This window comes from Hydractinia symbiolongicarpus, chromosome 7, assembly GCF_029227915.1.
Source record: "Hydractinia symbiolongicarpus strain clone_291-10 chromosome 7, HSymV2.1, whole genome shotgun sequence".
NCBI classification, from domain to species: Eukaryota; Metazoa; Cnidaria; class Hydrozoa; order Anthoathecata; family Hydractiniidae; genus Hydractinia; species Hydractinia symbiolongicarpus.
In genome coordinates this window covers 32,853,868-32,925,956 of record NC_079881.1, presented here as the reverse complement: position 1 = coordinate 32,925,956, position 72,089 = coordinate 32,853,868, and the positions used below count along the sequence as shown (strand labels likewise).

Sequence of the window (72,089 nt, the reverse complement as noted above, 5' to 3'; positions counted from 1 at the left end):
GCTATATAAATAGGAATTCTATATATATATTCTAAATTTCTAACAATTTGTCTTGAAATGAACAGCTCGTGCCTGCAAACATTTTCGTATCAAGCAGAGCGTGCCTCTGTTTTTGCAACATATAAATACCAATCCATCTAACAAAAAGAACTATTCACAGAATTGTATTTCGGGAAATACGTTCTTTTTCTGCCACCAAGTTCGGTTAGCTAAATTTTCTATCGTCAACTTTTTTTTAATTAGATGTATCATTGATGACAGAAGTGAAAGGTAAGAGAGGAAACCTACTGTTAACAACATAACCACAAATACTTGATAAATTTTTTGCAACTGGTTGAATTCTGGCGCGCTTTACACTTGAATATTTTCTATGTATTCTACTATAAAAGGCCATAAAAGAAGATGATCAATTAAACTTTGCAATTAATTAAAGTGTCATTTTAATGGGCAGAACTGACATAACCTCATTTTATAAAACAAGATTAATTTTTTGTGTTAAGAAAATATCGTAAAATAAAGGATCTATCAGAAGTGTATTTTACAATTTGTTTCGTCAGTAGTGGGTTCTAGAGACTTCTCCATTAATATTGCAGCTTAGAGATTGTCCACTATGGGTGTCTGCTGTAAATTTCACTGTCAAAACCCCTTTCTAGAGATTCTCAACATCAACGTCGTGGCAACTAAAGTCGTTTTAAACTACTGAAGAAAGGGTAGCTTGTAGAAAGGGTGAGTCGTTGCAATTCACCTAATTGTGAATATATGGTTCGTTTTGAAGCCCCATCTAAACTTATAAACTCTGTTATCAAATTACCTGAAGTGAAAAACTGAGTGTTTATTAGCTACGACATTTCGAGGGTGCTCCTTGATTGTCCAAGAAAACTAAATAATGCAACACAAGACTAAAAATTGTCACCACAACAATGTTTTTGCAACTTTTTTTAAATATCGAGGCGGTGGGTGAGGGAGAAGGTAAATTCACTGTTTGGGTTTTCCGGCTTTTATTAACTTATTATTTATTCTTTAGCAACATAGCGGTAAAATACTCTAACGGAATTTTGAAGATCAAAATGGAGGAAAAGTGATTTTTAACAACACTTTGTTTCCCTTCATAATGCATTGCACTTGTGTGCAGTTATGTAATGATTAGAACATTATTAAATTATTCATAGTCTCCGAACCTAAAGGTTCTCAATTACAAATGAGACTCCTATATTTGAATTTTCAAAACAAATCCATATCAGCCATTTTGAATTTTTTAAAGAAAACTTTTTGTAGGGATTCTTGTAGGGAAATTAAATTTCAGAAAGTGTATACTTTACATGACTTAATAATAATCAAGTTTGCAAAGTAGTAATTTACGAAAATTACAAATTTAATGCATGATGCGAAAGAGGAAGAAAAAAGAAACAGATTAAACAAACAGAGAACAGAGAAACAAAACTTTTAAAAAATAAGTAATGTATAAAAGAGAGTTTGTAAAACGTTGGAACTAAAGTTTACAAAATGCGGGGTGGAAAAGATACATTAATGGTTCAAAAAATAAACAAAAACATTTAAAGCCAGTTAAAAAAAATCTACCTCACCTTCAAGACGAGATTTACTTAAAAGGCAATCATATCCTGCCAAATATTTTTAATGCTCTTTTAACTATTTAATATTCTCTCTATTTTTTTTAAACACTTTGCTTTTGACTTTTTGAATTCAAGCTTCTTTTTTTGATAGCGTTTTTTTGAAGTTGTCGAATGCTTTTCTTGCAGCTTCTCCTAGAAAAGAAGTTAAATTTTGGTGTTGTTGTTTGTGGTAGCTATTTTAATCTACTTAGTTATCTATCCAAAATTCTTTTCATCGCTACTCAATGTAGCTACAGATACATATTAAGCGAGGGAAGGAGTTCTATGTGTAAAAATATTTGTCAAAAATAAGAAAATTAAGACAATAATCACCATTCTCCACGAAATTAACGCCTCGGCAACTTCTTTCCTCGCGTTCTCCACCGCTACTTTCTCCTTATAGCCTTTTTGCGTTTTGTCATAAAGAATCTTGTATTCCCTTACTTTCTCACAAAGTAATTCCTCTTGATTCAAGTTTAAATGCATTTTTTTACTAAGAGTTTCTCACATTAATATTTTTCTCTACGTAGTTGTGTGCTAGCGCGTTGAAAATCTTTCTTCTTTGAGCACATTTTAATCCTTCTGAATGGCGGTGTCTTTGATCATTAAACGCGAAGAACAATTTTTTTTTGATATTTGTGTTTAGTAAATTTTGGCGTTTAAGTGCGTATAAGTGCGTCTGGTGAGTGTCCCCACTGTGTTTAAAAATCATAAACGCACTTATACACACTAAACGCGCAGTGAGGACTAAGCTTAAGGGGTATGCCAACTAGTCTAATCCTGCACATTTACAACAAACACCTTCCTTAATAGATAATAGTAGGGAGGATGTACCAATTTATGGTTCTGGGTGACAGTATATTGTTTCCACGAATTTGGTTATTTAAGAAATTAATTCTAAATTCAAAAAAACTAACCAATTAGGAACAAGCTGATGATTACAGTTAATTGCGGTGACCTGGATGGAGATAACTACTTCTTCTGTAGGGCTGGTAACCATATCTCAGGAAGTTAATACGAAATGCTGTTTATGTGTTTGTCACGTTCTACATTGTTGATGGTTTCTTTTTTTCCTAGCCGTTGTTCAGGATTCTCTGTCAATGATTCTCTTCTCATCCCAATTAAACTAATGACTTCTGCGGAACCTGTGGTCTTCAATTTGTTTTCCTTCACATCTCCGTTTCTCACTCCGCGCATATGCTTTTGAACTCGTTGCTTGAATTTTCTTCTTGTTTCGTCTCTATATACTGCATCGCAATTTTTACACTGGATTTCGAGAACAAGATTGTTTTGTTCTTTCAGGTAATTTTTTGGTGTTTCGTAGGGTGTCTTTAGAGTTACCAATGCATTTGATCTTGTGTTGCTTTTAACTCGACGAAGGATCTCGCTGATAGCTGGTACATAGGGTGGGAATCCTAATGTGAAAAATTCATTTCTCATGTTTTCCTGTTTTCTCGGTTGCATCTTCTATTCATTTTATGGACGTGTGCAAAAAGTTTCTACATCAACAACTATACTCACATTCGATGTTTGTTTGTTTGTTTGTTCAAAACGCTATCGATGAGAAAGCATGCCGAAACTTGGAAAAGTACTTTCAGTGTATAAATCACGAAAAATCAACAGAAAATAATAACTGTTTAATCCGATTTGATCAAAGGCTACGCTCGAGTCAACTAAATTATCTTTTTTTTTTTCTGGTGTTGTATTGTGCAATTCTTTACATCATGATTTACGGTTGATGAATTGTTATAGCGATTTTAAAAGAGAAGTTACTTTATATTTTACATAATTTTTCTTTTTAACGTTTTTATTGTTTATAATAATTTATAATTTGTTACTTATACATTCATTTTAATTACTACCGGAAGCATATTGATAAGAGGTTTGTTACATTTGTTGTAAATATTTCTGAATTGTTTATCCTGTAAAAACATTCGTTAAATAAATAAAATAAATTATTTTCTACTTGCATGATGGTTATTATGAGAACATTTGTGTAGAGTGATGTGACATCAAATGATACCATGCAATTGTCATCTGCTATCTCTTTTTTTCTGATGTATTCCGAGAATTCTTTTGAGTTCTTGTGGTCACTGGCTGCAAATTTGCTGAGGATCGAAGCAACAAATTTTGTTAAGTTGTCTAACAGTGTTCCAGTGCAAGAAGTCAAATTGGATTTACCTGTTTATGAATTTTAGCACTCCGTTAAAACGACCTCCCCCCCCCAAAAAAAAAAAAAAAAAAAAAAACAGAACAAAGCAATAGTTAAAAAACACACGTAAGATGAACAAGTTATAAATGGACGCAGTGAGAAAAACTCAAGACAGAATAACGTTAAGGTCCATATATTAATAGTTAAAATATTACAACAAATATCTACATGCTTTAAATAGTAAAGATGTAAAAAATTAATCAAATATTTTTTTCTTTCTGCGTTCATTCTTCTTGTCGGGAAAAAAGTGGCGCTTTATTAATTTGTTTTTAAAATCTTTGTGTCCACTCATATTAAAAAAAGTCTAAAGGCTGCCTGAAGTGAACTCCTAAAAAATATTTTAAAATCTAAATTTTAATTGGTATTGAATTTGTATCCTTTTATTGCAATAAACTACCCTCACGTTGCACTTTGAATCTCAATAGCGACTTCACAAAACAAAAGCGGGGTTTATCAGCAACGACGTTATCAAACAAAGAAACCAGTCTTTAAAGATACCTCTTTTTGCAGGCTTTTACCACTAGTATTTTTATGACATTTAGACGTTCTACACACTACCTCAAAATGGTTCATTTTGAGTCGAAGGTGGAACATCAACTCTGATTTTGACGGTTTGGCGTGATCTATTAAAGCGCCTTAAAAAGTCAATAATATATACTCCGTAGATTATTTTGTACAGGGTCGAAAATTAATCAATTGCAACATCCGAGGAATGTTAAAGATGCATTACGGTCAATGTATAACATTTATTAAACTTTTTTGAAGCAAAAATTTTAACTTTAATTTCAGGAAGGTGGTATTTTGTTAGTTGTGGAGGTTTCAGTAGAAACGAACGGTTGTTTCTTTATGAGAAAATCTACCTGAGGTGTTAAAATGAAAAGAACAATGATCTATTTTTATTGATCAAAATTCTCTCAAATAGTTCAATCTCACTTTTGTTCTCATAACGGAAGTAAAAATTCTCACGGCTCGCAATAAAAAAAATTAAAGTTATGAAACCTTCAAAAAAGACGTGACATATATCACCTTCTGGCGTTATCAAGTTAACACATAGGAAAGCCTTTTTCACGATAGTAGCCCTGAGAAAAATTTGGGTGTAAAATTTTCACAGTTAGGTTATTTTTGCAACGGTTGCGAGTTTATCTTTATCAAAATAAAACCATAACAGCTCAGTTTTCACAGTAGTGATAAATTATTTATCAAATTCTTCTTTGTTTATAAGTCCCTTTGCAAACATGGGACACAACAGGATAGCGTGTACATTAAGTGATCGGTGACGAAGAAACTTTACGTATTTGTCACAAAGCAGGCAGAGAATTTATAAACTGTAATGCAGATAGATGCCACTACACAAAATCAAATAAAACAATAACATTAAGGTGAGGATTTTGCTTGATTGGTTGTTTGTTTGTTTGTTTGTTTGTTTGTTTGTTTTTCTTTGCGGCAAATGAAATTATTTTTAAGATAATAAAAATTTATTATTCTTTCAAACAATATATCCACTGGTTGTGAAAAAAAAAACAATCAAGGTTAGCTATTGTTTATACAGGAACGATAATTTATTATTAGAAGCAATTTTATTCAGCATCATATCTATTTCACCTCTTTACCGTCAACTCCCAGGTAGAAGGTTCTTTGACACTTCTTCAAAAGCTCTTTTTATGTTGTTGTACAATACCTGTTTACCTTTTGAACATTTCGTAAAAACAAAAACTTTTTTTTAGAATGGAGAACCTAAATTCAACATTAGCTAACGACACAAAACTATTTCAGTGTTATGAGGCGGTAACAGATGGTGTTAATGGACCCAAATTGGTAGATAAAATCATCCTCATTTGCATTTTTGGTATAACAGCATGTTTTATCACCATACTCAATGCTTACATGTTCAATATTTTAAGAAAGAAGGACAGAAAACGTGCAAACGTACAATTTATGATTTTAACTATATCCGACTTAACAAATGGAGCAATTTCCATGCCAATTGTGATGTTGAAGTTTATCGATTTTGGTGAGAGTGCGAATTGCAAAATACGAGCATTTGTGCAATTTGCCTACCTTTTTCCCCTTATATATTCATGGTTAATTACCGTTGAAATATCTATGGACAGATTGGTTGTGGTGCTGATGCCAAGGCTGCACGAAAACATAGTTGGTCGACTTAATTTACTATATCGTGTTGTTTGTTTGCTTTTTTGTGTTGCCGTGTCTATAAAAGCTGGATACGATTTGTGGGAAGAGGGCAACAAGCCAATTTCTATTTCTGAATATGAAAGAATGTCAGTAAATGATAGGGAGGCAGTAGAAAGTAGCACACATCAATTTTTCGGCGAAATAGTCGTCGTTGTTGCGATCTGTGTATTGCAGTTAGTGCTTATAGTCAACGTCAACCGTAAAGCAAACGCAATGAAGCAAAGTCGACAAAGCGCAAACAGTTACAATCAAAAGGTGACAAACACTGTCAGTCTGTTAATTCTCTTCACAGTCATATCCACCATTCCAAGGCTAATCATCCATGGTTTGGAACTGTACAATCGTTCAATGGCAGATAACAAAAGTCGTGCTGGATACTATGTTGTGCATGCTTCTGTATTATCTATACATTTAAATTCTTTGTTCAGTGCTGTAATTTTGCTGTTAAGAACATCCACATTTAAAACTCCCAATAACAATAAGAGTGTCGCCAGGACAACTAACACCAATATTCAATCGAGTCGTTAAGTAATCAGGATTGCCGTGTAAATTGATTATAAGATGCTTCACTTCGAACAAACAATTATTTGGAAACCACACAATTTTTGAGTGTAAGGGATTTAGTTGTATGAAAGACATTTTCTGCTTAAGCTGCAACAACATGGAATCTGTTACAATAGATTTGCGTTAAAAATGCCACTATCTGCTTGAAATATAATTACTTTTGTTTTAGAGCGAATTTTTACATTCTCTTTGAAGTTTCTGAAAGCTAAATAAAAGTTATTTAACATATCTTCCGGTTTTTACATGGATCGGATAAAAAAATGCCAAAAATTGCCCGAAAATCTGTTTTTTTCCGATTTTCGGGTAAAATCCGACAAAATCGGGAAATCGGGTTAGTCACGTGTTCAAATTATTCCGAATGATTCTTCTTGATGAAACAAAGTTGTGTTGCAAGTTTCAAGTTCTAAGGATAATCCTAACAGGAGTTATTATATTTTCCCCATTATAAGGATTTCATAGAGATTTTTAGGGGTAGTTTCGAGTAATGGCCAATATCAAAGCCTCTGAAAGGTATGGGACCTAAAAAATTAGCATGCAGGTGTCTAATAGATAAATGTTGAAACTCAGTAAGTATCATGGCCATATAACAAAGCAATCATGAGTTATTAAAAAAAAACCGTCGGACCGAATAGGGTTAAAGCTAAAGTGATATCTTTTTTTTTCCTTCTGGGGGAACGTATTTTACTAAAATTATAGAAATAATTTTAAGTATTTCAGCTAAAGTTCAAAAAAACGGCTAACAGATATTGGAATGATCTTCCCTTGCACCCTTCGTCCTTCCCCAATGACCTTCTAACGCCCACGATAACATGCTTGCACGCATTGAGAAAAAAGCAGTGTATTCAAGGTAGCTAATTGTCAATTTAACACTTCGGTATACACTAAGTACCTGATAAACGTGGGTTGTCATTTTAAGGAGCGATAAAAAATACTTGATTGCGTCATTGTTTAAGGTATGTTACATCAATCAGTAAAACATTAGACGCAATTTTCATTCATTCAAAAGATAGAAAAAAGTTCAAGTTCCTTTTTGAATTTATTTAATATAAGTTTGAGTACATTAAGAACTAAAATTTTTGGCGGATACTGTTTCGGCGGAAAAACTTTCGGACGAATTTTAACAAATTTTAAAAATGATGAGAACGGAAAATAACACAAAACAAAAAGAAGGCTAGAAGTATTTATAGTGTGCTTATCTTCAACCAAGGTCTAAAAAAGGGTCTTCAGGATCCAATTTTATAGATAAAGCCTCGACCAAATGTGAAAATAACAAAAATAATAAGTTCTAAACCTGCATTTTTTATTGATTTTCTGATTACCTATATAAATTCTATGCACTGGTCTTTTTTTTAAAAATTTAGAAAAACCAAAACTTTCGGACGGAAAAATTTTTCGACAAAAAAAAATCTTAAAGTTTTTCCGTCCAAAAATGTTCGTTCCTAATATAATTAGGATATATATATCGCTATTGTAGTCTTCCCTATATAAGTGAAGGGTACTCAGAAGGATTGTTTCAAAATAGGACAGGGGTAGATATTGGAACACGTTCATAGTGTCCTAGTAAAATATATCAAAGCTTGCAAAAGATCCACAATGTTTATAAATGTCCATAAATGTAAATGTAGCTACAACCTGAACTTTGAAAACGTTTGACATATTCTGTCTTTTATTACTCTCTGTACGTGGTTGCTATAGCTACGCGAACTTGATTCTGTAAAAATACACAAAGAGCACGTGCGGTGGTGGTGGGTCTCTAAACAATGCAATTGAGTATTATTTTTCTGAATGGTAAAAAATTAAGAGTGTGGTACCCCCCTCCCCACCCTCCTTTTGACAACAAGTACATAAAATAGCCTTGTTTAAGTCTATAAAAAGAGGTGTATTTAGTTATATTTAAAATTTGTAGAAGAAGAAGAAGACGCTAGGCTGTTCTATCAAAATGTTATGCCATATTGTTGCTTTTCTAGCAACAAAATAAGCCCTGTGTTAAAAGAATATTTTAATGACAATCCGTTTGAGAGATCATTTATTGGCCGACTGTGTTTATCAAGGAATGTCAAATGAAAATAGAAGGCAACTTAGAAGACAAGATTTTTTTTAGAATCATTAAACAACAATTTTCCAAGCAAAACGTGACAAACATTTCAATAAATTTTTCCATAAGGAATCTAATACCTGTCGTCTTTCCGATATTAAAAAAGTCGTAGTACAGATACACGAAATATTTATGTACGAAAAGTACCACATGGGATTTTCGCGGATTTTTTTCACGGGATAACGACCAGTCCACCAAGAATTTGGAAAATAAAGGTTGTTTGGTCAATTTAATCAATTTCATCAATTTCAACTAGCTATCATTACAGGAATGAATTTTTATTAAAACAGAATAGGCGATTAAGCATTTTTATCTTGCAGACAAACATATAAAAACATTAACGAGTTGAGCTTCTTTTTGCACCGCTAACACATTGCCTGGCAGCGACCAGCTTTCCTTGTGCGGTCCCCAGAACTGGAAGCCGCAGACGAGTCCGCTAAACTACGTGCAACTAAATCTACTCGCCGGTCTTGGTCAGAGGTTCGATCGAAGTGAGCTATTTTCAGTAGAGAAGAGACAGATGGTGGGAATACCACGTAAAATTCCGATAACTACCTACTACCTACTAAGTGTATGTTTTTTTCAATTTTTAAAAAAATTATTTTCATTTTCGTCATTTGATAAGACGCTAGCGTGCTTGATAACATGGATATCATGTGCAACAAATCCCTTCAATCTTTGCGTCATACTTCGTCGTATTATGAACAACATCGATACGCGGAACAATAATTATTGCTGAGTCGTGTTTTAATTTAATAGAATTATTAAGCTTAATTAAACTTATTTCTTTTGTCCCATTCGTACAGGCGGAAAATTTCTTTACAAGTATGAACAACTTTGCGTTTTTTATTGCGACGGAGGTCATATTTCGAAGATATTAAGCGTTTAAATTGGGCGCAAAAGGTCTCAGCATACTGATGTTAGTAGCAGGGATCACTCAACTAAACAATGGTCATAGTCACGTGATCTGCTGCCGAGAGTTAGAAGTTTAAAAATGGTGGCATGATGTTAACAACTAACAAGGTAGAACAACGAGGATAAAGTTTTATTAATTTATAATTACACATACTTCTCAGGAAGTTCACAAGTGGTTATTGCTGTGGAAACACGCGTTGTCTTGTATAAAAGTTTGTGCACATTCCTCAAAAAAAAAAAATAATAGCTGAGTCATTCTGTGCTTATCAACCTATGTAATTGTATATTACCTTTAAACTAGTCGTTAGCCCGTGGAGAAATCCACGGGTTCGCTCTTCCTTTTTTTGCTTGCGCAGCTAAGCTACCATTTTGCGTGACAGACGGACAGACGTATACGGGTATTATAATATAGACTAGTCGTTATCCCGTGGAAAATCCACGGGTTCGCCCGTCTTTTTTATACCGCATTGCGTGCTTCTCGAATTGCGCAGCTAAGCTACCATTTTGCGTAACAGACAGACGGACGGACGGACAGACGTATACGGGCATTATAATATAGAACTAGCCGTTAGCCCGTGGAAAAATCCACAGGTTCGCCCGTGCTTTATATTTACCCGTCGCAACAAAGTGGATAAAAATATATCGCATTTGAGATTCATGTTTCCGTAACATAATTTTCTAACTCAGCGGGGGGGTCCGCGCAGAGACAGACAGACGGAATACGGCTATTATTATAGAGACTAGTCGTTGGCCGTGGAAAAATCCACGGGGTGGCCCGTCCTTTATATTTACCCGTCGCAACAAAGTTGATAAAAATATATTGCATTTGATATTCGTGATTCCGTAACATCATTTTCTAACTCAGCGTAGGGGTGGGGGTGTTGAAGAACATGTTACTGTTCAAATAGAACATTATTACACGATACATAATGCAAATCGCTATTAAAATTACCTTTAACATGTGAGTGTACACATAAAGGTATGATATTATAAAGTGCTTTCAATTCAACAAAACTTTATTTTGATTTGATAATAGCAAGATTATATAATGGTAGAAAAATTATTAAGAAAAAAGACCCGTTTTCTACAAATGAGACCTGTTTTACAAGACTACCAGGCTTATTGTTTTCCTGGGTTTTTTTTTTGGGATCACAAAACATAGATCTAAAAACGGTTCTATAATTTTTTTTTGATGATGGGAAAAGTAAAAAGAAGTAATTATTTTTTTCCACGTAAAGAAGTTCAAACTATCAATATACCACCTTTTTTTCTGTATGCTATATAAATAGGAATTCTATATATATATTTTAAATTTCTAACAATTTGTCTTGAAATGAACAGCTCATCCGTGTAAACATTTTCGTATCAAGCAGAGCGTGCCTCTTTTTTTGCAACATGTACATACCAATCCATCTAACAAAAAGAATTATTCACAGAATTGTATTTCGGGAAATACGTTCTTTTTTGCAACCAAATTCGGTTAGCTAAATTTTCTATCGTCAACCTTCTTTCAATTAGATGTATCATTGATGACGGAAGTGAAAGGGTAAGAGAGGAAACCTACTGTTAACAACATAACAACAAATACATGATAAATTTTTTTGCGATTGGTTGAATTCTGGCGCGCTTTACACTTGAATATTTCCTATGTATTCGGCTATAAAAGGCCATGAAAGAAGATAGCTAATCAATTAAACTTTGAAATTAATGAAATTGTCATTTTGATGGGTAGAACTGACATAACTTCATTTTATAAAACAAGATTAATTTTTTGTGTTAAAAAACAGGATCTATCAGAAGTGTATTTTACAATTTGTTTCGTCAATAGTGGGTTCTAGAGACTTCTCCATTAATATTGCAGCTTAGAGATTGTCCACTATCCTAGACACTTCCTAGAGATTCTCAACATCAACGTCGTGGCAACTAAAATCATTTCAAACTACTGATAAAAGGGTGGCTGGTACACCAAGCAAGAATGAGTCGTTGCAATTCACCTAATTGTGAATATATGGTTCGTTTTGAAGCCCCATCTAAACTTATAAACTCTATTATCAAATTACCTGAAGTGAAAAATCTGAGTGATTATTAGCTACGACATTTCGAGGGTGCTCCTTGATTGTCCAAGAAAACTAAATAATGCAACACAGGACTAAAACTTGGCACCACAACAATGTTTTTGCAACTATTTTTAAATATCGAGGCGGTGGGTGAGGGAGAAGGTAAATTCACTGTTTAGGTTTTCCGGCTTTTCTTAACGTATTATTTATTCTTTAGCAACATAGCGGTGAAATACTCTAACGGAATTTTGAAGATCAAAATGGAGAAATAAGTGATTTTTAACAACACTTTGTTTCCCTTCATAATGCATCGCACTTGTGTGCCGTTATGTAATGATTATTTATAGTCTCCGAACCTGAAGGTTCTAAATTACAAATGAGGCTCCCATATTTGAATTTTCAAAACAAATCCATATCAGCCATTTTGAATTTTTTGAAGAAAAGTTTTTGTAGGGAATCTTGTAGGGAAATTAAATTTCAGAAAGTGTATACTTTACATGACTTGATATTAATCAAGTTTGCAAAGGAGTACTTTACAAAAATAAAAAATTTAAACAATGTATAAAAGAGAGTTTGTAAAACGTTGGAGCTGAAGTTTACAAAATGCGGGGTGGAAAAGATACATTAATGGTTCAAAAGATAAAGCCGGTCAAAAAAAATCTACCTCACCTTCAGGACGAGATTTACTTAAAAGGCAATCATATCCTGCGAAATATTTTTAATGCTCTTTTAACTATTTAATATTCTCTCTATTTTTTTTAAACACTTTGCTTTTGACTTTTTGAATTCAAGCTTCTTTTTTTGATAGCGTTTTTTTGAAGTTGTCGAATGCTTTTCTTGCAGCTTCTCCTAGAAAAGAAGTTAAATTTTGGTGTTGTTGTTTTTGGTACCTTGCTATTTTAATCTACTTAGTTATTTATCCAAAATTCTCTTCATTGCTACTCAATATTTGTCGAAAATAAGAAAATTAAGAAAATAATCACCATTCTCCACGAAATTCAACGCCTCGGCAACTTCCTTCAACGCGTTCCCCACCGTTACTATTCCCTTACTTTCTCACAAAGTAATTCCTCTTGATTCAAGTTTAAATGCATTTTTTCACTAAGAGTTTCTCACATTAATATTTTTCTCTACGTAGTTGTGTGCTAGCGTATTGAACATTTTTCCACTTTGAGCACATTTAAATCCTTCTGAATGGGATCGTTAAATGCGAAGAACAAATTTGTTTGATATTTGCGTTTAGTAAATTTTGGCGTTCAAGTGCGTGTAAGTGCGTATAAGTGCGTATAAATGCGTCTAGTGAGTGTCCCCACTGTGTTTAAAAATCATAAACGCACTTATACGCACTAAACGCGCTGTGAGGACTAAGCTTAAAGGTATGCCAACTAGTCTAATCCTGGATATTTACAACAAATACCTTCCTAAATAGATCATAGTAGGGAGGATGTACCCATTTATGATTCTGGGTGACAGTATATTGTTTCCAGGAATTTGGAGATTTAAGAAAATAATTCATAAAAACTAACCAATTAGGAACAAGCTGATAATTACAGTTAATTGCGGTGATTAATATTTTCGGACTTGGATGGAGATAACTACTTCTTCTGTAGGGCTGGTAACCATATCTCAGGAAGTTAATACGAAATACTGTTTATGTATTTGTCACGTTCTACATTGTTGATGGTTTCTTTTTTTTTCCTAGCCGTTGTTCTGGATTCTCTGTCAATGATTCTCTTCTCATCCCAATTAAACTAATGACTTCTGCCGAACCTGTGGTCCTCAATTTCGTTTTCCTTCACATCTCCGTTTCTCACTCCGCGCATATGCTCTTGAACTCATTGCTTGAATTTTCTCCTTGTTTCGTCTCTATATACTGCATCGCAATTTTTACACTGGATTTCGTGAACAAGATTGTTTTGTTCTTTCAGGTTATTTTTTGGTGTTTCGTAGGGTGTCTTTAGAGTTAAGAATGCATTTGATCTTGTGTTGCTTAAAACTCGACGAAGGATCTCGCTGATAGCTGGTACATATGGTGGGAATCCTGATGTGAAAAATTCATTTGATGTTTTCCTGTTTTCTCGCATTTCCTATTCATTTTATGGACGTGTGCAAAAGGTTCCTACATCAACAACTATACTCAACGTTCGATCATGTTTGTTTGTTCGAAACGCTATCGATGAGAAAGCATGCCGAAACTTTGAAAAGTACTTTCAGTGTATAAATCACGAAGAAGCACCAAGAAATAATAACTGTTTCATCCGATTTGATAAAACGTTACGCTCGAGTCAACTAAATTATCTTTTTATTTTTCTGGTGATGTATTGTACAATTCTTTACCTCGTGTTTTTCGGATGATAAATTGTTATAGCGATTTTAAAAGAGAAGTTACTTTATATTTTACATAATTTTTCTTTTTAACGTTTTTATTGTTTATAATATTTATAATTCTTTACTTATACATTCATTTTAATTACTACCGGAAGCATATTGATAAGAGGTTTGTTACATTTATTGTAAATATTTCTGAATTGCTTATCCTGTAAAAACATTCGTTAAATAAATAAAATAAATTATTTTCTACTTGCATGATGGTTATTATGAGAACATTTGTGTAGAGTGATGTGACATCAAATGATACCATGCATTTGTCGCCTGCTATCTCTATTTTTCTGATGTATTCCGAGAATTCTTTTGAGTTTTTGCTGTGGTCACTGGCTGCAAATTTGCTGAGGATCGAAGCAACAAATTTTGTTAAGTTGTCTAACATAGTTCCAGTGCAGGAAACTATTGGTCGAATAGGATTTACCTGATTATGAATTTCTAGCACTCCGTAAAATCGACCCCCCCCCCCCCCCCCCAAAAAAAAAAAAAAAAAAAAAAAAGAAACAGAACAAAGCAAGTTATAATATGTTTTAACACACTCATTCTAATTAATTATAAATAGTTAAAAAACACACGTAAGGTGAACAAGTAATAAAGGGATGCAGTGAAAAAAACTTAGGACAGAATAAGGTTAAGGTCCATCTATTAATAGTTAAAATATTACAACAAATATCTACATGCTTTAAATAGTAAAGATGTAAAAAATTAATCTAATATTTTTTTCTTTCCGCGTTCATTCTTCTTGTCGGGAAAAATTGATTCAAGTTTACCTCAATGTAACAACTTCCTTTCGGTTTCATTGCATACCAAACATAGTAGACTTGCAAAGCGGGTTAAGACCAAATTTGGTTAAGATAAACATAATACCGTTATTCAGTGGCGTTTTATTAATTGTCCACTCATATTAAAAAAAGTCGAAAGTTTGCCTTATGTGAACTCCTAAAAAATATTTTAAAATCTAAATTTTAATTGGTATTGAATTTGTATCCTTTTATTGCAATAAACTACCCTCACATTGTACTTTAAATCTCAATAGCGACTTCACAAAACAAAAGCGGGGTTTATCAGCAACGACTTTGCGAATAACTTTTTATGAAAGCCCGTCATATAACAAACGCATCGAAAATTGATTACGAAAAATTAAACGAAAGTGATAACGAGAAATCAAACAAAGAAACCATTCTTTAAAGATAGCTCTTTTTGCATGCTTTTACCACTAGTATTTTTATGACATTTAGACGTTTTACACGCTACCTCAAAATGGTTCATTTTGAGTCGAAGGTTGAACATCAACTCTGATTTTGACGGTTTGGCGTGATCTACTGATGCGCCTTAAAAAGTCAATAATATATACTCCATCGTAGATTGCCCCGTTATTTTTTATAGGGTCAAAAATTAATCAATAGCAATATCCGAAGAATGTTGAAGATGCATTACGGTCAATGTATAACATTTATTTAACTTTTTTTGAAGCAAAATCTGTAACTTTAATTTCAGGAAGGTAGAATTTTGTTAGTTGTGGAGGTTTCAGTAGAAACGAACGGTTGTTTCTTTATGAGAAAATCTACCTGAGGTGTTAAAATGAAAAGAACAATGATCTATTTTTATTGATGAAAGTTCTCTCAAATAGTTCAATCTCACTTTTGTTCTCATAACGGAAGTAAAAATTCTCACATCTCCCAATAAAAAAATTAAAGTTATGAAACCTCCGAAAAAGACGTGACATATATCACCTTCTGGCGATATCAAGTTAACACATAGGAAAGCTTTTTTTGGGTGTAAAATTTTCACAGTTAGGTTATTTTTGCAACGGTTGCGAGTTTATCTTTATCAAAATAAAACCATAACAGCTCAGTTTTCACAGTAGTGATAAATTATTTATCAAATTCTTCTTTGTTTATAAGTCCCTGCGCAAACATGGGACACAACAGGATAGCGTGTACATTAAGTGATCGGTGACGAAGAAACTTTACGTATTTGTCACAAAGCAGGCAGAGAATTTATAAACTGTAATGCAGATAGATGCCACTACACAAAATCATATAAAGCAATAACATTAAGGTGAGCATATTGCTTGATTGGTTGTTTGTTTGTTTGTTTGTTTTTCTTTGCGGCAAATGAAATTATTTTTAAGATAATAAAAATTTATTATTCTTTCAAACAATATATCCACTGGTTGTGAAAAAAAAAACAATCAAGGTTAGCTATTGTTTTTGCAGGAACGATAATTTATTATTAGAAGCAATTTTATTCAGCATCATATCTATTTCACCTCTTTACCCTCTTCTCCCAGGTAGAAGGTTCTTTGACACTTCTTCAAAAGCTCTTTTCATGTTGTTGCACAATACCTGTTTACCTTTTGAACACTTCGTAAAAACAAAAACTTTTTTTTAGAATGGAGAACCTAAATTTAACATTAGCTAACGACACAAAACTATTTCAGTGTTATGATGCGGTAACAGATGATGTTAATGGACCCAAATTGGTAGATAAAGTCATCCTATTTTGCATTTTTGGTATAACAGCATGTTTTATCACCATACTCAATGCTTACATGTTCAATATTTTAAGAAAGAAGGACAGAAAACGTGCAAATGTACAATTTATGATTTTAACTATATCCGACTTAACAAATGGAGCAATTTCCATGCCAATTGTGATGTTGAAGTTTATCGATTTTGGTGAGAGTGCGAATTGCAAAATAAGAGCATTTGTGCAATTTGCCTACCTTTTTCCCCTGATATATTCATGGTTAATTACCGTTGGAATATCTATGGACAGATTGGTTGTAGTGCTGATGCCAAGGCTGCACGAAGACATAGTCGGTCGACTTAATTTAATATATCGTGTTGTTTGTTTGTTTTTTTGTTTTACCGCGTCTATAAAAACCGGATACTTTTACTGGAAAGATGGCAACAAGCCAATTACTATTTCTGAATATGAAGGAATGTCAATAAATGATAGGGAGTCAGCACAAAGTAGCACACTTCAATTTTTCGGCGAAATAGTCGTTGTTGTTGCGATCTGTGTATTGCAGTTAGTGCTTATAGTCAACGTCAACCGTAAAGCAAACGCAATGAAGCAAAGTCGACAAAGCGCAAACAGTTACAATCAAAAGGTGACAAACACTGTCAGTCTGTTAATTTTCTTCACAGTCATATCCACCATTCCAAGGCTAATCATCCATGGTTTGGAACTGTACAATCGTTCAATGGCAGATAAAAGAAGTCGTGCTGGATACTATGTTGTGCATGCTTCTGTATTATCTATACATTTAAATTCTTTGTTTAGTGCTGTAATTTTGCTGTTAAGGACATCCACATTTAAAACTCCCAATAACAATAAGAGTGTCGCCAGGACAACTAACACCAATATTCAATCGAGTCGTTAAGTAATCAGGATTTTGCCGTGTAAATGGATTTTAAGACGCTTCACTTCGAACAAAAACTATTTGAAAGGCACACAATTTTTGATTTTAAGGGATTTAACTGTATAAAAGATATTTTCTGCTTGAGCTTGCCTTTAAAAAATTCATTCATAGCAAAAAAAACTTTAAAAAAAAGGTTAAAATGCGAGATAGATTTTTGCGAAATAAATGTGACGCAATTCTAAATTTTGTTTGGCTGAAGCATTAAAAAGGCATAAAGAAAGAAAAAGTATTTTTCTTTAATTCTTTATCTTTAATTTTTTTTAAATCGTTTTCCCTTTTGAACTCTTTAATAACATCAAATGTGACATCTGTCCCTTCCATCACCCGTGTGTTTCAATTTGTCGCCGATTATTTTATTTTGACATTGATCCAATGCAAACAAATCCTGCCCAACAAGCAAAATAACACTGAAAGAACAAACAAAAAAATCTGTGCAACAAAACTTAATGCCCAGAATTTGTTGACATAAAGAAAAAAAGAAAGAAAAAAGAGAAGTCTGTTACTTTAGGCTGGTATATTTGCGTAAATAATTATAACGAGTAGTAATACTATTATTAAGTTGGAAATTTGAAAGAACTTTCCAGCGAATTCAGTTTTACCAATGGACAATTTGGAGGCTATCGCGGAATTAATTTTGTGTAAAAAACTAAGTATCGCGAACACCGCGGAAATTTTTCTCACGTTGTTTTCTACGGTTTTCTTTTGTAAGTAAATAAAAATGACTTAGGCTTTGTTAATGTACTTAACTTATCTTAATTGGAGAAAATATGTCTGAAAATAACAGCTTTTTTTGAAATTGTCAAAAATGAATCCTTTTAATATTATAAAAAACCATCAGCTTCTAGTTATTCTTATTGTAACAATCCCTACTCCGACTATGAAATGATGTATTAGGGTGGAAGGATCTACAATGTTTGATTTCTTTCTATACAAAGTAATTCTATATAATGCCAAAATAAATAAAAATCTTTTTGGTAACATTTAAGCGCACCCCTGTCCACCAGGGTTCTTTCTCTTCTTGATATAAGAAATAAAGTCTTGTATTTTTTTGCATAATTATTATAGCTTCTTTCTTCAGTCAGCACTTTTTCAGGTCAAGATTAAAATGGTGCATTGAGCCGAGGTTAACAAAACTTGTTATAAAGCTAGTTAAATTTTTAAAAAATGTTTGGTTTTGCTTTGTTGGATTTATTAAAATATCACTAGAAGGCATAAAAAAGTAGGCCACTGATATAAGACAATAAAGTATATGTGGCTAGCTAACAAGGCTTTTAACATGTTTAGCACGTAGTAGGTGATCATAAACCCAATGTAAACGTGCTGATGACAGCTAGCTTTATTTTTTTAGCTTGGTATTTTGTTTACATATAGCTGTTAGCTAGCTAGCCAAACGTTTTTGTGGTAAAGTTTGCAAATTTAGAGAGGTTTAGAAATCTTGTTTCTTTGTTCCTGAATTAAATTTCTCCCAAAGACTTCCTATATTTCTTTGAAATCGATTTACAAAATCACATCATATTGGCACACATCAATCACATCATATTGGCTAAGGAACATTATTAACATACACAAACTATGTAATTTAATTATTTTATTTAACTATTGTGGAAAGTTTACTTCTCCAAACAGAATAGCTTAGTAGGCGAGGTTTCGGGAAATCCTTCTCCAATTATCGCGCATACTAAAATGATGTTGAACATCTATTTAGATAATTGAAGAGGATCAAAATCTCTTTAATAATAGCCGTAATTTGCCTGTCTGTCCGCGAAAACCGCGTCCCGTAACGGAATCACGAAATTTTTAAAATGCGCACCAATACCAAATGCGATATATTTTTACCGACTATATTTTGACCGCTCGCGCGTAGTATACCAATCACGACCCCTAATTCCTTTAAAAAAAATTTTCGCGACCAGAAAGAATCCAAGATCTTTGCGGAACAAAGGCCATTTTGATTTTGATAATGGTCGTGTGTGTGGTCAGTGTGTGAGGTTTGTAGGCCTGTTTGACTTTTTTTATCTTCCAAAAGCTTTATATATTTGTAACATTTGTTTTCTGTTTGTTTTCAATGTTAGGATAAATATATTGTCTATATATAAATATATTGTTTTTTAGCAATGTACAGATCTTAAACGCGCCAGTTTTAGGATGTTTTGCTAGGAACGAAGATTAGCTAGCAAGCTAGAGCCTCACTTATTGCTATTCTATTTGGTATAACCAACATATATTTTTTTGGTGAGGCTGTGGCTATTTAGTTAGCTCCTTAAAAAGTGAAAGTATAAGAATGCAGTTTGGCTACAACAATATTCTTAAGCAATAATTTTTATGCTAAATGCAGTTAGGTAGCTACATCTTTTATTATTTTCCTGAACAATTTTTCTGCACAGTTTAGCATTTTATTAAATCTGGATTAAAATAACTCTTTAATTTAATACCCTAACAAGTATGAGTCTATGCACTAAAAAGGATTATGTCAAGGGTGCCCAAAAAGTGGGCTGCTAAAAATACTTTCAAAACTATACTTCTTGCCAAAAATAAAATTGAAATAAAGGCTTGAAACCTGGCATGACATGGTCTTAGGCTGTTTTGAAAAAAAATTGAGACCATAACATATTTTCACTATTATGATTAATTCCGAGACCTGTTTAACCATTTTCAGGGAGACCGATAAACGATTTTTGACAATTATATAAATTATAGTATATGTCTTTTAACATGTGCGTAAAACATTAAAAGCATTTTTCATGATTGAAATATGTTAGAGTCTAAGTGCTATGTTAGGACCTAAATAAAAATTTGTGCCATGTTTGATTGGTGCAGTAGTTGAAAAATTCAGGGATTTCTCAGACACACTTAATATCCGCCCTTCCCCAGGTTTGATAATTACATTCTCTTTTCTATAGTAAATTCATCAATTACAAGTTAGTATATGATAACCTTCTGCAAATAGTGTTGTCAGAAGCATACATATTGTGAGGATTTCTTTTTGTGAATCGGATTTCAAACAAATATTGCAAGTTTTGGAAGATTTTCAATTCAGGAACAAAGAAACAAAGTTTCTATTTATAAATTTACCTAGCTTTTTAACAAAGTTTTGTTGACCACGTCTTAATGCACCATTTTAATCTTGACCTAAAAAAGTGCTAACTAAGGAAAAACAATATTATTCCAACATGCTGTCAACGATGCCAGGGTATTATTTGCCGTCATCTCTCATATCAAGAAGACAAAAAAATCCGGAGACGAGGGTGCACTTTTACGTTAGGATTTTTATTTTGGCATTAATATAGAATGAAATTATATAGAACAAATTAAAAAACATTGAGGATCCTTCTACCCTGCTACGTCATTGCAATATAAGAATAGGAATCCTATGTTATAATACGCTTGTGTGAGTGGTTATGTTAGTCAACGGCACAGGAATCAAGGTTCACTTTCTTTTTGGTGATTCATTGTTTTCCCAAAACATGGCGTTACGCTAAAAATCACAAAACGGGCGTTTATTTGTTGCTTATTTTAAAGTCGTACGAGACCGTTATTGTTAAAATGATTTGGGGTTCACCCCCGTCTTATTATTCGCATGTCGCATTTCACGGAAACAACTTGTTTATCAACTGAAGAGAGCAAACAGAAGCAAAGAAGGCTGTCTCTTTTTAATAAGTTTTGAACTATTGTTCTGAAAATTAATCTAATAAACCAATCATGCCAATGTTTCCCATCACCAGGTTGTTTTAAATTTTTTGTTGTTATTTTTTATTTTTGTGTTCTGGGACTGAGGAGGTTGCTACAATCGCATTCGAATATAATCAAATATAAAATGTAACAAAAAAAACAAACTGTTATTGTCGAGTATAAAACTTGGTTTTAGTTAGAAATATCTTTTCGAAAGAAGAAAAATGTACAATGATGTAACGTCCTAAAGAGAAATTATTAGAATTGTGTACAATTGTCTAAGATAAATCGTGTACATTTCCAATCCGTTTTTTGGGACGAAGCAAAGTTTAGTAATCGAAGTAAAAAACTGGTTAGACCACCATCAAGAAAACGCTAGCTACGTACTACTGAGAAAGCTAAAGTAAATCACGTGCAACATTAAGAACGTGATCTACTGTTGTTTAGGGTATCTGGTAGAAAGATGAATTTAGGTGTTAAATGATTTTTTGGCCGTTTCAATTTTCGGATCTCTATCTGAACATGCTTTCTTTACACACTCTGCAAAAAAGATCAGAATTAAGAATATTCTAAAAATATGTCCAAGTTTGATCGTTCGTTCTAAAAAAATTGTATGATGTACAAAATTAGATTAGAAATTTTCTTTTTTATTAACATTTCATGTAAACTGGGCTTCTTTATTCGTCTAAAGAAAAATAGATCCGTTACGCGCAGCAGGATTTGTTGTTACATTATAATAAACTGTATTTCATCAGGCCATAGCCATGCTCACAAAATTTACGTGTCAAAACGTTTAGGCTGAAAATTTAGGCTGAAACAAAGAAACACTATTCTTACATAAAACAACGTGTTTCTTCTAAAGAAGAGATTAGATAAACTGTAAAATTAGTTTTACTGGTGCTAATGTTTCTAACACTACAGGCTGGGTGATTCAGTGTTGTTGTCGTTATTAAAAACATAGCAAAATGTGAACAAACTTAAATCATTGTTTACATATGTTACGTTAGGATCGTTTAAAATAATTTCGATTCGTAAATTCAAAAACGCTGCATTGTTACCACGCACAATCGTATGAAATCGTGGGAACGTCGTCAAACCTGATTTTTTTATGCTGGAATGTGTGCTTATACCTATTAAATTTTGCAAAAGTTTTGCCGAATACTTCTTTTAACTTTATACAAGAAAAAACCTAGAAAAAAATGGCATCCGAAAGGCCTCGTAACATCATCGAAAATTTTTTCTATCATATTATTTATTTAAAACTATGTTTAAAGCATGTTATTCTGATAAGCGCTTTCAACCTGAACACAATGGAAGGAACAGCGTCCCAAACTTCTGACAATATGTTACTATTTGTCTCCATAATCACCCTAAAGGTACAAAATTTGGCGGTTATTTAATTTCGCGATTTTGAGAAAATTAGCGAATTTAAATAATAGCGAAAATATCAAAATCTTAACATCGCGAAATTAAATACCTGCGTAACTTTATACCTGCCAAATTTTATATTCGCGAAATTTTATACTTGCAAATTTCCCTTAGCCTTTCCCTTGGCCTCCCTAAAATCTACATACAGAGAATAATGCTGTACAAATGTTTTCTCTTTCAGTCTAATACAATTATATAAGGAAGTCATTTGAATTTAGAAAGTCGCGCCAGCCAATAAAAGGCATATTATTTGTTTCACTGAAAAAAACTTATCAAAGTCTTTTTGACACCTCAAGATGTCCTTTTTTTTCTCCCTACCGTTTTGTGGTACATTTTTTGGAAAAATAAACAATTAACTACCCAGAAAATATGGTGAAATCTAAATTTCACCAAATTAACTACCCCAAAAAGATGTGAAACACCAAAATTCGAGATAATAAATAAAATACCCGTGAAATGTAAGTTTTTTGGGATTGCAAAATTAAATACCTGCGAAATTTCATATATTTAGGTAAGTGGATTTTTCTACGAGTTAATATTTTTGTTGATAATCTGTGCAAACGTTGGTGCAAGAGGACGGTATGCAAATGACAGAAATAACTGATTTTAGTTGAAATACAGTTTATATGTTGCAAATTATGAAAATTTGCAATGTAGGGGTAAAGGGTAGAAGTAATTTAATTTTGTAATTTCATAATTTATGATGAACATTTGTTAAAAAAGACAATAGGCAATATTATCGAAAAAACTAATTTTTGTATGCCGTATATCCTCTAAAAAACGCGCGTTTTTGACGCCCCCTCTAATTAACGCCCCCCATCATCTCGAAAAATTGATCAAACGCTTGCCTTGCCTGGTTGCTGTATGCAAAAGATTAAATAGCTGAGTTTGGCAGGATATGTTACAAACTGAAGATTGTCGGAATTTTCAACAACCTTATTTTTCCAACTTAACAATGTTGGAGTTTTTATTGTCTGGTCTGCTTTTTTCCTGGTGTCCATCTGTCATGGAAAAAGCAAGTATATAGTCTTAGCATATTTTTGCGTAACTTTTGTTAACACATTTAATCTTGATGGATATTTAGCATTTCTATTTTATTATTATTTTTTTTGTTACACCTGCTGATAATTTTAGAGGCATGCATAGAATAATGTAGATCGTGGCTTTTAAAAATTCAAATTACTGTGTTGAATTTTTTGTTTGGTAATCCTTACATAAATTCAATGATAAATATAGTGGATTCTTCTACGGGTAGACGGCTAGTTATTACAATAAAAATGTTGTCTTTCATTTAATTAGAAGCTGATGATTTCTCTATAATAATAGCCGTATTCCGTTTGTCTGTTCGTGCGTCAAAAGCGACTTGTGTTAACCACGCACGAAATTGCGCGCAGCTCTCTGATCTTTTCGCTACGCTATTATAAAGTTTTATTCTTATTTTGTATTTTGCGTAGTCCAAAAGTTTCATTCAAAAAGTTTTTTTATACAAAATTCATGGTTAATTAACTTTTATTGTTCCTTCGATGCAGTTTCTTTGTTATAAATAACTACACGGACAAACAAAGTTGCGGACAATTACTATTGCGTTGTCTATTTCATTAAAGAAGTTTTAATTATTCGCGCCTTTGAAAGGAAATTAACAAAAACAAGTTTTTGATAATAGAAGAACAATAAATTTTAGAAGAATTTAGTAAGTGATTTTTTGTTTCTTCTAGACATGAATTTGAATAATATGTAAAATTTTGTTTCATCTTCAACCATTTTTATTTTTTTTGAAACAATAAAGCTGAATGTGCTTAAGTTTTTTGCCGAAACTGAACAACAAGTGTAAGAGAATGTCAATTTTGGTTTTTTAAAAGCTATTTGCAAGAAAGGCCTCTTTTTTATCCTCAATCAGGTCGTAAAAATGCGTCAGTTATTGTTAAATATATCAATTTTACGAAAAAGCGGCGTAACACTACTTCCGATAATCTATACTATAAAAGAAGGTGTAGTTTACACTGCTGTCGTGCCTATAAGTGTATATTTCCAGGAGCCATGGCTACCACAGAGTAATCTCACAACAAGTGTGCGAAATAATTATATAACAGGTGCGCGAAATAATTACGGGTTCAAATCCATGGGTTCAACTACTAGTTTCATAATATTACACCGATTTATTTTTGACAATTCCAATTAAGATAAGTTAAGTAAAATAACAAAACTAAGTGATTTTTATTTACTTACAAAAAAACCCGTAGAAAACAACGTGAGAGAAATTTCCGCGGTGTTCGCGATATTTAGTTTTTTTACACAAAATTAATTCCGCGATATCCTCCAAATTGTCAATTGGAAAAACTAAATCCGCGGGAAAGTTATTTTAAAATTTCAACTTTTAATTAGTTGTATTGTTCGTTCTATTGTTTCACGCAAACATACCAATCTATTGTAACAGATTCCATCTTGTTGCAGCTCAAGCAGAATATGTCTTTCATACAACTAAATCCCTTACACTCAAAAATTGTGTGGTTTCCAAATAGTTTTTGTTCGAAGTGAAGCGTCTTAAAATCCATTTACACGGCAAAATCCTGATTACTTAACGACTCGATTGAATATTGGTGTTAGTTGTCCTGGCGACACTCTTATTGTTATTGGGAGTTTTAAATGTGGATGTCCTTAACAGCAAAATTACAGCACTGAACAAAGAATTTAGATGTATAGATAATACAGAAGCATGCACAACATAGTATCCAGCACGACTTCTTTTATCTGCCATTGAACGATTGTACAGTTCCAAACCATGGATGATTAGCCTTGGAATGGTGGATATGACTGTGAAGAGAATTAACAGACTGACAGTGTTTGTCACCTTTTGATTGTAACTGTTTGCGCTTTGTCGACTTTGCTCCATTGCGTTTGCTTTACGGTTGACGTTAACTATAAGCACTAACTGCAATACACAGATTGCAACAACGACGACTATTTCGCCGAAAAATTGATGTGTGCTACTTTCTACTGCCTCCCTATCATTTACTGACATTCTTTCATATTCAGAAATAGTAATTGGCTTGTTGCCATCTTTCCAGTAAAAGTATCCGGTTTTTATAGACACGGCAACACAAAAAGCAGACAAACAACACGATATAGTAAATTAAGTCGACCGACTATTTTTTCGTGCAGCCTTGGCATCAGCACCACAACCAATCTGTCCATAGATATTCCAACGGTAATTAACCACGAATATATAAGGGGAAAAAGGTAGGCAAATTGCACAAATGCTCGTATTTTGCAATTGGCACTCTCACCAAAATCGATAAACTTCAACATCACAATTGGCATGGAAATTGCTCCATTTGTTAAGTCGGAGATAGTTAAAATCATAAATTGTACATTTGCACGTTTTCTGTCCTTCTTTCTTAAAATATTGAACATGTAAGCATTGAGTATGGTGATAAAACATGCTGTTATACAAAAAATGCAAAATAGGATGACTTTATCTACCAATTTGGGTCCATTAAAATCATCTGTTACCACCTCATAACAATGAAATAGTTTTGTGTCGTTAGCTAATGTTAAATTTAGGTTCTCCATTCTAAAAAAGAAGTTTTTGTTTTTACGAAGTGTTTAAAAGGTAAACAGGTATTGTGCAACAACATGAAAAGAGCTTTTAAAGAGGTGTCAAAGAACCTTCTACCTGGGAGAAGACGGTAAAGGTGTAAAATGGATCCGATACCGAATACAATTGCTCCTAATAATAAAGTACCCTTCCTGTATAAACATTAGCTAACCTTGGTTGTTTTTTGTTCACAACGAGTGCTTAAATTGTTTGAAAGAATGATAAATTTTTTTTTAGATTTTTTTATCTCAACGATGATTGCATTTGTTACAACAGTTAGTGATCTAACATAAAGGTTATTTTATTTACAAAGTCTCTATCTGTTAAGAGACAAAATCAAAGAATGAAAATTAGCGAGATTGAAAGCATTTGTTACAAAGGTAGTTAGATCTAACATTTCTTCATCTAACGTGTGTATTATAAAACAAAAAAAGTCTTCTCAATAAAGACAATGAATACTGTTCTTGAAAGTTGGAAATAAATTCAATAATCTCCTATTTTCTTTTTATGCAAATTGACGCTGGAAAGTTTTGTTAACAGCGAAGTAAAAAGATCATGTTTCAAATGCAAGCCACAAAGGTTGTTTTGCAAGACTATATGATGTCGTGTGTAAAATAGTAGTTGTATTGGTATTTTGTGGTACAGATGCGTGGATAAATGACACGCAGAATATATTCGAGGAGTGAAACCGCTGATTTTTAACGAGTTAACCATCAGTAAATATTATAATCTTCTTCAACTGTACACATTGATACATGTATGCTCAGACCTCTCCTTTATTCCCATTAAGCATGCTTTATGGGTGCAGTCTAATAAATGCGGTTTACACAAACAAACAAACAAACAAACAAATAAAAAAACAAACAAACAAACAAACAATCAATCAATCAATAAGCTCACCTTAATGTTACTGCTTTATTTGATTTCGTGTAGTGGCATCTATCTGCATTACAGTTTATAAATTCTTTGTCTGCTTTGTGACAAATACGTAAATTTTCATCGTCACCGATCACTTAAGGTACACGTTATCATATTGTGTCACATGCTTGCGCAGGTATTTTATAAACGAAATAAGCATTGGATGAATAATTTATTAGTACTGATAAAACTTCATGTTATGGTTTTATTTTAATGAAGATAAACTCGCAACCGGCCTTCCTATAACCGAGAAAGTATTATTGACATTTTCATGAGCGTGAGTTGATCAAATTCAAAAGTTGCCTACAACCTTTGACTTAAAATAAACCGTCAGATTCAAAGTTGCCTGAACTATTTTGAGGTTGTGTGTGCTCTTGTTTCGTGAAGGTGAAGTGGGATTCAGAATACAACGCGTTAGTAGTTCATTATAGTCTTTAGAATTTTCTAAAGATGTGGACCAAAAGATTTTGATTACAAATTCCAAATCTATAAAGCGCGCCTTTTTAACGGTATTTTGTTTATTTTAAATAAATGGTCTTAACCTACTTGTCAAGTGTACTATATTTAGTATGCAATAAAACCAAAAAAAAGTTGTTACATTGAGGTAAACTTGAATAAATTTCATTCCCGACAAGAAGGATTAACCGGGAAAGAAAACAAAAATATTAGAGTAATTTTTACATCTGTATTATTTAAGTTGGATAGTGGTTGTAATAGTTTAAATATTAATATATGTACTTTTAACCCTATTGTGTTTTTTTATTGCGCTTCTTTATAACTTGTTTAACTTTCGTTTTAAACTGTTTATAATTAATTAGACTGACGAGTGTGTAAATAATGCATATTTTAACTTGCTTTGTTCTCCTCTATATTTGGGTTCTGCGTCAATCTTGTTTTTGTTTTTCTTTACTATCACCCAGAAGTGTAACATTAATAAAAAATCACTGAGACGCTTTTGAACAAAAACTTCATTTTTTTGGAATTACGCATATTGTAAGTTTTTAATTTTTCATTGAGTTTTTTTACTGTTTAATAATTCAAATTTTGGCATTGTAAGACTGAATTAAATGTATTTTAAAATGTATTTTAAAATGTATTTTAAATGTATTTTAACCCTATTCTGCTCTACTTTTTTTTCGCTACCTGAACTTGTGTTTTTGAAATATTTATAATTAATCAGAATGGCGCGTGTGTATATAATATATTATAATTCGCTTTGTTCTGCTCTATAGTTGGATTTTTGCATAATTTTTCTATTTGCTTTTGCTTTCTCTTACAGTCACCAAGAATGATTGAGACTCCTCTGAACTAAAACTTTATTATCTGAAATTACGCACGTAGACAATTTTCACTTTCTAAAGGGATTTTCTTTTTACTCTTTTTATTGTTCAAGAACGCAATTCGTTAAGTTAAGGTGACCTCTTCTAAAACTTGCACACTGGACGTGTCTAAGGAATTTACGAATCCACTTGAAATGTCGAAAAAATATAGTATTAAAGCTTACACTGTATTTTGATTTTATAATGTAATAAAAAATATATGGGGTACCATCCTTACAAACTGCATTTAATTCGTCGTTTTTACTTAACCAATAAAACCTGAAGACGCTACTCTGGGTAAAAAATTTCAAATAATAATGATTATACGCATATTTCATTAAATAAATTGGATTTGTGTCCATTTTCTGCACGAGTCATATTCTTCATTAAAGTAATGAAAATGATAATAATGTAATATAATAATACTAGTCGTTAACCCGTGGAAAAATCCACGGGGTCGCCCGTCGCGTTCGCTCGTCCTTTAAATTTACCCGTCGCAACAAAGTGGATAAAAATATATCGCATTTGATATTCATGCGCATTTTAAAGATTTCGTGTTTCCGTTACGGAACGCCGCTTTCGCGGACACACAGACTGACAACGTCTATTATTAAAGAGATAATTCAGTCATACTGCGAAACAAAGTATGATGAGTGTTTGTTAAAGGATGCAAAATTTCATTGCTTCGTTGATAGGTGGCTGAACAAACGATATTGAAAATAAAATGTAACGCAGCCTTTTATTTAAAGCAAGTTTGACCACGAAGAGGCAGATAGTCAAGACATAATTATAAAAAATGGCGGCGTGTTGGCGTGTTGGCGAATATGGTATACAAACGAAACATATTTATGAAATAAGAACATTTATTTTGTCGTAAGCTATTCTATATGGCCTTTGCAATTTTTAACTTTGGTAAAGCCTTTTATTTAAGCTTTAGATTTTAGTTTCTTTGGAAAAAACGAAAATTTGTAAAATATTTAAACAATCTAACCGATGTTTAAAGTTTATAAATAATAATGCCTTAATACGCCTGTCTCGTGAAGTGGTAGTCGCAGTAGAGCGACCACGAAATGCGGTAAATATTGGACAAGCAAACCTGTAGATTTATCTTTTTGCAGAAAGTCATTCAGAAAGTTACTGGTAATTTAGTTTTGACTTAATGTATGTAATCCCATCACGTTATTCTTTTTCACAAATGATTTGTTTCGACAAATCTTCTGGTCTTTTTTACCCCCACGTATAGGTGGGCAGTGTTCTACAACTCAATTCTGGGAATTAAAAGTTGTTTTTGCCTGTGTTACTTCGAATACGAGAATTCATTTTCGGTGAGCCCACTACCATTATTTTGTTGTCTACATAAAAATCTTGAATAGATATAGCTATAGCTGACATGGAAGATCCAGCAAAGTTATAATGAAGCACTGTAACTTTCGTTGTCTGACTCTAAATGCAGTAGCTAGCTAATGATATTTCACACTTTGCAACCTTCAGCTGCTTTTTAACGAAACGAAAATGTTTTTCCACCAATGACGTGTAGCTTTCAGCTCCATACAATAGTAATGTATAGTTAATTAGCTGAGGTGAAAGGTGAAAAGGTGAAAAATTAGGTGAAAGTATATTAACTGTTCAGTTATAGGGTAGGTAAATTCACGATAAAATAGCGAACTTCTTTGTAGAGTAACTTTAGGAAATTTTAAGAAACTTTATAGACGACGTCTGATAATCTTGGAAAACTAATATTTGTAGCCAGTTAAGTTCTTATGCTGAGTATTAACTCAGCGTATCTTAATATTCGCTTGTAGATATTTTCGCGACTTGGAAAAATTATCCACATTCCGTCGGTATAAATTTTGTGGACAACTTTTTGTGAAACATTTTGCCGGTATTTATTTTTGTGAAACTCAAATAAAAAAATGTTATATGTCAAATGGTTAAATTTTAAATTTTCAACTATTTACGCAACCAAGCTTGAGTTATTCTTTTGGAGTCAGTGTTCTATCTTCTACATCATGTTGAATAGAATTTCACTCTTTCACTTTGTAGCAAATAGCGAATAATAGGGATTGATATATAATATTTACTGGGTACATAATAATTTCGCAAATTCGTGTGAAACTAAATAACTATATATTTTTTGAAAGCCAATTCAATCATCTATAAAATAATGATACTATAACTTTTATGAAAAAATCCCAAAAGAAGAAAAAAATGATACAAATTCACCCCTCCAGCTTTTTTTCGTCGAATACTTTCCCTGGTAAAATTTTTGTTGATTAAAAAATATGTGATTGCAAAGCTCTTATTCAGCTCTACAAAACTTTAATTTTTTGAAAAAAGCACGTTGTTAGAAAAATATATATTTTGTGTTAAATTGGTTGTTTTATGACTGATTTATCTATTTTCAAGCATTGTATAGTGATAACTTTTCCTTTCTTTATGCGTTAAACTTTTTCGCATCGAAGCATCGTGAGCTGCACAATCACCATAACTTTGTGCGCATGCGCAATAACAGTTTTGGTCAGATCATGTTTACATGAATATTTTGAGAGAAAATGAAATTGAAAGAAGCACTAAAATGAGTTTCATTTCGCCTGAAAATACTCTCATTGTTCTGGAAATGTTGTAAACATTTATCAAGACTATACAAGACTATACAGAAATAAAATCTTCTCCCCTTAAGGAAGTTACCGTAACTTCTAGGTGAATCAAAACAGGTGGCCTATCTATCATGACTATAATCACAGATTAAATATAATAAAACACTCTTAAAAATATCGATATTTTATCAAGAATTGCTATTATTACACCAGTATTCCTTCTTTTCCTCTTGCAAATTTTACGTTCGTGCAGTGATTTATTTCACAACAAGCAACATCTTTCGCGCAACCTAAGACGAAATTAAAGGAGGGATTTGTATATAGCGGCATTTCCAATACAGTTTTCACGAAAACTATTTCCAATGTTCAACCTTGTTACCAGTACCCTTTCCTCTTCTCTCTGGTGTTAGGGTAGTAGAATAGTGAAAAAGGATTGTTTCCTGTGTGGTGTGGGTTTTTGTTTGTTTTTGCGAGAGATTTTTGTTTGGTATGCTCAGAAAACGACAGACTATATAAAGTTATCTGTAAGCCGAATCTTAACAAGCGAAAAAAAAATCCAGCAATTTTCTTTACGCTTTCCGTGGATCAGACGTTGGACACATTAAATTAACTCAATTTTTCTAGTGTTTTGAGAACCTTTTAGGGACAGCATGACTGGTAAAACGTCTAAGCTTTCTTGTTTTGTTTTACATTTCAAACGTGTATATTTAAACACCTCGCCTTAGATACCTTTCCTTAAACTAATTTATATTAAGCAATTTTGGCAGGAAGGAGCTTTGTGGACAAAAAGCGAAAAAGAAGTAATCGTAGCGGGAGTTTAAGTTAGGTGATGAGATCAGATGCACTTTAGAAAGTCAGTCGTCAACAAATACTAGAATCTCTTTTCAGAATTTTAAAATGACGAACGTCGAAAAAATATTAACTAAGTATGAATTTTATTAACGCGGATATAATGAATTACAGCTCCAAGTATATATTTGGATGTGTGATTGTTATTTTTGCCCCTATGTTGATGTAAATCAAATGTATAAAACTTAAATAGTAAGTTTTTAAAACAAGTTAAAAAGTCTCAAAAGTTTATTAGCCATTGTCTATAGAAGTAATTTGACACAACTGGGACCTTTAAAACGTTCCTGGAAGAAGTTTTGTTCTTTCTGCTGCAGTGATGTTCTGGTCGTTTCACCTAGACTTGCGCGCTCAACTTCAACTCCAACGCTCAATTACTTGTGATTTAACTCGCTGTTTACCCAGCTTTGTTTTCACTTGTGGTGATGTTGCATGTCTTTTAACGGCAACCAGGTTATTAGTATCACTGATGTTTAGCTCGGTTCTAAGTTTAATATCAAGATTGGTTTTTTAGTCAAATCTGTTTAGGTGATAAAGCATATACATAGATCAGAAAACTCCCCTAATAAAACCGTAAATATGTTCAGTCTTGTTGAAGCGTAATCACTTAACATGTACGTTTCTGTGACTCACTGTGGAGTTTTAATAGCTCTCCTTCGTCGTTAAGAAATACATTCTTCCCCGTTTCTGATTGGTTGAACCGAATAGAAACTTTATTTTCGATTTTTCTGCGATGTGGTGCATCATATTTCTTCCAAATTTCAGCAACAGGGTTTAACCTGTTAAACAGTTATTTAAGGTGGCAAAACCACGTCTAAACTCTTAGGAGACGGATTGCAAGGATGTCCAGTCAAAAAAAACCCTCCGCCCAGTTGGATTGCTAAGACTTCTGATGTTTACAAGAACCATTACTTTACCAATTGCTGCACAAATTTAAATATGCTAATGATTCTTCTGCCAAAAAAAAGCGTACTGGTATAAGTATGATTAATAACGAGAGATTAAGTTAAATTTTAATAAAGAAAGCTTAATAGTTCTACTTAGTGGTGATACTTTCCTTTCTTTCATTTTGTTGGATTGAAACCCGTTTTAAACAAATATAATATTTTTTACGCGAACAATGGTCATGTTTTATCAGCATATATTTGCAGCCTTGCTGATTATCGAATGTGTTGAAACGATATTCATAGAAAGAAAATTATACGGAGATGTCATTACAAATATAAGTAAAGATGAATGTAAGATAAGTGAAAACACAGAATGGGAAAAAGATATATGTACATGTGGAAGAGGATATGAAACAGCAATTGTTGTGGAGAATAAGGTGAAATGTAAAAACAGAAGTGAAATTTTAAAATCATATGGTAAGTACAACTTTGTATCTTACTTCTATTTAGAAATCACTTTTATAAATGGTAACAATATGCCGATTTAGATTCGTCACGCTGTACCATATTTGGACATAGTACAGATGAAACCAGGATTGTTGTTGTTCGTGGTGATGGTGTTTTTATTCTAAACAAGAAACAGAAAGTATTAGAAAAGTGTCTAGGGAAACACGGTACCAAAATTGAATTATTATATCCGCAAAAACAAGTCATTTCTATCAACTGGACTTTTCAATCTTCAAACGATTATCCGTACGTAAGTGAAGTTACAAACCCTTTGTTATTAACACGCTTTTCTTATGTCTCTGTCCGGTGACTTGTTTGTGTGCAGTCATTGTAATCAATTGGGTTTGTTATTTTTTTTGGACTTCTAAGTGATTTATTATTAAAAAAGAAATCTTACAGCTCAGCCATAACAAATTTATTTAGTATTTGCTTCTCCATAACAAATTTCTTTAGTATATGATGGTAGGGTACTCATTATTTTTTTCCCATTCCCAAATTAAAATTATATACCCTGTTAAAATAAAATAATTTCATAAGCTAGGAATTTTGCTATGGTATTTTAATGTGCCACGGGAAAAGCAAAGCCACGGGAAATTAATTGATCATTGTTGTCACTGTTTCGTTTAAAATATTTTATTTAGTTTTAAGGTAACTTTCCATACGCCTCGAGAACGTTTTTTTACAAGCATGCGCAATGAAGTAGAATGACCGTTGATTCGACGTACTAACTTTTTTAGTGCGTATTTTTTCTCTCGAGTTTTTTAACCAATGAAATTCAAAGAAATGTAAACAAGTAGCCAATCCATTTATTTATGAAAATTAGTAGCAAAAACAGCATGCGTTTTTATTAAAGTAGCAACATCAGAAATAAGTGTTTAGTGTTAGTAGAAACTAAAAGTTATGAATTTTAAAGATTCCTTTTAAATTTTCCTGGCAAACCCAAAAATGAACTACTTGTTGGGGGAATATTGGTAGTTAAATTCATCACCTAACATTATAATAACTGTTCCCTCTTTCCTGAAAAAGTTTCCTCATCTTTTTAAGTTGTTGTTTTCTCTTACGTCTTCTTTTCTCGCTGCCATAAGTTAGAACTCAAAAGCAAAGTGCTCCCGAGCTTTTTCTACTAGAGCGGAAAATGTAGTAGTAAGAAAACCCACCTTTATTTCATGAAGCTAACAACAAATCCTTTGGCGACAAGTTTAACAGATTTTAAATTATTATTTTAAGTTATTCAAGTAGACATTTCCACGTGTTAGAATAACTAGTTTCTGGATAGTATCAATAGACTATTCATTTATAACCATGGAAAGGCCACATAAGTTTTTTAAAATTTAAAGTACTTTTTATTGCAAAATAGTTTTTTGTTAATTTCATTTAAAGGCTGCAAATAAAACGTTTTAAACGAAATCAACAACATCAATAACAAATGTTTAACTACCCGTGACGTTGCTTGCAAATGGTTTAAAAACTCTTCACAGGAAATTAGAATACAATATCAAAATTCTTTGCTCAAATTAGTTCATTTTATCACGTGATTTGTTCTGACCAATTATAAAAAGTAAACAAAACTTTTTAAAAATACACAACATTTTTATAAAGAATGTTTTATACGCGTGTTTAAGAAAAATTGTAGAAAATACATTCGACTTTGCTGATGCCAGATGGATATAGCTTTCGTATTAATATCATAGGTGAAGTTAAAATTGATAACGGCCAAATACGCTGGCTACTTAATCAGAATAAACAATATCTGCAACGGAATTTGCATTGTAGCAAAAGTTACTGGAAGAGGTATTTTTCGATCATATCGCTTTCTCGTTCTTCTTTGTATGGAACTAGTGGGACTCCGGGAAGAAGCAAAAACATTTTGTGAGAAGACAAAAACATGTCGTTGCATGTATGAAAGGCTTAAAGGTACTGTCCGATTAAAAATCAACTAAAATTTTGACAAAAAATTCTTATTTGGAACTAATTTCTATAAAATAATTAAATAATTATTTGTTTTCTTTCCTAACACCAACTGAACAATATCTCATTCTTGTTTACAAAAAAAGCATGCGGTCTTTCGCTTCGATTGTTTATATGGATGGCGGATGATAGGCATTAAAACGAGGCTGAAATAATATGTCGCGTGTGACGTATTTACCTGGAGCGCGCCGAACTGGCCAAAATAGATAAAACGTGGGCCAGGGCTGATATTTTATTATATGTTTAAAAATTTTGGTAATTTTACCCCCTGAATTGTGAAAGACCGCTTTTTATGAATTATTCATATGGAATTCAAAAATCGAAGGCGAGAGATGTGTCTAGACCTTAAAGTAAACACACACTGTGCTAATTCTGTACGAACCTAAGTAAGAAGCTTACGCTAATAAAACTTGAAGTTCAATATGCCTTTAGCCTTAGGGTTGCATAGTTGTTTCAGCTACTCTAAAGACAACCAATCAATAATTAAAAATTAGACACATATATATACTTTTTTCTGCAAAAACACACGTGTGAAATTATAACTTCAATTTCATTGTTATTACTTTGCATGTTAGCTTACACTTTGTCAAGAAACTATCCATCCACCAAAGCTGTCACGCAGTCTCCGTATAACTCCATTAACTTGAGTAATGAAATGCTGTTACTCAGTATTCTTCCAGATGTAATTATTTTCATCATTCTTTCAATTATGATTGTTTTCATAACAAGGTAGCTTGTTCTATTTCTTTCTTTCTGTCTGTGTGTCTGTGTGTCTGTCTGTGTGTCTGTGTGTCTGTCTGTGTGTGTGTCTGTCTGTCTGTCTGTGTGTCTGTGTGTCTGTCTGTCTGTCTGTCTGTCTGTCTGTCTGTCTGTCTGTCTGTCTGTCTGTCTGTCTGTCTGTCTGTCTGTCTGTCTGTCTGTCTGTCTGTCTGTCTGTCTGTCTGTCTGTCTGTCTGTCTGTCTGTCTGTCTGTCTGTCTGTCTGTCTGTCTGTCTGTCTGTCTGTCTGTCTGTCTGTCTGTCTGTCTGTCTGTCTGTCTGTCTGTCTGTCTGTCTGTCTGTCTGTCTGTCTGTCTGTCTGTCTGTCTGTCTGTCTGTCTGTCTGTCTGTCTGTCTGTCTGTCTGTCTGTCTGTCTGTCTGTCTGTCTGTCTGTCTGTCTGCCTGTCTGTCTGTCTGTCTGTCTGTCTGTCTGTCTGTCTGTCTGTCTGTCTGTCTGTCTGTCTGTCTGTCTGTCTGTCTGTCTGTCTGTCTGTCTGTCTGTCTGTCTGTCTGTCTGTCTGTCTGTCTGTCTGTCTGTCTGTCTGTCTGTCTGTCTGTCTGTCTGTCTGTCTGTCTGTCTGTCTGTCTGTCTGTCTGTCTGTCTGTCTGTCTGTCTGTCTGTCTGTCTGTCTGTCTGTCTGTCTGTCTGTCTGTCTGTCTGTCTGTCTGTCTGTCTGTCTGTCTGTCTGTCTGTCTGTCTGTCTGTCTGTCTGTCTGTCTGTCTTTAATTTTCATATTAAAATTCCTGTTTAGATTGCATCAGAGAGCAAAGGTAAATTAGCACAACTTAGATTGCTTTGTACAGTTGCTTAAAATCGTCGTAAGGGTACAAGGTGAAACACATAGATAAGTTTAACAACACACTCTATGCCATATGATATAAGTACAAGATTAAAAAATGGATTTCAAGTGCGTATCAATGTCAATAAATGTAGATACATAACTAACATGAATTTAATAAAAACAAAAATCAATTGGAATTTTTCCTACATTTTCTTGTGTGTCACCTTTTTCAAACAAAAAAGAACAAAAATTTGTTAAAATTCTTTTTATTTGCAATCAAACTGTTTCCCTTTATATATTTAGAAAAAGAAAAACATATTACAACCGGTAGGGATAGTAAATGCAGAATCAGGATATGCGGAATTGCAAATATAGCAAGTAAGTGAACATAACGCGCAAAAAAACACGTGTGAAATTAAAACCGCAAAAATTTACGTGTGAATACTCAATTTCGAGATATGGAAATATGGGATATATTTTTAAAGTTGTGATATTTTTTAAGTTGTGCTCGTCTACAATAGACGAAATAAAAAAAAAATCTTTGTTTACATATATGATGAGAGCCTAATTTCCAAAATATCTTTTCTTTAAAACTTTTCTCTTACTACCCAGACTTATTGCGCGAACATATGTTACATGTAAAATATAAGATATTTATGTCTCTTCTCTTAGCCAATTAGTTGGAAATATTTTGCAGCTAATGATAATTAAGAATATTATTATTTACGTAAAATTTATGCCAAAAATGATAAAAATGATCAAGCTGGGTTCATACAGCCATATATTTTGACAAAACAAGTAAATGGATGCCTTACTTGATGCAAAATGCATAATTATTGAAAAACACACACTGAAAATACGACATTGTAATTTCCGTCATGTAAGAAGTGGAAGGTTAACAATGAAGAGCAATAAAAACAACCAATCAAATAACTTAAATAAATACTCTTGCCTAATATGTTGATAGTTTGTTCTTTGGGGAATAATGTTGAAAAATGAATCCAGATACTTGCACAGTTTTGTTGCAACATTTTTGTACAGTGCTGTTTCCCGTTAGGTAAAGTTTTGCACATAGCTTCTCCAGTCATCATTTATCTTAGTAATGTGAATTAAAGCTTCTTTAACACGATATTCGGTCCGATATTTCCTTGTCAAAGGATTAATTAGCTAGTTGTTCCCTTTAATTCCGGTCTAGACAACGGTAATTATAGCATGTTTTGGCACGAAACAGAACACCCTTAAATGTAGTATATCATGGACTATCTTAAATTGGAGGGTAATAACTTACGATCAAAAATGTAAGCGGGAATTTAAGAATTGTTTTGATATGTTAAGCTTGACAAATTAACGTATTTCTTGATATATTATAGGAGATACGGATAAACAAGAAAGAATTACAAGAGTAACAAATGTTTGAAGAAAAATATTAGTTAAAATAAATATGAAATTTATTATCTTCTGATTACCATAAAAGAAATTGTTGTGTATATGTTGGATAAAATATTGCTTTGTATTTGTGACGAGGTTATTGTTCCCGTAACACTATTCTTTAAAGTTCCATAAAGTATCACGTTCTCTACTTGTATCGATTTTCCTGCCTTTGTGCGTACTCACAACGAGAAGTCAAACCAAGCGGTTGCATTGTGTATTTTGAAGAGAAAATTGACTTTTAAAGTGCTTCCATCAATTTTTAGTCTGTACACAAGAGATAACTACAATGTACGTATAAGTTTATATTTTGTATTTTCCATGTACATTTTTATATTTCATTTTTGATATACTTTTTTTTATGCTTTGTTGTAACTTCCAACTCACGAAAATCATGTCCACCAACTTAACATGATTGGTAAAAGCATAGTTATTGCAGATTTTTCTTCTCGTGTCTTGTCTGCCGCACCAAATTAGAATTATTTTCGTATATCTTTGTCAAATTATCATAAGCAATGGCTGATACTAATGACCCGCTCGTTTAAGCTCCAAATAAGAAAAGTCTCCTACATTATACGAGAAGATATACTTCATACTTTCTCCTATTTGCATCGTCATATGCTAACCCTTTTATTTCTATTTACAAAAAGGAAAACAAAACGCATAGAAAGCATATTTCTGACTCAAGGACAGTACAATATTCTCTCGTCTCTTTTTTACATTTATACATGTGGCATTTTGTTTAAGCTCATATAAAATGTAACTTATATGATGTCACTTCCTGCATCATATCCGACATTATTTAATTCTTTGTTTATATCGTTAAATTATATCGACTAGGGACAATGTGTTACAATTTCCTTTCTAAACGCATTCACGTAAACTTTTTTTTGGATTTTACTATTGAGATAAAACTCTGAGATTCTGAGATCAGATGAACTTTACAGTCTATATTACCAGACATACTGTATAACGTGCCTAATCTGTAGCAAACAAATTGGTTTTACACAAATGCGACCAAAAATATAAGACAAAACCTCGCCGACTTATTCCTCTTCTAATTGGGATGTCTGCTACAGACAGATTTAACTGTGATAGTTTTCCAAATTCTAACCAGAACACACATGTAGTTTTTGTTAAGTGAGTGTGACCAGTAACGGCTCTGACGGCTTAGCAAATAAAATCAAACGTGTCTATATTGTGACTGATTTCGTGTTAAGACCCGCATGAAAAATTTACGCACGGAATAAGAATTGTAATATACCTCTTCTTAATATTATTAATACACTAGTCGATTGAAAATAGGTTGTTTTGATTTTTTGCTGACGTCAGCAGTTCATATAAAAAAAATTGACGAAAATTGTTTTTCCGTTTCTTGTAATATGTGGAGGTTGAAACACTAATCAAAATAATGTAAAGGATGTTTTCGACGAACGCGAGATATAAGGATTTAAAAATTTTGCTGACGTCCGCATGGATCCGCAAAAACACAAAAAGATTTAGAATTTTATATACTTGACGCCTTCATCGTATATTTCTTGAAACGCTGATTAAGAAAATTTATAAGATCATGTATTTTTGACAAACGGTTGCAGAAATATTGGCATTTAAAGGTTTTTTAATGACGTCACACGCTAGTTCTAGCGCTACGCGGATAGCGAATTTAATTACGTAACAAATCAGCAGTGCATATACAAAAAAAATTGTCGAAACTTAGTTCATCAATTGCCTGTAAACGCCTAAAAAACAATATACAGGATAATATGTTTTCGACGTACGCATAAGGAGTTAAAAAGGTTTTAAAATTTTGCTGACGTCAGCAAAGACCAGCGAAAACAGAAAGAAATAAACCTGAAATTTATAAACCTGTTGCCTTTATCGTATAGATCTTGAAACGCTGATTAAAAAAATGTATAGGATCATGTATCTTTGACAAACGGTTGCAGAGATATTGGGGTTTAAAGGTTTTTTGATGACATCCATTCCGAAACGGATTCGGGGACTCAGGTTTGGGAAACTTACCCAAATTGGTCCTAGGTGGTCCCTAGTTACCCACGCGATAAAAAATCACTGACGTCACCACCTCGTTTCCAAGATATTTGACCTTAAAGTTTAGCTGCACTGTAATGGCTTCATTAATTTTGAGATATTGACGTTAAAGCAGTGATATTGACGTCGCGCCGTAACGGCAGAAAATTTAACATTTGAGACATAACTTTTTTCGGCGACATCAAAGGAAAATGAACACATCCACTTTGCCTTTTACAGACACACAGACACACTCTCTGTATTATTATATAAGACTAGTCGATTGGGCCCGTGGAGAAATCCACTTTGGCAAAAGGACAATGGAAAAATAGGTTCTTTCAGATGTTTTTCTGATGTCAACAGTGCATATACAAAAAAATATTCTCAAAATCTTACACAAAAAGGCAAATATCAAATCGCATTAATTCCTCCACACAAATCTTACACAAAATAAAAAAGCTTGCAAGGTGCAAAATCTAGTTGATAAAAAGTTAAAACAACGACACTCACAGCATCGACACTCACAACACCAATACTCACAAAATTGACAGTAAGAACACGGATAATAACAATGTCAGAAATAACGCATCTCACACATAAACAACTTATAAGTGATTATATGTTGAGAACCCTAAGTATTTTAATCTCAAAAAAAGGCAAAAAATAAGTTTTTTACACATTTTAAATATTGTCTTTCCCTTAAAAGGTTATACAAAAATATGAAAAAGCCATAGTTTGGAAAACATCAAATTTAAATCTAGAAAAATCAGTCATTTCGGTTGCATACCATCCTCTCCCACAAAAATTACACAAAATGTAAAAATCAACAAGTTAAGAGCACAAAATTTTCTCTTTTAGTTCCGTACTGCCCTTTACCAACAATTTTAAATCTAAATGTCAAAAATTCAATGAGCAAAGAGTAAACTTGAATCGACAAACATCATTATGTGTAGAGCTTGAAACACTAATCAGAATAATGTATAGAATCATGTACAACACCAACAATAATAATAAAGTGTCAAAAAACATCAAATTCATATCTGGAAAATCATTTATTCGATTACATACTATCCTGTTCCCCAAAAATATACACAAATTGTAAAAATTATCAGGTTAAGAACACAAAAAATTTTTCCTTAGTATGATGATCTGTAGTGACTTTTACCAACCAATTTAAACGTAAATGTCAAAAATGAATAAGGAGTACATTTGAATCAACAAAGATATTATGTTTGGAAAACAGAGTGTATATACGGTCCGTCCTCACAAAAGTTAAGACAAAATGAAAAACAGATCGGTTTTTGAGGAGCACACCCAAATCAACAAAAATCAGTTCACTTAGCATGTTCTATATTGGCATTGCCCATAAATTTTTCACAAAAAGGTTATGAAACACATCAAATTATAGAAAAATCAGGCTTTTCAGAAAATATATAAAACAAAAAAGTTTTAGTCAAAACAATTAGTAATTTATCATCATCACCAAACAGAGTTATTACCTCAGTTTTATAATTTTAACAAGAACGTGAAACCATGGAATTTTCTTCCAGCAAAAATGACATCACATACAGTTTAGTTCTCCCCAACAAAAGTTTATAATACAAACTATGAAAAAGCCATTAGCACACACAACAGCATTCAGTGGAGGCCAATTCCTTTCAGTATATACATGCAATATATATATCTTTCAGTATATATATTGCATGTTGTCTTTTTCCCACAATTTTAAGGTTTGCAACACAAACAAAAACACGAACAACCATACTAGCCTCTCATCAATTAAAATAAAATCATAAACCTACGTAAATTTCCAATCAAATGTCTACAACCCTCTGTAAAAATAACCCGACATTTTACATGTAGGCTGTAGGCTGACAAAAGTTTAACAGGATACAAAGAAACAAAACAATAAAAATTAATTTAACATACACGCTTTAGATTTTGAAAAAATTTATTCCACTTGTCATATTGAACGTGGTCCTCTGTGAAAATGTGAAAAGAATTATACTCTATTGGCATAAAAATACATCACACTATCCTGCAAAAGTTCAAGTCTTTGAAAGATTTTGTAGGTAGCTAGCTAGCTTGTTGCATCATAATTCGTGCTCATAAAAGAAGAGAAGTTTGGAAACTAAGGTAGCTAGCTATAGATAATTAAAAAATAGGAATAACAATATAAGTCATAAGTTAGAGCTAGCCATGCATGGGATGAGAGGGGTTGGCATTGGAGGCTAACATTAGCTAGCTAAAAGTAGCTAAAACCCCTAGTTAAATATACTTACACTGGGAACATTTAGCTAAACTAAAGCTAGCTATTTATGCTGTGAGCAGTGAGTTCAGCAAACCAAAGTTTTCCATTTGTTAGTCAGCTAACAGCTTTATGTAGCATTTTGAATTTTAGAACAAACACATTAGTTACGCGCCCAGCGGACACATTAATTATGCAACAAAGTATAAACAAATATGGTGGCTAGGTTAAAAGCGGTAAAATAAAAAACTTTAAGAATTTAAGGCTTTTAATTGGCTTTTCCTGAAAAATGCGAGTCTGCTTGCTCCAGCGACATAAAGACTAAACGTCTAAAAACAACAAAGTTCTTGCTGTTTGTGATTTCAAATCCACTTTAAACTCTAGCCTTTTCTATTTTTTACTTCTAATTTAACTACTTTACTTCTAGCTCTAGCTACCACTTCTCATTTCACTTCTTGGACCTTTCTTTCTCTGAATTACTTTTTGCACTTTTTTTAAGACGAAGGGACCGTTCTTGTTGCTGTTTTCGTTGCTTTTTTCGGTGTCGAGGGACACCATTTTTGTAAAGAAGGCCGTTACATTTATTTCAGCAAATCGAGTTGCTCCATTTTGGTCACGTGATGTAAACAAAGTAAACCCGCTAGCAAAATGGATATAACTTTTTCGGAGACTTCAAAGGAAATTTCGGCAACATCAAAGGAAAATAAAGACATCCACTTTGCCTGTCACAGACAGACGGACACACTCTTCGTATTATTATAAGAGATAAGAATATCAGGCTGGAATTCAACAACAATAGGTTTTTTGTATAAAACAATAGAGAAGTCTATTGTATAAAACAATAGAAAAGTAAGAATAATGACCAGTCTAGCTAGATTTTAGGATTTTTATAAAATAATGTCTATATCGTTTGTGCGCACTTTAAAAAAGTCGTTTTACGGACGCCTAAAAATCAAAGGCAGTATCTTTTTGTCGCCTTTGCTTCCCCGAGCAAATCTCCGTGAAGTTTTCTATGATTTAACGGACTTGTAGCTCATGCGTCGGAACAACAGAAACAACAGAAACTTTTATCATGATATATCAGAACAACAACGACACAAACTTTGGAAGGTATTTTCACAAATTACGAAGCTCGCTAGTTGCACATTCGCGTACATTTATTGACGCGTCAATTAGCAAAAAATGAGGATAAATTTGATACGGTTTGTTCAGAAGATAACTTTATTTCTTTTTTGATTAAAAAGTATACCTTTTTGACTGCTTTGTGTTTAGTTTATAGAACACACAAATAACCAAAAACAAAATTTTCATAGGCGGAAATTGGCGCTGGTAGCTTTAGGCGTAGGCTATTTGACCAATTGCAACATACGAACGATAATTCTAGAACTTCAATAAAAAGAATCGCGATGATATCAAGAAGTTCGTAGCATATGAAGTAGTGCCTGTAATAATTAAAAAAAGTTCGCTACAGTAGTAATGTTGTAATCATTGTATGGTTCCACACTTGACACATTTGAGTTTTTTTGGTTCTTTAAAATCCAATTAGAATAAAAAGGACTTCCGCAATGTTGTCCAGTCAAAAATGTCTTCATTATACATGTTAGGAGATAAAAGTGTTAAGCTCGTCAAAAGTGGTCTGGAATGAAACATGCTTTCAGGAATGTTATTAAGGATATTTTCAAAGATTGAACAAAAACACGTTTACTGACAAACTGTTCACCAATGAGTAACTGTGAAACAGGAAATACTTTGAGCAGGAAATAGAAGACAGACCTGACCTAAACAATCTTTTTTGATTGAATAATCGTCTGTTGTATGTTACAATCTCGACCACAATGTCATTGCTATAGTTTGTCAACTTTACTAGTTCTGAATTATGATTAAAAGCATTTCTTGGTAATCAAATTCTAGAAACCAGAGATTTGCATTCCTCCAGAACTGTTAATAAGTCCGTTGTTAGAGCAATTGTATTTACTGTTTTTATTACACGTTTTAAAAGGTTTTACCGCAAGAGGCCGAAAGCAGAAATTGTGTTAAAAAGGCTGATTCTAACGTCAGTTAGTCATGTTTCTGTAGTTTCATATACAAGTTTAACTTAATAGAAGCGTTTTATTTCACGTCTAGAAACGTTTCTGTGTCAAATATTTTTGTTAATCTCCGCATAAACAGGACGTTTAGTTGCTTGATATTCTTCTAACTTTTCTTGAGCATATGTTGCATCATGGTATTCCGGTTCGGTTTCAAAGTATACCGGTTCAGACGGTCGTTGATGTGGTTTATCTTTAATAATCGGTCTTTCGTACACATGCGATGCCTATAAAAGAAAAGTTAAATAAAGAAATCAAAACTTAAAAAGTATTGCATTACAACTTGTATGTATGGAAACACCACAAGAGGGATTTGTGTGTATGAACCAAAGAAAATGTACACAATTTAAAAAAAAAGCAGTTGATAGCAACTAGATTAATGTCATTAAGGTCAGGCATTATATTGCTGGAGCCTTTTCTGCTCACAAGTTTCCTAGATGGTTGTTTTTGCGCCAATTATCTTAACAACACAGTACCAGGAATATAAACCAGCTCCTTGACACTGTATATGTTACTTCTGAGAAGACGTTGGGCATAGCTCTACTGGGAAAATTGCCAGGTAGACGTAAGTGATCATAGCATCAATTTACTGCCTGAAGTTTGCTAGGCGAGTTGCTTAATTTTTGATCAAATCTTAAACATAGACTCAACAACTGGGTTGCTTATAAAATATTAGTTACTTAACATTTACAAGGCGTTTAAAACATTTTATTTTTTGATAGCCTTTGGTAAAGTTTTTGTTTCCTTATTGAAAATATAGCTAGCCAGGTAAATACCACAACCTATCACTTTGTCCCAAAAAGGTACTTGACTTAAAAAATATAAATGCTAGACAGTTGACTAGGTAGCCGGCTAAAATTTTAGTCAAAATACATTGAGACAAGACAGCTGATTTCAAAGTTCACCACCTCAAGCAATTACGTAGGCTATTTCTATATTAGATTTACACATTTTGAACTTGCCAATGATCAGAGTGGTTTTAGGAGTGAGATTCTGATGTTATTTAGTTAAGTCCAATCTCTTAAAATGTGCCATTTTTGCACGAATTTCGAGGCCACCATGGGACCCGAAGTGGAATATTTCCGTGGGCGGGCGTGCTAGAAAAGGCGACTAGCGACTTTTCAAGGCTGTCTGCCTGTCCTACGTGTGTGCAAAAGTAGCGACTCTGCAGCCTGCCGGCTGCAGAGCATTGACTGCTTGACACTTTTGTCCATATTTTAAATATGAGAAAAAAACTGCCCTTGTCTGAATATTTTTGTCTAAGATTGTATATATCAGTATATCTCAGCAGAATCAGCTTGATCTATTCACACTTTACCACATTATTTTGATAAATAACTCAATAAATAATACTTTTGAAAAAATTTCATCACTATAAAAATATATTTTTCAGAATGAATAAATAATCACTTGGTTTGAAATAAAACTTAGTGAAGCAAAGCGTTGGAAAACATAAACAACCAGCATTCATCGTCCTCGCCATGTGCATGAAGATTCAATCAAACTGCTTTTACTAGCCGCAGAAGGTGTACTAGTAACACCAAATCATTCACTATTTATAGTAACCAATATACTGGTTATGAAAAACATGCTAGCCGTCAAGTAAGCGCTAGCAGCTCAGACAACAGGCAATAAACCCTGGGGACAAGGATGTAATGTCCAAAGATTTTCGGTGAAACACCATGAAAATTTTGCGTTTTTTCTGAAATTTCTTTGCATCTAAGGGTTAAATTATAGAATTGTTAAGAAATTATCGTTGCAGTTCAAGATTTGCTGATAGAAAACGCGCGTGCGAAAAGAAAAGACTGTCAAACGAGGAAACGTTTTTCACAAAAAGTATAAAAAGACAAAAAGATTGCGAACACTTACGTTTTATTAATGTTTTCGTTCTTAAAATTCAATGCATTTTGAAACAATTTTACAATCCATTTAAACAAAATATTTCAGCTGGTATTTTTTGATTTAATACTCTCGTTAGAGTGCGCACACTTTTAATATGATTAAAGTAATTCACTGAATATGTCCAGATGAAAATATAATTCAAGCGGACACCAGCCTTTGGAGATTAAAAAGTTTCAGAGAAACAAAAGTTTTAACAAAACTTACCGTCTGGTTTGTTGTATCACTGGACATTATGACATCTAAAAAAAATTGCACATACCATAATTATGCTGGCAATATCATTATATTGAAACAGAAAATTACTTTAGAAACGCGACTCTCGGTATTTCTAACTCACTTAAGGGATAGAAAAGTTCAAGCTCATTGAGTTTCGAGTTATCAAGATGCAAAAACTCCCTAAACTACTGAGTTTATAAACGATACGATAAGTTGAAAGTAAGATTTAGTGCTGTATAGAGTAATTAACTGAAGCCAATAGTTTAGAAAGATTACCTGCATATCGACAATAATCACGTCTGTATTATTTTTTTATAAAAGAAAATTGCACAAGGTCATTTAGTACACATAACATTCCGCCTCCAACGGTGTTAAACACGCTAATGCATTAATTTATTCTAGGTGAAGGGCATCTTTGTCATGCTACTATCTGTATCGGAGAAGTCCGTCGCGGATTTCTTTAAAACCTTTTAAAATATTTGAAAAAGTCAAAGTTTGACAGAACAACAAATTGTTGTTAGTTTTAGTTATTTGCGACGTTCAAGGCTTGAAGATTGAATTAACGAAGGAAAACTGTCTATTCTTTCTTTATTTAATGTTGCTATTAGGGGATCTCTTCCGAAATGTATATGAATCTTAATCCTGAGGCTCCAAAAATTTTGACAGGACGGGGTCGATAATAACAAAAGTATAAAAAAATTGATCCATTTTGTGTGATCTCTTACATACAGACTATGCACACACATCGTTTTTACGGTAACGAACAATTTGTTTAAAAAAATCCGCAATTTATTTTGCTACCATGCTCTTACTTACTTGCAGCTGTTGAAGAGACGTATTCATATTCTGGATTTCCCATCTCCATTGGTTGTGGTTTATGTTTCTTCCTGTCCTAAAGTGAAATAGTAAAAAGATAACAATTACTAAGAAATAGCAAAAATTACTGGACGATGATGGTGTAAATTACAAAAAATAAATTTGTAATGTAACCAATATTACTTACCTTTGTTTTTCTATACCGTCTAAAATAAATAAATATCGTCTTAAAGAGTGTAAAAATTTTATGCTTCATTTGTGTTTACCACTCTCTCATATGTTAATGACAGTTTTAGTGCGTTTATATATTTACATTTAAATCCGCTCTGTTCTTTAAACCCCTTATCTTCCTTACTCTCAGATATAGCTGGTTAGGGGTTGCAAAGACTCTATTGCCCTACTGTTCTGAATGACTTTTTCTCCTTGATTAATACCTTTGCTCTAAAATGCAGTACTTTTAAAAGTACGCCTAGATAAGCTGGTCGTATCTTAGCCGTCTTAGCTTATTTGAAGGAGGTATTCAAGTCTACAGTTGCTTCTTCTATTATTAAATGGAAAATATGAAAGAGGATTAAGCATATCATATAGGTAAAAAAAAAACAATTTCTAAGCGTCATCGTGGCTAGTCATTTGGTAATGTAATAGGGTGAGTGGATCACTGAGAATTCATGAATTTTATTTGACAGTTAGGGAATTTAAATCCTATCAGAAAATAAACCAGTGTAACCTTGTTGTAATCACGATACCCAATACCACAAGAATGAGAATCAATGCTGCAATTATTATACCAACTAATAATGGTATATCAATAGAGCTGCTATTTTCTTCACTTCGTGCAGAAGTTATGTTTGTTGTTGTTGATACGGCTGTTTTTACTGATGTTTTCTGAGTTGTTAAAGATGTTTTTGTTGTTGTTGTTGATTGCTTTGTTGTTCGGCTAATTTCAACTAAAGAAAATGACAGAATATTTAATGTCGTGCTATGACATTTTAAATTTGTAAGGTTGAGGGTTCATTTTTATCAGTGAATTAATTCGGAACAGTACCTTCTTCGTCAAACTTTGCAACAACACACATTCCCTTGCACACATTGTTAAGTCTGAACAGGTAACCAGCATATTTTTCTTTATTCCAGTTTGTAATTGTGATCTAACGTAACGCAAGTGAGTCGTTATATACCACACCGACAAATCGATATAAAGTCCTTATTCTCTCCGAAGTCTTTCCAAAGCAATTACAATTACAATCCAGGAAAAGTATACGCTTGCTCTCAAATTATTCTATGTCAATCGAACAGTCAGTCAGTTAAAATTTATTTAAAGGAGAAAGCCTAAAATTATCTAGAGAAGGCCTGCCTTATTGAATTTTTAAAGATGCTGTTTTTAAATAAAACATAGTAGTTATTTTTAATTTTAACTGTTAGTCTTGAAGCATTTTGCTATAAATACCCTAAGTCTTTCCACAACAATTACAATTGCAATACAGGGCAGCAATGGTGCACAAGTTCGTTTATCCACAGTCGATTTATTTGAAACACTATTGCAATGTCATTTTGGTTACGTGTTTTTTTAATCGAATTTACGAAAAAAGTATTTTTCGAGAATGAAATTATACTTGTTGACTGCACGGGATGTATAAAATAGGTTAATTTTACTAAGCATTCCTCGCCATCCAAGTATAGCCTTGAATATTATCATTTTTAGTGATGACAAGTCAAAAGGTAAACAAGTAAAATGTTTAATAAAGATTAACTCCCGCGAAAAAGTTTTGAAAATTGTCTGTGAATCTTTTCTTTTTTTAAAAAAAAAAAAAATCTTACTAGTTCTCGATATAAAGATATAAACGATTCGCTGATTATACGAAAATATAACAATAGCTCTAAAACATGTCCTTGACGTCATAAATGTATAAATATATATATTATTAACCATATTCGCCTTAGCAATACATTTAAGCACAACATCTTACTCAGAACCAATCATACATTTTTTAAAAAAATATACAACTTCCTAGACAACTTTCCAAGGTTATTTGTATCCTGTTTTTTTTTTTTTTTTCACGAAAGATAAGCATTACCAAAACATTTGAACTAAACCAAAAAGTGTTGTACATAAACAATGTGAATGCAGAAAATGTATCAATACAGTAAAATAATCAAAACTTACTTACAAGCGGCGGCGAATCTTTAGAGTTAAAAAGAGTCCAATTTGCAGGAATTTCCTTCTTTTCTGGGTATATTAAGTCAATTCCAGAATTTATTGACTTGCAGTGTTTCAAAACTTTGTTTTGTTTGTCGTTTAAGAAAAAATCGGAGGTATTACGAACGGCAACAATCCTGGTTTCATATGTATTATGTCCGAAAATCGTACAATCTGACGAATCTTAACGAAAATATAAAGCATCGTGTTACATTTGCGCTACAAAAGAACTTCATACAACTGTTGTGCTTACCGAAAAAATTTAGGATGTCACTTCTGTTTTTGCATTGGATTATTCCTTTTATAACAATTGCAGTTTCATATCCCGTGATACACACACATTTTTCGTTTATCCATTTTTTAGTATTATCTTCCGCACAGTCATCGAAACTAATGCCTGTAATGACATCTCCACCCAATTTTCGTTCAATGAATAACATTTCAGTATATGACAAAACTAAAAGCACACATAAATATTTATAAACCATTTTATGTATCTTCTTGATAGAAGTGATATCATAGTTGTAAAATACAAGCTACTGTCCAACAACATGGACAACTAAAAAGTATCGCGGTTAGAAAGAATCATTAAACATTTTTTAATGGCATTTTTATGAACTGTAGTTATTAAAGTAATTACTTTAAACCGACAAACGACACGATGAAACGTCATATCACATTCAAAAAAACATGGCATCATTGGTTATGTAGTCATGTGGTCCTGTTTTTGCCACTACCTTTTAATGATAGCAGAAAATGCATTAAAACGTCTTTTCTACACCAATAGGGATATGTTTCTTCTTTCAAGGCTGTGAGACGGTATAAATGAGAGATTGGCAATGAGCTCAAAAAGAAGAGGCCCATAATAGCCAGCATTAATTTTGCAGTTACGCAGTAAAATGTAATAACAGTTAAAAAAAAATTCTGCTGACATAGTTTTAAAAGTCTTGAAATCAATTTGTCAAAGCAGTTCCAATCATGTGTCATTTTTTTTTAGATAAATAGAAATAGTTATTTGGACATTCAACATTTACTATCGTATTTGTATGTCGTATGATCAACTGCTACTTGCTTATTGTATTCATTATTTTAGGCACATAGTTGTATTTTGAGCAATTTACAAGCTTCTGATGACGTCACTGCTATTTTGTTCTTGTTTGACATACTATAAATGCGCCTAGTTTGATGGAATTTAGAAAAGCTGATCACAAGTTGTGCTGGAGGGAGGCGGAATCCCCCCATATTTATAGGCCTCAAAATAGTCCAGTATATTTGGAATTAAGTGCAACTTACAAAGTGTGTTTTTATGTTTGAAACCAACGCGATGGCTTCGATCACGCATGTTACCAGTTGTCACTGTTGCTTGAAAAATTATCTGGTTTGCCAGATATGAAAGATGTAGTTGCTTTTTTATGATCCAGAATACAAATTAGGAAGATTGGGTTTTATAACAATATTAATATTACTAGTTATTTAAACCCGTGGAATAATCCACTTAAATTTGTTGTGCTTCTTATCACAAAAAAGTTTGTTGATAGTTTTATTAAGAAGGCTGAAAAAGAAACGTTTTAAGCGAAATCCCGTGGAGTTATTCACTCAAAAACATTTAAAATTTATTCTATGTTTCTTATCACAAAATCATTTGTTGTCAGTTTCATTTTAAAGACGCAACACTTTTGACCGAAATTGACAACTATAATAACAACGTTAATTACCTGTGACTTTACTCGTATAACAATTTATAACAAAGCTCCCGTTAAGGTAAATTTAATTTCGCATGCAATAAAATTCCTAACTAATGAAATCACTTTGTTTTATCACATGATTTGTTTTAGCCTAGCATTGCTCTTTTCGTCAAAACATTTTGTTGTTAATTCCATTTAAGCGGGAATAGATAAAACCAATATTAAGGGAATAATAAAAATTAATTACCTGTGACTTTTGTGTAATAAAGTTTTACATCATTACACAAAAGTTTTTATGAGAACAATAAAATAAATTAACCATGACTTTCTTAAAACAAAAATTTTAAATCAATTTGAAAAAGCACACAAAAGACAGAATAAAAATAAAGTTTAGCAAAAGTGACATGTTACCGCAGCTGTTTCTTTAGTAAAAACAATACATCCACTTTGCCTGTCGCAGAGACACGGAACTGGCGTATTATTATATAGATAAATATTATAAATCAGTCAAAAAGTGAGTTGACCAGGGCCAAGCAGAAATCTAATTTTTTAATTAATTTAAAGCGAAGCAAGTAGCTAATTTGTTTACAGAAATATGAACAAGGAAATGTAAATAAGATTTTTAATTTATATTTAGAAAGTTTATGGATAGAATCTGTTTTTAGTCAGAGTCTTTTGGTGTAGTGTGAGATATCTTTTCTACGGGATGAAAATGAGTTTCAACCCGTAGAAAAGATAGAAAAAAAATGAAATGAACAATAAGTAGCTATAATGAGTATCTATCATTTTTAAGATTATATTACAACGTTATGTTCTACGCTTTCAACCATGTCTCTCTCCAGTGACATGTTAATACATTTTTCTTGAGACAAACATTTCTGTTGTTCTTGAAGAAAATGTTTCTGTGTTATCTAATTTTTGTTTATTTTTGCATAAACAGGACGTTTCGATGCAAGATATTCTTCTAACTTTTCTTGAGCATATGTTGCATCATCGTATTCTGGTTCTGTTTCAACGTATACCGGTTTAGGTTGGTCTTTTTGGGGTCGTTCCTTAATTTTCGGAATTTCATAAACGGGTGAATATGTCGCCTATGAAAAGAAATTAAAAAAAGGCTGAAAACTCTCTAGAAAATCGCAAGATTTGATGCAGAAAGAAAGTACACCCTAGCTATTTAAAAGTGATACCATCATGTCTCTGTGAGAATAAATTCTACAAAGCATTCGTTCTTTTATGTCCCTCTACTAGTAAAGTAGCTTGCTAAGCAGGAAGAGTGTTTAAATACAAACTTAAGAATGGTAAAGAATACCAAAAATACATATTTGAAAAGAAAAAAATGTAGTAACTACCATCAGTGTGAGAGATTTCAACGAATCTGATTGAGTTTACAATGGTGGTTTATAATATTTAGAGCTAGACTTAAGTGAAGCCAAAACTTACCTCTGTTATTAATAACTTATTGCAGCTAATTTAGTAACAGATTATTAAAATGCAACTTACTGTTTGGTTTGTTGTATCAGTGCATATCATGCGGTCTAAAAGATTATACACAATGTATATATTACGATGATCATTGTAGTATAATGGCAATAATTTTCGCAAAGCTTTTTTTAGGCGTACAGTTCTTCTTATTATTCAACGACCCGAAAAATTCCAGGCGAGAATTCAATTTAGCAAGCGCCTGGAAATACTTAAATATTACCGTTCAAGTACCGTTCAACAAATTTCAAATGTTTATTTTCTCTCAAGTTGGAGCGTTTTTTTTTTTTCATATATTTTGACTTAAATCTTTAACTCTGTAATGGGGACCTTTCTTCAAATTCTTTAACGTATATCTATAAAATGAGATGATGTGGACTTAAGTGTTTGTAAAATAGGGACCACCAAAATTGTGGAAATAACTAGTAGTGAAAATTTTAAAAACATATTGGAAATTGACTGTATATAAACAAATGTGCAAAGTATAGGAATTATAAAAAAGATTAACGGTCACATTAAAAAAATAGTCTTAGATTTGCTTTGTGTCTACGTTCTTACTTACTTGCAGCGGCTGGAGTGAAACATTCATAACGTGGGTTTTCCATCTCCAATGGTTTTGACTTGTTCTTAGTCTTTAGTGAACATGAAAAGAATGACAAGAATAATTGGATAACGTTACATTAGATAAACTAAAATATGTACTAACAATATTTATTTACCTTTGTTTTTTTATGCCGTCTAAAAAAGAAAAAAATATTTTAGGTTTTAAAGTTCTTGTATCAAAATTAAGACAAAACACAAACAAAAATTATCCCATGTTTTGATCGATCCAATACCCTTGTATATATAAGTGTATTTCTCGAGTTATAACACTACACATCAACTGTTACTTGGATTACGTAGAAAAAGGTGTTGAAAAGATTCTATCAGTTTTTAAATACTAACTTTACTTCTGCTTAACATATTGACTATAATGAATGATATAATTTCTTTAGAATAATTCTTTTTATCTGTTATATAGTACTTATAGCAAACTAGCCGTGATCTCGTATTTTCTAGTTCTTACTTATTTCATGCTATTTTTCTCAATTTAGGCTTAATATTTTTGTTGTTATTTAGTTGAAGCACTGTGTGTGGTTGCACTGGAAACCAAAGAATGGAGCAAAAGTTAAGTCCTCGTGCTAATGTATAGGTTAACGACACTTATATAATTGACTGGATTATGAGTTATTCGGTGTTACCTTGTTATAACTGCAATACCCAATACCACAAGAATGAGAATCAATGCTGCGATTACTATACCAACTAATAATGGTGTGTCAATGGAGGTGCTGTTGTGTTCACCTTGCATTGAAGTTAAGTTTGTTGTTGCTGATACGTCTGTTTTTATGGATGATAATCTACTTGATGTTTTTTGTTTTGGTACTGTTATTGTTGTTGTCGTTGCTTTTTTTGCTGTTGTTGTTGTTGTTGTTGGTGTTGTGGTAGTTGTGGTAGTTGTGGTTGTTGTTGTGGTTGTTATTGTTGTTTTTGTTATTGTTGTTGTTGCTGTTGTTTTTGTTGTTGATTTCTTTGCTGCTTCGTCAATATATACTGAAAATAGACACACACACAGAGAAAATCGTGACAATGTGCGATAGACAGAAAGAGAGAACATTGTGACAACGTGCAATAGACGGAGAGAGAGAACATTGTGACAACGTGAAATGTGCAGAGAGAGAACATTGTGACAACGTGCAATAGACACACAGAGAGAGAACATTGTGACAACGTGCAATAGACACAGAGAGAGAACATTGTGACAACGTGCAATAGACAGAGAGAGAACATTGTGACAATGTGCAATGTGCAGAGAGAGAACATTGTGACAACGTGCAATAGACACAGAGAGAGAGAACATTGTGACAACGTGCAATAGACAGAGAGAGAGAGAACATTGTGATAACGTGCAATGTGCAGAGAGAGAACATTGTGACAACGTGCAATAGACACAGAGAGAGAGAACATTGTGACAACATGCAATAGACACAGAGAGAGAGAACATTGTGACAACGTGCAATAGACAGAGAGAGAGAGAACATTGTGATAACGTGCAATGTGCAGAGAGAGAACATTGTGACAACGTGCAATAGACACAGAAAGAGAGAGAACATTGTGACAACGTGCAATAGACACAGAGAGAGAGAACATTGTGACAACGTGCAATAGACAGAGAGAGAGAGAACATTGTGATAACGTGCAATGTGCAGAGAGAGAACATTGTGACAACGTGCAATAGACACAGAGAGAGAGAACATTGTGACAACATGTAATAGACAGAGAGAGAGAACATTGTGACAACATGTAATAGACAGAGAGAGAGAACATTGTGACAACGTGCAATAGACACACAGAGAGAGAACATTGTGATAACGTGCAATGTGCAGAGAGAGAACATTGTGACAACGTGCAATAGACAGAGAGAGAACATTGTGACAACGTGCAATAGACAGAGAGAGAGAACATTGTGGCAAGGTGCGATAGACAGAGAGATAACATTGGGACAACATGCAATAGACAGAGAGAGAGAGAACATTGTGACAACATGCAATAGACAGAGGGAGAGAACATTGTGACAACGTGCAATAGGATTTTAAATGTTAGGAATCAAAGAAGGAATCGTCACCTTCCATACATCTTTCAGAATCAGTTCAATCAGTAAATTTATTTTAGACAGTACCTTCTCCGTTAAATTTTGCAACAACACATATTCCATTGCACACGTTGTTAAGCCTAAACAAATAACCAGCATATTTGTTCTTGTTCCAGTTTTTGATTTGTATCTATTTTAGAAAATATGAAAATTAATATTTAATAATAATTAATAATAATTTTATGTCACATTAACCTAGCTCTATAGAAAGTTCTTTTAATTCTTGTAAAATCTCACGAAAAGTAAAGCATGCCTCTATTTGCACAACGTCTGTCTAGCTGTTAGACGGTTAATTAAACAAATCAAAAATGAAAATGATATTGTCGGTCCAAAGCCCTTGAAACATTAGTCAGTAATTAAAAATAACTAGTCGTTAGCCCGTGAAAAAATCCACGGGTTTGCCCGTCCTTTTTATACCCCATTACGTGCGTCTCGCTACCTGCGCAGCTAAGGTACCATTTTGCGTCACAGACAGACGGACGGAGGGACGGACAGAAGTATACGGGTATTATAATATAGATTATATTTGGCTTCGATCGATCAAAGAACTCGTGGGTTTATTAATAGTAATAGTAATATCACAATTTAATTACCAGCGCTCTGGAACGTTATAACTGATAGCTATTTTCAACAGGTTTATACGGGAAATCCGCTACGCTGATTGGCTAAAAAGCCTTCACTACGGGTTTTATACAGCACGGTATAGCTTTTACCTCATAGCAACCAAAATGGTTACTATAAATGTAAACAAATAACTTCTCTTACAGTAAATCCACAACCTCGCATCACACCACCAGGAATACAGCAAGGAATGTTGATAATTTTTAATCCACTGTGTTTTTAATATCAACATTTATCGCAACAGTGAGAATCAAGCAAAACGACGTCGAATTTGAGTAATAGAATAGTCTTCTGACGAAAAAGGAAACTTTGGTTCAAAAAACGTTTAGGGTGGTTACTATATAATAAGTTATAATGGAAAGGACTGTCTTTTCGATATAAATATATTTTGACGCTCAACGATAAACGAAATAGCTGAATAGCGAGCACTCCTACAAGCGCCTTTTCGGTCGCGTATGTTTCGCAAGGGTCACGTGCATGGATGGTAGCAGCGACAATTATGGAGCTTGACTCGTCCTCCAAGGACAAAAGTCTTGCGACAAAAAGGCTATAAGAGGGCGAAGCCGTCAGTTTCTCAGCAGAATAACTGAAGAGCAGAATATTGATTTGGGAAGCGGGAGGTACCAGCATTAGGTCGTACTAATACCAGAAGCGATAGAAGAAGTATGGGTGTTTTGGTCTTGAGAAATCTTCATTCTCCTGGTTTCCGAAGTTAAATTGCAAAAAACTTGTTTAAAGATTATTTTATGGACATTCTTTACTTGTGGATTGACAAAAGGTGTACGCCAGCAATATTTCGACCTGAAAAGAACCAAACACCTAAGACCTTAAGTCTAATTGATGACGAGTCTAATTAATGACGAGTTCACTTTGGAGGGTGCGTCGTTAAGACAGCTTTCTGAACGCTTGTGGAACACCACATTTAACATTCAGAACTGTCATATATTGTCTTAGGACGCCCTAAAGTATCATCTAGCAATTGGAAAGAATTAAATATCGACGGGGGAGGGGGAGTAGAAAAGCTGTCTAAAAATGCAAAAATGGTTGCTATGGGCGTTGCTATGCAGTTATAATTGCGGTTGGTTGAAAAAAGTGCCGGATTCCGCAATAAAAACTGAAATTTGTCATAAACACAACTTACCACGGTATCCAAAGATAAATTTGCTGTCTGAAAACAGGTTAAACAAAATTATTGAAATTTATTTATTTACATTTATTTCCATAGTAACAACCTTAAAAAATCTATATATGGATAGTCGAATGTTTCGGTTGTTTGTGTACATATATTTTGAAAAATTGATACAATGAAATTCAAATCGAACGTTTTCTTTATCAAAACCTGTTTCTTTTTATCCTCATTACAAGTAAATCTTTAGAAAATAATCCTGGTTTTTACAAGCTCAAACATAATAACTATCAGTTAATAAAAACCATACTTTTGACCTCGGGCTGGTGATATTTCTCGGCATAGATAGATAAAGCAGTTTATATTGTCTTAAATATTCATCTTTAGTGTCGATGGATGGTTGCAACTTGGAGGAAAATAACATAATTTTGTGTGTGTCTATTCTGAATTTTTATCTTTTAACTGTTTCTAACTGTTTTACTATTTTACTTTTAGCCTGAAGATGATATAAGTATATCAAAAAATATCACAAATATAGGACGTCGTTGTTAGCTTGACCTGTCGTCAACGCTACAATGTTTTTGCCTTGACTTTAATTACCTTTATTTTACCGAGACTTCCCCAACATGATTTATTTAACGATTTTTCTTATAATAATACAGAAGCTTTAAGTAAGAGGATTGAGGCTCAGCGAAAAAATGCAAAGGGATCTTGAGTAATATCGAGGCTAACAAGGCCTAAGGACGAGGTTGTCGCAGGAAAAAAACTTTGCTTTACTAAAATCACCGCGGAATATTAATTTTTACCTTTCACGGTCAAACCTTTTAAGAAGTTTTCGCGGAAAAAACTTTTGCGTTTTACGAATGTCAGCGTATAAACATAAAAAATTAAATCAATTAAGTAAACTACCGTGTTGAATGTTAAACTTTCTTTCTTTAAGGTATTTTTGAGTCTGAAATAGGCAACCTGTGTGTAAATTTTTTGAAAAATAATCCCTTGAATGTGAAAGAAGAAAGATTTCTAACGCTTAAATATCTTATTAATACCTTGTTTCGTGAAGAGTTTCCGACTGCAAAAATAAACCTCTTAATTGCAAAAATATTTTCCGCACAATGTCCCTTTTTTATACGACTTGTAAAACTTTCCCTGGATTTAAAAACTGCGTTATACCTCTCAGAAGACTGCGAGCATACATATCATGTCTCTGAGAGCTACCCGGTAAACTGCTCGATATACTTTTATGAAGGACATTTTTATTTTTAAAAATTTTTATTTTAAAACAGATCCATCAGAAAACGCAATGTTAAAAATCTAGAAGTTGCAAGATTTAAAACAACTACGTTTGCGCTCTTTGGGGCCAAAAATTTGGAACGATTCACCGTTTCGTATCAAAATCACTAAAAATTAAATTGATTTTAAGAAAAATATTAAACTCTGGAATGGCAAGGTTTGTCTTTGCAACTTGTATAAAAAATAGTTCCGTGTGAATAAATTTACTTACTACATACGCATTCTCTTTTATAGTCGGTTTTGATTATTTGTTGTATGTATTTATTAAAAACTAATGTATATTATATATCTGACTTTAAACAAATTAAACCAAAAAAAACAAAAATTTTAACGGCAGAAATTTCCGCGGGCAGAATTTTTTGAGTGAGAATAACAAATTTCGCGAAGTTAATTTTCGCGAATTCTCATCTGGAAGAAATTTTATAGAAAAAACTTTCGCCAATTTTCCAAAATCTTCATTTTTGGGAACAAAAACTTTCGCAAATGACAACGGGGAGGCTTATTTTCAATTTTGTGATGACACTTCCTCCGTTAACTAAAAAAGAAAATCAAGAGGAAGAAAAAAAGTGAACTTCAGATCAAGATTCTGGAAATAGGGGTAGAGATACTCGTGAAATGTTTCTGATCGGCAAAAAGAGAAGAGAGTCCAGCAGGAAAATTGTATTGTTATCAAGTAATTCTTGATATAAGAAAACAATCAAATATTATATAGAAAAAATTCAGCAAACCACTGTCTCACTTTTCTCTTCGCTTTTTGTCTTGAAATTTGAAATTTCTGATACAAAGATATTTAAACCCTTCCGTTTATTGATTGTTAGCTGATTTTCCCACACAGAGTCAGGCTTTGGAGCCATTTTTCAAGCTGATTATTTTTTTCGTTGTGATTCTATTCTACCCTTGTCCTCGAAGCCCTTGTTATTTAAGAGTTTTCGGCTTTTAAAACTTTAAAAAAACTTGTCGTAGGCTCATTTAAACTTGATCAAACTTGACACACTTATAGTATGTCACAAAACGAACAATATGGCGTCTATCTATCTATCTATCTATCTATCTATCTATCTATCTATCTATCTATCTATCTATCTATCTATCTATCTATCTATCTATCTATCTATCTATCTATCTATCTATCTATCTATCTATCTATCTATCTATCTATCTATCTATCTATCTATCTATCTATCTATCTATCTATCTATCTATCTATCTATCTATCTATTTATCTATCTATCTATCTATCTATCTATCTATCTATCTATCTATCTATCTATCTATCTATCTATCTATCTATCTATCTATCTATCTATCTATCTATCTATCTATCTATCTATCTATCTATCTATCTATCTATCTATCTATCTATCTATCTATCTATCTATCTATCTATCTATCTATCTATCTATCTATCTATCTATCTATCTATCTATCTATCTATCTATCTATCTATCTATCTATCTATCTATCTATCTATCTATCTATCTATCTATCTATCTATCTATCTATCTATCTATCTATCTATCTATCTATCTATCTATCTATCTATCTATCTATCTATCTATCTATCTATCTATCTATCTATCTATCTATCTATCTATCTATCTATCTATCTATCTATCTATCTATCTATCTATCTATCTATCTATCTATCTATCTATCTATCTATCTATCTATCTATCTATCTATCTATCTATCTATCTATCTATCTATCTATCTATCTATCTATCTATCTATCTATCTATCTATCTATCTATCTATCTATCTATCTATCTATCTATCTATCTATCTATCTATCTATCTATCTATCTATCTATCTATCTATCTATCTATCTATCTATCTATCTATCTATCTATCTATCTATCTATCTATCTATCTATCTATCTATCTATCTATCTATCTATCTATCTATCTATCTATCTATCTATCTATCTATCTATCTATCTATCTATCTATCTATCTATCTATCTATCTATCTATCTATCTATCTATCTATCTATCTATCTATCTATCTATCTATCTATCTATCTATCTATCTATCTATCGGAAAGAAAAAACCGCCCGGTCATAATATGTTCGAAAAACCCGGACCGAATTGGGTTAAAATTCTGGTCCTGAAACCTCGTGGAACAAGTAGATTATTTGGCGGTCGTCGAAGCTTGAGTTAAGTAAGCAACTTTTCAGGCAAAATAAAGTTGTGTTCTCAGGTTTCGATATATTATCTATATCTGCAAAGCTCAACTTATTTTTGGTGGAGAGGCAACTTTGAAGTTGTTGGTAATTTTTGTGACGATAAAAAGAATCCTCTCATTCAACTGTTGTTTTCTTGATCATATTTACATATATTCTTGGAACCACTCAACATTGCAACATAAATGAAACTAATGAGTCACTACAACCAAAAAAATAAGAAATTTACTAACGTGTGGGTGACGTTGTGGGCGATAATACCAAGTAACAGGAATAACTTCCTTTTTTGGATATATTAAATCAATTCCAGATCTAGTTGACCGCAAACAGTTTTGCAATTTCTTTGGTTCATCTTTTAAGAAGAAAGTCTCTTGAACCATAGAAATTTTGGTTTTAGATGTATAGTATCCAAAAATTGTGCATCTTGACGAATCTAAACGGACGTACTGCAACATTTAAACCATAGATGACTTAATAGTTCCGCCCAATGTAACCACTACATGATCAGCTTTGTTACATTTTAAATGTTACATTTAAAAGAAAACTCTTGTTTTACGAAAATACAAAATGTCATGTCGTAACAATACTTACCGAATAATTTTAATATGTCACTTCGTTTTTTACATTTAACTTTTCCCTTCTCAACAACTGCTGTTTCATATCCACTTTTACATTTGCAATAACCGTAACCGTAACCGTAACCCCATTTCCATTGTGTATTCTCACGTTCTAGACATTCATCGCGACTAATATCTGCTATGATGTCTCCACGGAAATTCCTTTCAATGTATAACACTTCAACACATGTGACAGTTAGCAAAACACCAAATATGCGGTTGTAAAACATTTTATAGTATTTTTTGTCGTAAGAAACACAAGCCACAAACCAAGAAAATAAACAAACTGAAAGTATCACAGCTTAATATTTAGCCAATAACTTTTATGATAAATTTTTTATGAACTTTCAATATTAAAATAAACTGATAAGTTAGCTGATAAGAAATCTTTTGACATCAATAGTTATCGGCTTAAAGAATTGTAAGAGTGATAATAATACTTTAAATAATAAAGAGTATGACATCATTATTATGTTGTTTCTTTATATACTGTCATGAACAAATGCTAAGAACCAAAGTTAAAAAATAAATAAAAATGCCGTACAAACCTTTCCATACACCTCTTGTCGATGGAGTTAATTGTTAAATTACAGCAATTGGGTAGAGGAAGGGAGGGTAGATGTTACGCTTTTATAAATAAGAGAGTAGGTGTGAACACTCGGAAAATAACAGAACAGAATTCAATTTTAATTTCCTTAAATTATGATCTGCTGCAATTGAAGACAGAAAAAAATCACTTATAATATCGACTTTGTCTTTAGACTTTCATTTTAACATTTTCTCATTTTTTTTAAACCAAAGACTGGAAAAAGTTCTTAGAATGAGGTTTATTTTTAACAATAAAATAATTATTTAGACTTTATTTAGAAATCTGTCGTTCTTTCGTTCGTTCATTTACAAGAATTGTTCATTTTCACTCTCCAATGATGTAATTGTTAGGAATCAATACCGTGTAAATTATATTCCGCTTAAAAAAACAATCAAAGTATTTTTTTTTCTTTTCAGGTATAGATCACTGCTGATGACACATTTGGCCGGATAATAGTGTAAATAATTTGGCGTAAAAGTTTTGGGTCAAAAATTTTAAATAAGGGAAGATATTGAGACATGTTTGTTGAGCAAAAAATCTCTATCTATTTTTCATTATTTGTTTACAATCTTAAAATTTTTTCGGCATCTTACAAGTAAGTAGATGCTGGAAATTTGAAGTATATAAAAATTACTCAACAATACCAGAGTATTTTTCGTCGTCTTCTCTCATATCAAAAAGACAAAAAACCATGGGGATAAGGGTGATTGAATACTTTCATTTCTTTAATTTAACGCCAACGTAAAAGTAATTATTTGCATGGGTCGCGCTAATAATTAGAGGAAATAAATTATTCCATTTTCACAATTTTTATTTCGCGATAAAAATTAGAGGAAAATTCGACCTTGTCGCACTAAATGAAAGAAAAACAAAGAATAGTGAAAAGAGGTTCGCGTTAAAAATTAAAGGACATTAAATTAAGTAAATTTCGAAAAAAAGAGTATTGATTACGTTACGGACGTTAAGGACACGATAAATTAGGAAAATTACGGTAGTCAATGTATGCACACTTAGATGAGTTTCAAGCTAATAATTTTAATCTGAAGTTATGTTGCTGGACTTTAATGAAATTGGGTATCAGGGTGTATGACCATGGCTAAATAGTAAGTTAACCAGGTAATATGGGCTATACTTGCACAATCCCATATAAAAAGGGAAAATTGCGTACGGACCTGACCTGTTTTGGACCCGTTGTGTACAATCCCTCCAGATGTTTGGTTTAACAGCTGATGTTTTGACTGCCAGGTAATAGCTGCTCTGCCGGTTCCGTAATACCTGTTCTGCGAATTTCTGTTTGTGACATTAACGATTATGATGTTAGCGCTCAGTCGGTCGTATTGGGCGTCACAGTCAAAAATATATTAATTTAAGCTAACTTTATTACGTCTCCTGCAAATCCGCAACACATTGTTTGTCCTTCAAACGTTGTAATAAAATTGCATGTCAAGAAAATCCGACATTAGATTTGTTTTCCTAAAGAGGTCAAAAATAGTGAACCCTACTTTGAACAACCGAGACTCTTTTATATGCAAAATAATTTTGCTTCGATCATTAAAGTATAATAAAAAGACACACAACACTTTGGTTCGTTCAAGCAAATAAGTATCCGAGATTTCGTTGTTTCGATTATAACTTCGATCAATCATGATGGCTGAAATCTCTAAAAATCGAAGTAACAACTCGATATTTTGCGTACATGTTTGCATAATTTTAGACAAGGAATAAAAAAGGTAGAACAGTAATCATGTCGAATAGTTGTGAGTTGCAAATGAGTGTGGTCTCACGAAAGAGGATCTTGTTTATTAGATGAGTTTTCGAAAGATGACAAGATACAGATATCTGACCACATTTTTATTGCCTTGTGGTCCTTTTTTACAGGCGCGTAAACACCCCTATCGAGAAGGATTATTTTATGACTATCCTGCAAATTTGAAGATCTAAAGTTACTAGAACTAAAAATAAAAGTAAACGCCGTATTTCCCGACTTCCTTGATCACACATTCCCGGTTAAGAAGCGGGCCATCCCTAAGTAATCGTTTTCAGTCGTGGGTAAAAAGACGGCCTTGTTTTCTATGAGCACTGCGGCGGAGTTTGTTAAATTACTTTTGAATTCGAAAAATTAGAGGTAAACAAAAAACAACCATTAGGAATCGTAGGCATATCTCTTTTCTTATGGCCATAAATATGATAATTAATGTTTCTCCTGCGCTTTTTCATTTATTAAGATGAATGTCCAGGTTTATTGCATAATTTTTGGCAAACTTCAAACGGGGAGTGCCTGAAGTGATAAATAATATGAAAGGGTAAAAAGGGAAATTCCGAAAACAAAATGTACAGACAATACCTTCTCCCTAAGAAAGCAACTATCTGTTTGAACAAAAAAGCACTATAAAAATTTAAAGCAAAAGCGAAGCGAAGATGTCTTCGAAAACAACGTCAAGTGGCAGCTAGGTGTTGCAAAGAAGCCTGACTTGAGTAAGTTAAAACGTTTAATTTATTTAAAATAAAACAGAAACTTTGATCGATTTATCATAGTTGGAACTTTGTTGATATATATACAAAAAGCATTAGGATGGAAATGGAGCTACACATGTTGCTTAAATTTTGGGTGATCTAGCAAGCACGTGGTCGATTTTGCCGTGCGTTTATGATTGTGTGAATCGTGAAATGAGAAACTAGGGTAAGTGTGCTATTTCAGTAAAACATTTAAACATGTTCGGATTTTCAGTTTTCAATAAAGTTTTCAGGATAATGTTTTTTTATCTATATCTTATTTTTATCTATATAAGTTTTACAATAAAATAGAAACCTCAAAAAAATTTTGATTAGGCGCCTTCAACCCTATTAAGAATGGGCCTTTTTGATATACTGCTAAACCTGGTACATGTTATGGTACATCTTATGAAAAATAAAGGCACTTACAGAGGGAAATAGAGATGTATCAAAGAAGGAATAAAAACACGTTTGCCATTTCTGTGTAAATATATATCTTCGCGAGTTCGACTATGCAACACATAACGACTCGTCTTCGGTATTCCTCCTCTCAATAGAAAGAGCAATATATACACGTAGAAAATACATATACGTTGCTAAATACGCCAGTGAATCTAAGCTGAATACGATATCTATGCTGAATACGATGTCCTGGCACGACGAACCTAGCAAAAATGAAAGCACGGGAGCAAGCAAATGCGGGCCAGAGGTAGTTGGACTAGAAAAATCTCATTATTTAGAAGAACAACAAACTGTTTTGGGCAGATTTAAAAGCGTATTTTAATAACTGATAACATCAACTTTTCTATGCAATGATGTCTTTTCACGTTTTTATAACTTGTTTTGTTAAAGAAAAGAAAAAAGGAAAGAAAGTTACAAAACCTTCTCCTAAACTTTTTATAATTCTTTATTTAATAAATACTTTGCTTTAATTCAAGGCAAATGTTTCTGTGTTATCTATTTTTGTTTATTTTTGCATAAACAGGACGTTTTGCTGCAAGATATTCTTCTAACTTTTCTTGAGCATATATTGTATCATCGTATTCTGGTTCTGTTTCAAAGTATACCGGTTCAGGTTGGTCTTTTTGGGGTCGTTCTTTAGTTTTCGGAATGTCATACATTGGTGAATATGTCGCCTATGAGAGAGAAACGCTTGAAATTTGAAAGTGCTACATTAGTAATACTAACATTGTAAATTCGAAGTGAAAGACTGCTTAAATCTACAAATTTTTTTTTATCATCAATTAAAAAACTATTTACATTTAACTATAAGATATTTCACATTTCACATTTTTTATTGTTATTTTATAAGAATGCAGCTTCTAACAAAGGGAAACTTGGACCCTTGAACAGTTTACAAGAATTAGATTTGTTTAGTTTCTAACCAAGAAAAATCTTTTAATATATCAAGTTTAAATACTGCAATTGTAGACTAGTTAAGCAAATTTAAATGCTGAAACATTTCGATTCTTTCTTGAAAAAATTTCTGTTGTAATAAAATAAATTTTCACGATAATCAAATTCTGGGCTTTTCGCGAAATGTTGCGTTTGCCATTGCCACCGTTTGCGAAAATATGATATTCTTAATATTTTGTCTCTTCAATCACGAAATTGAATTTTTCAAAACCTTGGTTTTACCAAAAGCTAGGGTAATAAGTTATTGTATTTACGTAAATAAATAAATATTTTGCCTCGCTCGCACTTTGTTCAAATATCTTAACCATTATTGTGCCATTGTGTCACTTGCAGAAGTCGAGAATCGTCAGACTTCGTACCAGGTTTCTGAGAAACTTTATGTAAAGGACAAAGATGATAATTCTTCCAATGAATCTGATTAGGACATAGAAATTAATGTTGATGAAGGACGAAATACCTTACAACTAATTGATAGAAACGTAAAATTGTGCTCAAATAAGAACATTGAACGTGCAAATTATGTCTTTTTAAATCTTATTAATTTTCCATTTGCGAAAATAAATTAACGCGAAATTAGTCGAAACATTCCGACTTAGAACTTACGTTCTCCCGAAATCTTAATAATTGCACAATATCGAATCACAAAATCCCGAAACTTATTTATCACGAAAATTAATCATCGTGAACGTTTCTTAGGTTGGATGAAATGTAAGTATGTAACAAAAACATAAAAAAAACTACAACCAGATAGTTTGTCTCATGGTTATAATAAGATAAATCGAGAAAAAAGTTATTAAGAAACCTACCGTCTGATGTATCGTGTCGCTGGATATCAAGCTCTCTAAGAAATAACGTACATTGTATGTATGACTAACACCCGACGTTAAACGTCAAATTGGGCCGTTTTGGTACAGTTATATGGTGCGTTGCAAATTCAGTGGACTGCTTACAACTTGATAAAGTATTTAAGATGTTATGTTTTTTAAAATCAGTACGTAGGGAAATGAGTCAGCAAAAGGTGATTAAATTATGTGGAAGTGAGAAAATATTACTAGTTACTTTTTGCTGACTTTTTTTTGCCTACCATTTTGTTACCAATAAGGTCAGTTTTCGCAACGTCTGCGTGAATGTTAACGACATTAAATGGTGAATAACACAGGGTTACGTCTTACTACATGTAAACCATGCTGCCCGTACGTGTGGAGTCCTTACAGAAATGTGCCGTTTCAGGTGTAATATTATTGTTAAAAGAAACGTTTTCCCCCCTCGGTTTAAATAAAACCACAGGCAATATCCATTTGTTGCCCTAAACCAGCTAAAACATTTATATATTTTTTTTGAAATGAAAACACATTCCACAGCCTGTTGTCACGTCACCAAATAGCATTTTTATTTTTCAGAATAAAAAAATGTTCGTTTAGTTTACATCCTGTCGTTAAAAATTTGTGAAGAAAAATAAACCCTGAGTTGTGCGCGGAATGCCTTTAATTTAATCATTAAACTTTTTCAAATAGCTTTTCCGAAAGTTACAGAAAAAGGAACTTAGATTTATAGATATGTAGATAATGTTGAATATCATCAATTGGAGTTTTAGCTAGAGGTAGCCAGGTAGCCTTAACTCTAGTTTAACTTAGCAAAAATTAAAGTGATGAAGATAACACAAAAACACACAAAGAAGTGATAATAATAAGGATAGCTAGAATAAAAACCTTGACAGCGTAAATGTAGCTAACTAGCTGGAGTACTCCTCACCACGATGTGCGTTTATGGCTAACAACTTTATTAAATAATATATTTTATGCCTACATACAAAATTAAAATACGAAGTAAAGAGAATAAAGAAATCAACAACAATACTCCAGAAACATGCAAGTCCTCGTTCAAAATGATGGCGTGTCATTGGCTAACATTTAACCGCCGCGACAACAAAGATATAACAAAGCACAAAAAGGTTTAAAGCCGTCGATAGAACAAAATATATTTCGCAGGCTTCTCATTGGTTTATTCATACGCACTGCGAAAGGTTTTTAGAATTTGATGAAAAACGCCGCAAGACGCCATTTTATTTTTAAAGATGGAAGAAGGGGGCAGGGGGTGCGTTTAGAGAACGTGACCGAATTTTGCTTTACTAACCCCCTGTTTTTCCACTTTTTCTGATCATTATCGTTTTTGCCCTGACGGACACACAACGCATATACAGGCTAGTTTTTGATAATATTTTTAAACATAAAAAAAATGAAAGCTTTAATTTTAGGACAATTTTTTACGGTTATCTACTTTTAGAGGACTTTGCCAGCTAAATTTCTTTGCTTACATGCTCTTACTTACTTGCAGCTGTTGATATGACATAATCATATTCTGGATTTCCCATCACTGATGGCTGTGGATTTTTTTTCTCCTTGATCTAGAATGACAAAAATGGAAGAGAGTAGTTGCTAAAAAGGAGGCACAGAAATAACAGAAATTTAAGAAACGATGTGATATTTTACCTTTGGTCTTTTGCATTGTCTAAAATGTAAAAAACAAAATAACTAACAAGGGAATTATTTTGATGTTCTTTAGTGAAACATGTTGTACTTTAGGAAAAGAGTGACAACGCTTAGAGCGACCACAACTTATGCATATTTATGGGTTTTACTTTCGTGTAAATCTATTTTAACTTAGCTTGCTAGACCCAAGGCCCTATCTTTTAATTCTCCTACCTGAAAGTTCCGCAGGGCTCGGGGTGGTAGAGAACCTTTTTTTAAAATACCTTACCAGAACAAATGAAATATTTTTAAAATCCACTTTGCTTTAGCTTTTTAATAATACCAATCTATCTGCGTTTCCCTCTTGTAGAACACTTTCGTACTAACATAAATTTGATTTTAACTGCGAGAAGGCTTGGGTTAACCCAAGGACGGCCTGAAACAATTGCCAATTGGGTCCTTATGGTAGCGTGTTATTCAAGATTTGATATAAATAAGGTAAACTGCAATGTGGCACAAAACTACGTGAAACAGTTTTATATAACCCATATTACTTTAGATTTCGAGGTACCTATCCTTGAGTGTGGTTAGTATTACACATTGTGGGAAAAGGTACAAGCATTAGAGTATTTTATGAGGTCTATATGACAATACTTTGATGTTATTGCATTACACATTATAAAGCTTATTATTCAAATGATTTGGGCATTCCTTTCAAGTTGTTATTAACTTACCTTATGGCAAATAGGATGCTTAATACCACAAGAATGAGAATCAATGCTGCGATTACTATACCAACTAATAATGGTATATCAATGGAGCTGCTGTTGTGTTTGTCAGTCACAAAAGTTGAATTTTTTGTTGTTTTTAGCGCTGTTGTTGTTGTTGTTGTTGTTGTTGTTGTTTTTGTTGTTGTCTTTGTGTTAATAAGTACTACAAAATGAAATAAAAATGAGAAAACACGAATAGGTTTTTACTTTTTAGTTAAGGTTAGAAAGAGAATTTTCAAACAAATACCTGTTTCATTAAATTTCGCAACAATGCATATTTCATTACACACACCATTAATTCTGAACAAGTAACCAGAATATTTATGGTCGATACTTTTAAATTTCACCTATGGTGGAAGAAAAGCAACAGCATTTGCCACAAACATTTATGGTTTCCAGATACCTGTTGTACTTTCTTCTTCTTTAATTCCTTTACAAAAGTAATGACACTGACGAAGTTAGTAAAATTTTTCAGAATAAATTTTGCGGGATTGGTAATATTTATTAAGAGATGTTAAAGCAGCGATACTATTTTTGCAAGAGAAATACTGCTATACCAGTGAGACACCAAACGGAAATTTTAAAAATTGAATTAAACTAAACGGTTTTACAAAACTGACGGCAAAGCCATGTCTCTTTCCAAGAACTGTAATAGCATGCGAACTGTTGAACAAGATGGAAAGTGAAAAATAATTGATAATACAAATTAATCAGAACTTCACATACACGTCAATACATCTTAGGAACACTCCACTAAAAGACGGGTAAAATAATACTATTATCAGGTTTAGACTTTCTTATACTTTTTGCAGATGGTTCGCCCCTTTTTTTTCCCACCCTCAAGTGTCGTCGGCCGTAACAGAGACTTAAGAAAAGCGTGTTAATCACCAAGGCATTGTAACTTCACTTACATACGGATGAGCGCCCAAAGAATGAAAAGTCCAGTTGATAGAAATGACTTGTTTTTGTGGATATAATAAATCAATTTTGGTACCGTGTCTCTTTGGACAACTTTTTACTTTTCTCTGCCTGTTGTTCAGGAAAAAAACACCATCATAACGAGCAACAACAATCCTGGTTTTATCTGTATTATGTCCAAATATGGTACAGCGTGACGAATCTAAATCGGCATATTGTTACCAATTATAAAAGTGATTTCTAAATAGACGTAATAAAAAAAGTTGTACCTACCAAATAATTTTAAAATTTCACTTCTGTTTTTACATTTCACCTTATTCTCCACAACAATTGCTGTTTCATATCCTGTTTCACATGTACATACTTTCTTTTTCCATTCTGTGTTTTCACTTATCTTACATTCATCTTTACTTATATTTGTAATGACATCTCCGTATAATTTTCTTTCTATGAATAACGTCTCAACACATGTGACAGTTAGCAAAACAACAAATATATGTTGGTGGAACATTTTTACAGTCTTTCTTACTAAAGTAACACAAGAGACAAGCAAAGAGAATAAATAAACTGAAAGTAACTAGCACAGTTTTAATTTTGTGGATAAATTTTTAAACCGTTCTTGAAATGACAGTTTTATGAACTTTCGCTATTAAGATAATTACTATAAGCCGATAACGAAACTTCTGACGATAGCAGAGGTCATAGAACATTGATGCAGAGCATGATATCTTTTAAGACCCTCATTATCTCGTTATATATTGTCATTAAGAAATGTTTTTTTAGAAACAATAAAATACGAAATATCGAAGTCTTTCACAGCCTCTCACACTAAATGTTTCTAGTGTCGACGCTTCCTCGACTAGTACTTATATACTAAGTTATCGTTTACAGATGCTTTCTGATTCCCATATTTACAATTTTCTTTCAAATTGATTATTTTCATTTTACTGTAGGCATGTGGCCATAAAACGCCTGTCAAAGTTCTCTTTTGCCCCAATTAAATGTTGTGTCTGGTTGTCCAAAAAATGTCGCTTTAGTTGGAATATTTGAAACTACATAAATTCAGCAAGAGTAGGGTGCAGTATTAGTAATTGTTTTGACACAGGAAAGGCGTCCCCGATGTCAGCAAGATACAAGATGGTCTAGTGACGAGGTTGGGAAAATTATTATATCTTTATGAATTAAACCGTTTCAGGTTATGAAGAAAAGGTAGGTTTGCCGTTGTCATATTAAATTTCTTTTTAAAATCTTTTGACATGCACGCTTTTTGATTTCTGAAGGCAAAAGTTATTAGATATATTTATCCGATTTCACTAGCCAGGAAACACAACATAATTGTTTTTTGTGCATGTAAACATTGTCGGGAAATCCTTTATTTTTTCATGGTTTAAAGGTGAATGGTCTCATTCGCCTGAACAAACATAATTAAATCCCCTTCCATTTAAGAGGGTGAGTTGTGGCCACACTTGCTTTGTGCTTCTTGGTTGATTTGAATTCGGGATTTGCTCTGTCACATTTGTTTGCGTGTAAGTTTTCGTATGGAAAAAGCAGAATTTAAATATCCTCGAAGAAAGCTTAGTTAATTAGTTTAGTTAATTAATGACTTTATTTCAAAAAAAGGTATTTTTTTCGAATTTACTTAAATTTTTGACTTCTTGGTGCTAAGAAATATAGCTGAGTTTTTGACTTTTTGTAGTGGTGTGTTGTGGAAAACAAAGATGGGCGGTAGCAACAGACAGAAAAGGCAAATAGCTATTAAAGAAAAGATATTTTTTTAAGAAAAATATCAAATTATCATCTGTTGTTACGCTTGTTTAGTGACATTTTTTTCCTCTGTATTTTTATAATAAACCTCTCCTTTTTTCTTTATTTTAGTTGCTATGAGTTTCACATCCATACTTGTGATTTCGTGTATAAGAGTAGTTTGCAGATAAATCAAAAGGTCGTATAATTTTTATTGTACATTTATTAACGTTGAAAGTCAGTATTTACAAATAAAAAAGACACTTGTTTCGTATAAAATAGTGTACAAATAGCGAGGAAGTATATAAAGCGCTATATAATTCCTTGTATGCGCAATGTAT

General features: G+C 32.7%; 4 protein-coding genes across 8 annotated transcripts; 1 reads left to right on the top strand and 3 right to left on the bottom strand.

The window, feature by feature from the left end:
* The first annotated feature begins 27,603 nt into the window (after positions 1-27,603).
* On the top strand, positions 27,604-38,591 carry LOC130649137 (uncharacterized). Of its 4 annotated transcripts, none has more exons than XM_057455361.1 (7): positions 27,604-33,194; positions 33,266-33,474; positions 34,916-35,015; positions 35,768-35,874; positions 36,705-36,723; positions 37,038-37,112; positions 38,105-38,591. In XM_057455361.1, the coding sequence occupies exons 1-7, from the start codon at positions 32,951-32,953 to the stop codon at positions 38,149-38,151; spliced, it is 801 nt and encodes a 266-aa protein (XP_057311344.1). In that variant the 5' UTR covers positions 27,604-32,950; the 3' UTR covers positions 38,152-38,591. The 4 variants fall into 4 exon arrangements, with proteins under 4 accessions (XP_057311344.1, XP_057311340.1, XP_057311345.1 ...); XM_057455357.1 differs by having other exon boundaries at positions 27,607-33,194; positions 34,916-35,138; XM_057455362.1 differs by having other exon boundaries at positions 27,612-33,194; positions 35,768-35,921.
* A 5,872-nt stretch (positions 38,592-44,463) lies between these two features.
* On the bottom strand, positions 44,464-50,197 carry LOC130649397 (uncharacterized). Its single transcript, XM_057455668.1, has 8 exons — positions 49,910-50,197; positions 49,628-49,839; positions 48,505-48,607; positions 48,187-48,406; positions 47,647-47,665; positions 47,460-47,535; positions 46,632-46,666; positions 44,464-44,752 (listed from the first exon to the last, which is right to left on the bottom strand). Exons 1-8 carry the CDS (start codon positions 50,142-50,144, stop codon positions 44,576-44,578), a joined length of 1,077 nt encoding a protein of 358 aa, XP_057311651.1. The 5' UTR covers positions 50,145-50,197; the 3' UTR covers positions 44,464-44,575.
* A 1,907-nt stretch (positions 50,198-52,104) lies between these two features.
* Positions 52,105-61,686, bottom strand: LOC130649134 (probable serine/threonine-protein kinase DDB_G0275165). 2 transcript variants are annotated; one of them, XM_057455356.1, is made up of 8 exons: positions 61,326-61,686; positions 60,968-61,167; positions 55,540-55,642; positions 54,062-54,413; positions 53,540-53,558; positions 53,383-53,452; positions 52,842-52,876; positions 52,105-52,432 (listed from the first exon to the last, which is right to left on the bottom strand). In XM_057455356.1, the coding sequence occupies exons 1-8, from the start codon at positions 61,579-61,581 to the stop codon at positions 52,253-52,255; spliced, it is 1,215 nt and encodes a 404-aa protein (XP_057311339.1). In that variant the 5' UTR covers positions 61,582-61,686; the 3' UTR covers positions 52,105-52,252. The 2 variants fall into 2 exon arrangements, with proteins under 2 accessions (XP_057311339.1, XP_057311338.1); XM_057455355.1 differs by lacking the exons at positions 55,540-55,642; positions 60,968-61,167; positions 61,326-61,686 and having other exon boundaries at positions 54,062-55,531.
* A 3,224-nt stretch (positions 61,687-64,910) lies between these two features.
* On the bottom strand, positions 64,911-70,602 carry LOC130649357 (uncharacterized). Its single transcript, XM_057455620.1, has 8 exons — positions 70,279-70,602; positions 69,999-70,207; positions 69,335-69,434; positions 69,052-69,250; positions 68,339-68,357; positions 68,178-68,253; positions 66,656-66,690; positions 64,911-65,569 (listed from the first exon to the last, which is right to left on the bottom strand). Exons 1-8 carry the CDS (start codon positions 70,514-70,516, stop codon positions 65,387-65,389), a joined length of 1,059 nt encoding a protein of 352 aa, XP_057311603.1. The 5' UTR covers positions 70,517-70,602; the 3' UTR covers positions 64,911-65,386.
* Between the last annotated feature and the right edge of the window lie 1,487 nt (positions 70,603-72,089).

Bases quoted from the DNA above. Each gene is read 5' to 3' on its own strand.
- LOC130649134 (XM_057455355.1), bottom strand. From the start codon at position 55,395: ATGTTCTCTCTCTCTCTGTCTATTGCATGTTGTCCCAATGTTATCTCT. The intron at 52,877-53,382 runs GTAAGTAAGAAC...ATAATCTTTTAG, and splicing joins TTTCACTCCAGCCGCTGCAA to ACCGCATGATATGCACTGAT. The intron at 52,433-52,841 runs GTAAGTTGCATT...TTCTTTTCATAG, and splicing joins CTGATACAACAAACCAAACA to GCGACATATTCACCCGTTTA.
- LOC130649137 (XM_057455357.1), top strand. From the start codon at position 32,951: ATGGTCATGTTTTATCAGCATATATTTGCAGCCTTGCTGATTATCGAA. The intron at 33,475-34,915 runs GTAAGTGAAGTT...TTAATATCATAG, and splicing joins CTTCAAACGATTATCCGTAC to GTGAAGTTAAAATTGATAAC. The intron at 37,113-38,104 runs GTAAGTGAACAT...GATATATTATAG, and splicing joins CGGAATTGCAAATATAGCAA to GAGATACGGATAAACAAGAA.
- LOC130649397 (XM_057455668.1), bottom strand. From the start codon at position 50,144: ATGGTTTATAAATATTTATGTGTGCTTTTAGTTTTGTCATATACTGAA. The intron at 48,407-48,504 runs GTACTGTTCCGA...CATTTTCTTTAG, and splicing joins TGCAAAGTTTGACGAAGAAG to TTGAAATTAGCCGAACAACA. The intron at 44,753-46,631 runs GTAAGTTTTGTT...TTTCTTTTATAG, and splicing joins GTGATACAACAAACCAGACG to GCATCGCATGTGTACGAAAG.
- LOC130649357 (XM_057455620.1), bottom strand. From the start codon at position 70,516: ATGTTCCACCAACATATATTTGTTGTTTTGCTAACTGTCACATGTGTT. The intron at 69,251-69,334 runs GTATTTGTTTGA...TTCATTTTGTAG, and splicing joins TGCGAAATTTAATGAAACAG to TACTTATTAACACAAAGACA. The intron at 65,570-66,655 runs GTAGGTTTCTTA...TCTCTCTCATAG, and splicing joins GCGACACGATACATCAGACG to GCGACATATTCACCAATGTA.